Raw genomic sequence first — 72,089 nt, forward strand, 5'->3', positions numbered from 1 at the left:
TCTGAAGAAGCAAACCCAACCAAGAAGCGGAAGATGGGCCCACCGATGACAGTGTGTCAAGCTGACTTCCAGCTCCCTGTTTTAGTGGTGTTCCTGTGATTGATTTCGGTTGGAAGAGAGAGGAAACATACATTTCTCATGAGGTTCACTGCTGTCCCTCCTCAGCTGAAACAATTTCTTCATAGAAAGAGCTAAGGGCAAAACAGGGAAGCAACTCTCAGTAACAGCTAGCTGCCTGGCAAAGGCTTTTCTCCCAATGGCTCTGAGGGAAAAACAAGACACTTAAAGAAGGAATACCCTGAAGTGAATCTTCAGCCTTCAACAGATCTTAATCATAGTTTTCCTAATTCTCCCAGCAGCCTGTACTCTCGTGTCTGCAGACCCAGGACAGCATTCCGCGCACAGGCGGAGAACCCGCCCAGTCACACAAGCTAAATAGCAAACAGATGCCTGGCATGCCAAAGAACTCTCTAGTCAGGGCACCGCCAAGAAAACAGTTCTGCCTCTTGGTTTCTGGGTGGAGAGAGCGCTTTATCTTCTTTGCTTGAAATGATCGGATTTTATAAGCAGAGGCTCTTTTTTCCTCGTGGGGAAGCAGAGAGCCCAATCTTGCTCCCGGCAACGTTGCAGTTGCGGACCTAAGCAGACGCTGTATGGTCCGCTCTCCCTCCTTTCCATCCATCCGCTACGCTACGCATCGCTCCCTGTTTCCTGGTTTGATTTGCTTTGATTTTAGTCCTCCACACCCAGCAAAACTTTCAAGTTCACGCTTGCTGTCTGAGCAGTGTCCGTAGTCAGCTTAATCTAGAGGCGACCTGGAGACACAAACTTTGGTTCAGATGTTGCTTTGTAGATTTTGGCTACTCTTTGCAGACTCAGTTCAGAGAGCGTCTTCAAAACCGCATTCCCTCCCCTCCCTCAGGAACCTGAACCTTTCTTACACCCCACAACTCACACTTCAGCCAGTCGTACTAATCCAAAAAACAAAACAAAATAAATACCCCCCCCAAAATACCCGTCGATGACGTCCAGATGGGATCTTAGTTTGACGGTGCCTTTCTGCAAGTACCAAAGGGGAGCACTCCCTGGTGAGGGGTCCGCCCTTCCTCCTAGTCTCTGATGGGGCGGGGAGGGGGGTTAGGTAGGCAGGGATCTGGATCTGGTTAGGGGAGGGGAAAAAGCCATGGTCCCAGCTGCCTTCTTCAGTCCCAGTCTTTCCAGGCTCCTGGAAGAGGAGGGACAGTACAACAGGGGAGGGACTGGGCAGGGGTCCCATCGCTGCGCATCCTGTCCTGGATTCGACCCGCTGTCACTGTCTCGAAATCTCCCATCTCGCTCACTCCAGACTCCAGCCATGAGCCCACCTTTCAGCTCCGGCATCTATGTGAGCCGCGGGGTGACCCTGCTGCTAGCGGGGCTAACGGCAGCGCTCCTGCTGGCCCTAGTGGTTCTAGCTGCCCTGTACGGCAGCTGCGCGCGCGTCCATCCTTCAGAGCAGCAGGTGAAGAAGTTATCCCCTCCTAGTGGCCAGGAGCTGGAGCCACCAACCCAGACATCAGAGGATGACTGGGAGCCAGAACAGCGACTCCCGCCGGGGCCCTGGAATCATCTGCGCCTGCCACCCTGGGTTGTCCCTTTTCATTACAATCTGGAGCTGTGGCCCCGGCTGCTGCCCGATGACCTGTCCATGTCAAATTTGACCTTCACGGGTCGCGTAAACATCACTGTACGATGCGTAGTGGCCACCTCGATATTGTTGCTGCACAGCTACTATCTGAATCACAAGCAAGTGGACGTGCGGGGTCCCTTGGACCAGGACACTAGAAACACTTCTGTAGGCCTTGTGCCGGTGGACAGTGTGTGGTTGGCGCTGGAGAAGCAATACGTGGTGCTGAATCTGGGACAGCCCTTGCAACCAGGTAGCAGATATGAGCTGAATTTCGATTTCTCTGGCAAGGTGCCTAAGGAAGGCATAGAGGGGCTTTTCCAGAATCTCTACACCGACCAGGATGAGCTCAGGTAAGGGCTTGTTTAAAAGCCTTAGCCGGGTGTGGTGGCCCACGCCTTTAATCCTAACACTTGGGAGGCAGAGGCAGGTGGATAGATGTGAGTTCGAGGCCAGCCTGGTCTACAAAGTGAGTCCAGGATGGCCAATGCTACACAGAGAAACCCTGTCTTGAAAAACCAAAAAAAGAAAAAGAAAAGAAAAAAAGGGGGGGGGGGGAAGAAAGAAAGAAAAGAAAAAGAAAGAAAGCCTTTCTCAATCCAGAACATTTTAGCCCTCTAAGCACAGCTGTTTGAATCCATTCCACACCAAATGGATCAGAACCAGCCAATGCTTCTGTTCTTAAGGTTGGAGAAGCTAGAAAAGTCCGTCCTTGCTCTAGATTCTGGCTAGCTTGGCACTGTGCTCTCAGCTTTGCTCTGCCCTGTACCACCTAACCTGGCTAGTTGTGACCCCATAAACATAGCCACAGAAGGATTGTTTGTTTGTTTGTTTGTTTGTTTGTTTTTACTAAACTTCAGAATAGCTTTTTTTTTTTTTTTTTTTTTTTTTTTTTTTTTTTGGTTTTTCGAGACAAGGTTTCTCTGTGTAGCCCTGGCTGTCCAGGACTCACTTTGTAGACCAGGCTGGCCTCGAACTCACACCGATCCTCTTGCCTCTGCCTCCCGAGTGCTGGGATTAAAGGTGTGGGCCACCATCGAATCGCATTTCATTTATCTGTCTTGGTGCTGTCAGGGCCTCAGCTCCGTTTGCTGGCAATCTGTGGCACCTGGCCCATTCTACCAAGCTTCTGAGCCAGGCGTTTCTGGAATCCCTTTGCTAGGATTCACAAGCCTATGTCGCTGTACATGTGTTCTTATACTCGTTGGCAATAATGTCTCTGGCAGGGGGCGTTTCCAGCCACTGCTCAGGAATTTTCCCTTGCAGTACTCTGAGGTCACACTACTAAAAACCTGCCAATATTGTGAAAATTGGAGAACTCCATTCATTCATTCACCCATTGGAGGAATATTTGCAGTCTGCATAACTCTGTGTACTTTGCCCTTTATTACAGAAAACGCTCTTAGATGCGGGGGTTAGGGACAAAGACCACATCGAAGTACAAGTTTAACCACCTTTTACAAGTTTTTTCAAAGTTTCAGAACTCTTAAGTAAGTTTAATGAGCCCCTGAAGTGGATATGTGGCCTTAACTTTCAAAGGACAATGTGTCCGGCTTTCCTCTGTCAATGCATCAATTCTTGAACAACTACTCGAAATTTTCTCTTAAGGATGATGGGAGTAGTTCCCGCTCTCCCAGCAACCGAGGAGAATGAGCTGTCTATTGGTCAGATCTGAACTCTGGTGTGGGGAGGCCCACAGAGGCCCGCAGAGGAAGGGGAAGCAGGCTATCCTGATAGGCTGTGGTCATAGGTGGGGGAGGACGTCCCCTTCTGTCAGAGGTCTAAGGGAGGGGAATAGGGCGGAAGAGGAAGGGGGGTTAGGAACAGGAAGATACAAGCAAGGGGATAACAATCGGGATGTAATATGAATAAATTATAATAAATTTAAAATAAAAATAAATAAATAAATGGATGACTGGTGGGGGTGGGCCTGGAGAGATGGCTCAGCAGTTAAGAGCACTGGCTGCTCTTCCAAAGGACTTGGGCTCAATTCCCAGCACCCACTTGGCAGTTCACAACTGTCTGTAATTCTGGTTTCTGGGGACCTGACACTCTCAGACAGACAGACACATGCAGGCAGAACACTACTGTAAATAAAAATAAATAAATAAATCATTTTTGTAAAGAATTAAAAAAAAAAGAATGATGTGCAAACCAAGATATATTACACTGAGAATGGTTTGACATAACTGTTACCTCTGTCCTGCAGAGGCAAGAGCTGAAATGCAGAGCACCCTGGCAGAGATTTCTACGGTCCACACCTTGGCTTGTTTGCTGGCCTCTTCCTTCCTTCTCTCTGTCCTAGTGGAGCTATGCCCTAGCAAGCTAACAGGGGAGAAGAGAGGCCCTGTCCATTTTATCCTAATGTGCCGTTGAAGAGGAACCAGATTTTCAGAACATCAAAGCCCAGAGAGAGTTCTAGAATTGGGTTTCTGAAGAGCTATTGCCAGCAAGTTGTTTTTCCTCTGCTTCTAGACCCAAAACATAAATATGCTTGAAGCCGGTGTCACAAAAACAGCTGGGCAGAATGATGGTGGGTGGCACAGTGAACTATGGAAGCTGCCCAGGCGCTGGGTTTGAAAACATGCTGTGTCAGCTGAGCCTGTCTCTGCACCTCTCTGACTCTGTTCCTCCATACCTGGAATAAATATAATTAACAGTCAGCTTTAGGACACTGTGACAATGAGATGTGTCAGGAGATAATGTGACAATGTGACAGGAGATACCTATTAGTGACCATAGTGACTGGCATACAGCATGCACTGTGGTGTCTGCTAGAGACAGGTCAGATGAAACCTAGGCTCCTCCTTAGCCAAACAGAAACTGCCAAGTTCTAGTATATAGAAATTTAAGAGTGTTGCCAGGTAGGAAAGTGCAAAGGCCCGGTGAGTGGGGGAGTTTTCACTTAGTAGGTGTGGAGCTTTAGTTTCACATGCTGGTACAGATGTTTATCTAAGTTATCATGTTGAGGACATTCTGTTCTTTTCCGTTTTTCTCTCTTATTTACTCTCTTTTCATACCCAGTCTCTTCCCCCGCCTCCCTTTTCCCCTAAATCCACTTTCCTCCAAAGGGCAGGCCTCCCATAACAAGTTACAGTTAAGACAAGGCACACTCCCTCATATTAAGGCTGGACAAGGCAACCTAGCAGGAGGAAAAGAGTCCCCAAAGCAGGCAGAAGAGTTAGAAACACCAAGCTACATACATAGCCAGGACATACATGCAGGAGGACCTAAGTCAGACCCATACAGGCTTCCTGTTACAGGCGCAGGCCCTCTGAGCCCTGCTTAGTTGATTCTGTGGGGCATGTCCTTGTCTCCTTGACCCCTCTGGCTCCTACAATCCTCCTTCCCCACCTTCTACAGGATTCTAACCTTTGGCTGTGGGTCTCTGCAACTGCTCCCATCATTTGCTGGATGAGCTAGATGAAGCCTCTCTGATGATGCTGCCATTAAGCATCATTTCATTGATTTTTTTTTTTTTCCAATTTGTGTTTAGTTCTACCCTAGGTCTCTGGCTTTTAAATATGCACCACACAACATACATGGTATAAGATTTACTGTAGAAACATGGGGAGAGAAGGAAGGGGAGTGGGGTGCCCCTCGATTGGGGGGGGGGGAGTAAGAGAGGCTAAAGATGAGAGAGCAGGGGTTGGGAGAGGGTGGCACTGGTTTGTCCTTTTTATCCTGGGCTACAACTGTGGCAGCAGGTGATGACATCAGAGGTCACTAGGCAGACTGAGGCAGTTTGCTAACACCGGTTACACCGGTTCCTGGTCCTCCAGGCAGTGTCACTTTCCTAGACCGGGCCTCAAGTTGGTCAAGTCGTTGGTTGGCCACTCCCACAAGTTCTAGGCTGCCTCTACCCCAGCACATCTTGCAGGTAGGATAGATTGTTGGTTGAAGGTTTTATGGTTGGGTTGGTGTCCTAGTTCCTCCACTGGAAGCCTGGTTATGGAAGATGGCTGGGTCAGGCTCTGCATCCCCTAGTACTTGGGCTCTTTGACAGGATCACCCTCATAGATTCCAGGGGGTTTCCATTGCACTAGGTTTCTACCTCACCCCCCAAATGCCCACCAATTGCAGTTATCTCCCCAGTACTCTGCATCTAACCCCTCAACCTGATCCGTCCTGTTCCTATCCCCACTTGCTTCCAGTCCACCTGTGAAATTTATTCCATTTTTCCTTCCTAGGGGGTTGTATGTATCAACCCAGAGCCCTCCTTGTTTCTTAGCCTCTCTGCTCTGTGGGTTGTAGCTTGATTATCCTTTATAACTAATATCTGTTTATCAGTGAGTATATACCATGTTTATCTCTCTGGATGTGGGCTACCTCACTCCGGATGATTTTTCTCTAGTTCCATTGATTCCCTTACAAATTTCAAATTTCAAGATGCCATTGCTCTTTTTTTTTTTTTTTTTTTTTTGTTTTTGTTTTTGTTTTTTTTTTTTTTTTTTTGAGACAGGGTTTCTCTGTGTAGCCTTGGCTGTCCTGGACTCACTTTGTAGACCATGCTGGCCTTGAACTCACAGTGATCCGCCTGCCTCTGCCTCCCAAGTGCTGGGATTAAAGGCTTGTGCCACCACCACCTAGCTGATGTCATTGCTTTTAACAGCTGAATAATACTCCATAACATAAATGTACCACATTTTCTTTATCCATTCTTCTGCTAAGGGGCATCTGGGCTGTTTCCAGTTTCTGGCTGCTATGAACATAGTTGAGCAAGTGTCCTTGTGGTGGGTTGGAACATCCTTTGGGTATATGGCCAAGAGTGGCATAGCTGGGTCTTGAGGTAGATTGATTCCCAACTTTCTGAAAACCCACCATATTGACTTCAGAATTGTTATACAAGTTTGCACTCCCACCAGCAATGGAGAAGTGTTTCCCTTGTTCCACATCCTCACCAACATGAGTTGTTATTTGTTTGATCTTAGCCATTTTGATGGGTATAAGATGGAATATCAGAGTTGTTTTGATTTGTATTTCCTTGATGGCTAAGGATGTCAAACATTTCTTTAAGTGTTTCTCGAACATTTGAGACTCCTCTGTTTAGATCTTACCTCATTTTTTTTTAAACAGGAAAAATATTCTGATTTTTATTTTTGCATGTTACTCTCAAGTACACAATTACAATAATGTCACACATCCCCTATATGATTTTCTTTTTTATGTATTTTACTTTTTTTTTTACAAAGTATACAAAGGAGGGACATACAATATTTAATAGGATATTTCTACAGGACAATAACTTATATTATGTCCTTGTAAAAATCTGCTGTACCTCATTTTTAATTGGACTCTTTGGTTTGTTAAAGTTTCTTGAGTTCATTATGTATTTTGTGTGATAATTTTTTATAAATATTTATTGAATTTTATAAAACACTTTTTCTGCATAAATTTTTGTTATTATATGATTTTTCTTCTTTAGTCTCTCTCTCTCTCTCTCTCTCTCTCTCTCTCTCTCTCTCTCTCTCTCTCTCTCTCTCTCTCTTTCCGAGGCAGGCTCTGTCTGTGTAGCCTTGGATCTCCTAGACTCACTTTGTAGACCAGGCTGGCCTCAAACTCACAGCGATCCGCCTGCCACTGCCTCCCGAGTGCTGGGATTAAAGGCGTGCGCCACCACACCCAGCTTTCTTTAGCCTCTTAATATAGCACATTATAATGGTTGATTTTGAATGTCGATCCTGCCTTAATACTCTACTCTTTGTGTTAAGAGGTTATTGAATTGCGAGGTTGGTGAGCCCCTTTACTGTAGGGAGGAAGGCTTGTAGAAGAGAGAGGGGAAACTAGAGAGACAACAAGTGTCTTGACTTTCCAGCCTCCTGTGTTTGGCAAGGGCATGACCTCAGACAAATTTTCCTGTGAAAGTAATTTCTTTTTAACATCTAAAAAAAAAATTTTATGCATATGTATGTTCTGCCTACAGATTTGCCTGTGCCTGTGTGCTTGCCTAGTGTCTATGGTAGCCAGAGGACGACATCTGATCTCCTAAGACTGGAGTTACAGATAATTGACTATCTCAGTTCTGGGACTCAAACCCAGGTCCTCTGGCAAAGTAGCCTGTGAGCCATCTCTCCATCCCCCTGAAAGGAATTTCTTGGAAAGTGTTCCCAGGAAAAGGACAAATGTAGCCCGGAAGAGTCTGACTGGAAAGAAAGTCACAGAGGATATTAGAGCAGACAGAGACTGGGTCACACCTCAGGACTGTCCCCAGCATAAACAAGGGATAAGGAGTGTTTGTATTCTCCATACTGGTAGTATGTAGGCTGACTTTGAGGCCAGATTAATCCAGGAACTATTTGGGAGTACAGGCAAAGCAGTTCCATGGGAGCCTTGTTAGCCTGGCACTGTCAGTGTGGCTTCTAATTCACAGACTAGAAACGTCTTAGGTCATCTGCCCTAGACAATGTAAGTGACTCTTTGTAAGAGGAATGTTAATTCTGAACATGGCTGTGCTGGCAAGAGATCATATCCAAAGACCTTCTAGGTCTATGTGATCCAGCTGACAAGAAATCATAGCCAAAGATCTTCTAGGTCTGTGGGATGTGGCTGGAATATAAATACTTCTTTATTCCAGGAGACAGAGGCAAACAGATCTGAGTTCAAGGCCAACCTGGTATAGAGCAAGTATCAAGTTAAAAAAAAAAAAAAAAAAAAAAGACTTAGGTCCAGGACTGGTGGCACATGCTTTTAATCCCAAACAGTGAAGGTAAAGTTAGTTTGTACAAGGAAGCACCCATGTTTAAAAGTGATGTCTAATTGGGTGGCAGATTTGACAGAATAGGATACGCCCAACTCTCAGGAGAAGAGAGAGGAAAGGGAAGCTACTTAAGAGGCAGTTTTACAGAAAGAGGAGGCAGGTTTACCAAGATAGTGATAGGGAGATGGGTTGCAGAGAGAGAACTCAGGTGAAGAAAACAAGAAGCCAGAAGATTACAGCAGATTGCTGAGTTTGTTTGAGGACAAGCAGAGCAATTCCCTGGCCTAGAGACAAGCAAGATTAAAGAATCAAGTGGGAGAAGAGTTTGAGCCAGAACAGCTGAGTTGAACCAGCCAGCCCAGAGCTCAGAAAGAAGTAAGGGTGAGATTATTAAGCAGTAAGTCTCAGAGGCTGAAAACATTCTAGGCTTAGGTTAATTAATTGTATGGAGGCTAGAAGCTTCCAGGACTAGGCCTAGGCCAGAAGAAAGAGGTAGTAAGTCTACAAGACAACAATTGAGCCAGGAGAATGAAAGTTTTTTTTTGTTTGTTTGGTTGGTTTTGTTATCTTTCTTTCTTTCTTTCTTCCTTCCTTCCTTCCTTCCTTCCTTCCTTCCTTTCTAAACAGTTCTTGTGATCCATTAGAGGTCTGAGGTGACCTAGAGGATGGAGGGTATTGACTGGAGAGCTATACCATTCCAAGAATAAAAATAACTATTGTGGTGGATACTATAGAAGTGACTGTCCAAGAAGTGACTGTCCAAGACAGCTTCAAACGGAGGTTATCCGGGCTCAGGTGAAGGGCTGAGCACATAGGATCCTGGAAGAGGGTCTTAGCATCACTGGCAAACAAAGAGCCTTGGTTCCTATGGAGGAATGACTCACAGGTCACACCAGTCCAGAAAATGTAGTCACATGGATCTGGTCAGTGGGAGAACTCTTTTGTTCAATAATTTTCCTCTTTCTTTCCCTTTTTCACTATGACATCTGGGAGTAGAAAGATGTGTCTTAGCTCGGTGTGGTGGCGTACACCTTTAATCCTGGCACTTGGGAGGCAGAGGAAGGTGGATCTCAGTGAGTTTGAGGCTAGCCTGGTCTACAAAGCCAGTTCAGGACAGCCAGGATAACACAGACAAGCTGTGTCTCAAACAAACAAACAAAACAAAAAGAAGAAGAAGAAGAAGAAGAAGAAGAAGAAAGAAAGAAAGAAAGAAACAAAAAGAGATGTGTCTTGGATTTTGTATCCCAAAGAACTAGCAAGTCTTGAAAAGAAGTTTGAGTTTTGAATTGACTTTTCCCCGGCACAAGTTTGACCTACACAATAACAATGAAGATCTTCTAGTTAATGAACTTGCATTTTTTTCCTGTGTCATGAGTGAAAATATAGATTCCAGAGTGTGAAAAAGTTTGTTTTAAGCACATCTGAGTTCTGGAAAGTAAATTTTGGTGATAGCCCACCAGTTATCACTCCCCAGCACAAACGACTGAGTTACAGCTCTCTGTTCCATCATGGCATCTGAGCAATTATTGAGAATCCCATAAAACATTGTGCTGCCAGCTCTACTTTGTACAGGGGCCTCTGACCTTTGGAACCCTTTGCAGAGGACAGATATTGTGTTCCTGTACAGAAGGTCATCTGTTCATTTGGTGATGGTTGATTGATCATTAAAGTCTGTGGCTTTCCCTTTTTCTTTTCTTTTCTTTCCTGGTATGTATTCCATGAGTCAACCACACATTCTAAACTCTAGGATAGCTACAACTTGACTCTGGCTGTTTTAAATAAGCAAAGAACCCCTTTATGAAATACCTTCCTGCGGGTAGAGGTAGTCCCACCAGTCCACAAATACTGAGAACCAGGTTCTGTTTCTGCACTTTGAATATGAGCTTATGCAGGCTTTGAACTCTTTAGTGTTTGTACCTCCCTTCCAACCTACCTACCCTAGATAGGAGAGAAAAGATGTTAATGGAAATAAGAGAAGTAGATATTTTTACACTCAGTTCCTTGGAGCGATTCCATTGGTATAGTCAGCAGGATTCCAGAAGACCCACTCAACAGCAAACCAGCAATTCAGCAAAAGTGACTGCAGCTGCAGCCACTGGAACCCTGAGGAGCAGCAGCCGGAACTTGAAAGCACTCACTGGAAGTGTTCTCTCTAAGAGTGTCTCGAAGTGGAGCAATGAACAAACAAGACCAAAAATGCCCAGCCCCTTGTTTTGGGCAAAAGGTAGCTTCTCTTCTGGTGGACAAACATCACCTGTTTCTCAGAAGTCTGTTTCCAGTGGAAGAACACCGCACACCCTCACACAAGTCTGTTTTGAATCCCACACTTGGCATCAAAACAAAAACGTATTTACACTCACAACAAGCTTACCCCACCCTCTCGACTCTTGTTTGTATCACTAACCTCTAACGATACTGTAACAATATCAGTAGGAAGACACTGTAACAGCATCAGTAGGAAGACACTGTAACAGCATCAGTAGGAAGACACTGTAACAGTATCAGTAGGAAGACACTGTAACAGCATCAGTAGGAAGACACTGTAACAGCATCAGTAGGAAGACACTGTAACAGCATCAGTAGGAAGACACTGTAACAGCATCAGTAGGAAGACACTGTAACAGCATCAGTAGGAAGACACTGTAACAGCATCAGTAGGAAGACACTGTAACAGCATCAGTAGGAAGACACTGTAACAGCATCAGTAGGAAGATACTGTAACAGCATCAGTAGGAAGACACTGTAACAGCATCAGTAGGAAGACACTGTAACAGCATCAGTAGGAAGACACTGTAACAGCATCAGTAGGAAGACACTGTAACAGCATCAGTAGGAAGACACTGTAACAGCATCAGTAGGAAGACACTGTAACAGCATCAGTAGGAAGACACTGTAACAGCATCAGTAGGAAGACACTGTAACAGCATCAGTAGGAAGACACTGTAACAGCATCAGTAGGAAGACACTGTAACAGCATCAGTAGGAAGACACTGTAACAGCATCAGTAGGAAGACACTGTAACAATATTGGTTATGACAGTTTGACAGCAACATCTTCACTGACTTTTTGCAAGACCTGTGTAAGGTAAGGATAGATGCTACCAGAGTAGTGTCTAGCTTTGTGGGAAAAAATGTTCTTAAATTTTGTTTTGAAGTAGGCTTTTACTGTTTAGACCAAACTGGCCTCCAAGTCACCATCCTCTCGCCTCATCTTCACAAGGCTGGAGTTGCAGGCATGAAGCGAGGAAAACAATAAAATGATACCAACTGCTATGGCCACTTTCTACTGTTGTTGCATAAATAGAGCGTTGGCTAGAGATTCTTTTTTTTTTTTTTAATATTTATTTAATTTCACTGAATGTTCAAATGTTTTGTGTGCATTAAGTCTATACACCATTAGTGTATGATACCCGTGGAATCCAGATCTCCTGGAACTGGAGTTACTGGTGGTTGTGGGCCACTGTGTTGGTGTTAGGAACCTAACAAAGTAACAGGTGCTCTTAGCCACTGAGCTGTCCAAGCCCCAGAGAAATCTTTAAAGTAATCCTCAGGAAATGAAGTTTAGACCTTCATTAGAAATTCTAGTTTGGGGCCTGGAGAGATGGCTCAGAGGTTAAGCGCACTGTTTGCTCTTCTAGAGGTCCTGAGGTCAATTCCCACAACCACATGGTGGCTCACAACCATCTATAAGGAGATCTGGTGCCCTCTTCTGGTGTACATGCAGGCAAAATGTAATAAATAAATTTTGAAAAAGAAAAACAAATCGTCAAATGCCTGGGAAAATAACTTCTTAGAGTCTTCAAACATCTACCTATCATTCTCCCTTTGATATAGTATTTACTCAAAAGAGGTAAATTTACAGAAAGATTTCTATGTGGATATCTCTAGAAGATTTATGAATATCTTATCGGTGCGTTTGAGAACAAATGGAAACTTTTTTTAAGCTGGCTAAGAACAACTCTACAACTTTTTTTTTTTTTTACAGTAGGACCTCTTTAGTTCACCCTCAGACATTATCTTCCTAACTCTTCCACTTATTTAAGTCTTTAATTAACTTTCCAGAGTTAGGTGTGGTGGTATATGTTTTTAATCCCAGCACTCCGGGAGGTAGAGGCAGGCAGATCTCTGTGAGTTCAAGGCCAGCCAGGGCTGTGTAGTGAGGTCCCGTCTCAAAAAAATTAAGTACCAGGCCGGGCATGGTGGCACATGCCTGTAATCTCAGCACTGGGGAGGCAGAGACAGGTGGATCTTTGTGAGTTCAAGGCCAGCCTGGCCTACAAGGGGAGTCCAGGACAGCTAAGGCTACACAGAGAAACCCTGTCTCAAAATACAAAACAAACAAACAAACAAACAAACAAACAAAACTAAGTAACTTTAGAAAGGCTATATTTAAAAATATGCTTTTACTACATTTAGTCCTAATTATTTCATATCCTTAGAATACAGAAGCAGAAGCATTGATTCTGGTGTCACTTAACTTGTCCTAAGTTTCCAGGAGATGGAGGTTCACAACTATTAACAAGTTCTTTTTTACTTTTAAGTTATTTGAAATTTCTTTCTTTTTTAAAAAGATGACATTTATTTACTGTGTTCATGTGTTTGTGTGTATGGAGCTCAGGAGACAACTTTTGGGAGTTGTCTTTCTCCTTCCACCTACGGGTCCTGGAGATCAAACTAAAGTCACTTGGCTTGGCAATTGGTGTCTTAACCTACTGAGCCACCCTGCTGGACGCCACTTTTTAATTTAATTAGAACAAATATACAACCATATTCTTGAATTCTTAAGAATGTCCTTACATTTTGATCATGGTATTCACCTGATAAAAGATAAGACGTAGCTGGGAGAAGCTAAAAGAAAGGAAATGAGAAAGCTCCGGGGAAGGAATTTACAGAAGAGTTGGAGACAATTCAGATCTTTATTGAGGTCAGATAAAGGAGACAGAAACATGATCAAAATCAGGCAGAGTGAACATGGGGTCCTAAAAGACTTCCTTGAAGTTGCTTCTTATGCTAAGAAACCTGACAGTGCCTAGAGTCCGGTACACTCTCAAAATAGAAAATTGAGCAATGCTGGGAAAGAATTTATATTTCTCAAAACAAGGTCAGGGAACTGTAGTACCAGGCACACGATGTTGCTGTAGAGGGAGGAAGGAGGTTATATCACTGCTAGGGAAGGTGTTAAATTCATGTTTCATGTGACAGATGGCTTCTCTGGGAGGTGATTTTGCTAGCCGTCCCATATGTTTGGAAGACAAGTGCGATTAGCATATCATGAAAGCAAACCTCCATGCTGTAAAAAGAGCTTTGGTTTCCCCAGGGTTTTTTACAGTTTGGCGGGTGGAGTTACATTTCTAACCTTTCCCCTCCCGAAGTCCATAAGTTTCCATGTTTATTCTTAAGTGGCAGATGATTGACAACCACTGTCATAAATGTAGTCAGGCCATGAGAAACCTTGGATCCAGTTACTACCACAGGAAACGTGTCTACTGTTGATGCTCCCCTCTCCTCTTGTGCCCTTCCTCCCAGATCCAGGACCTGACTTATGGCTGCCACCTGCACTAAGGCAGGTGCAATTACCCATCTCTTGACTTTATACCTCCACTCCTCATTGTCCATCTTAGTAGCTGCTGGTCCAGCATCACAGGGGTCTGGTGAAACAGGCACCAGAAAAAAGAGGTTATATCGTATGGACTTCCTACTCGAACTCGCCTTCTTGCCATTTGCTCACTCTGGCCTAGCAGCTGCCTCATTTCCCCAGCGCGTATATCTCGTTTGACACTTCCTAGCTTTCTTGTCATTTGTTTTTCTCCTATACATCCCTTGACTTTGCTGGAGGTTATGTTATTGTTCTGCTCAGGTGGTTACTTACGTCACGGGTTTCTCTGTCCAGCAGTCAGGGGATGTGTCTTCCAGCCGCTTCATCCTCTTCCACGTGGCTCTATTGGATAGAACCCAGGAAAGTACCCATCATGGCTCACAGTGTCTTGGGCCCCAAAGCTGTACTTGCAGGGCATTCATCCTTCCCTTGCCTAGGACTGGCCTGTATCCAGAGGCAGCAGCGTTCTTCTGGCTCTGCCTCTAAAGCAGCCAGCTGTTCAGCTGCCTCTGAGGTCCCCAGTGGGTAGGAGTGGAGCACTGACTGGCTCTGGGTCAGTTTCAGTTACTTTCAGGGTGAATGATCACCAGCCTTAACTCTTTCAGCTTCCGGAAGTATCCATGCTGCTTTCTGAGAGTCTCCTCTCCACGAGCTTAAGGGTGAGCCGGGCGCCTCCTTCCAACTCCCTGAGAGCATGTGAGGCTTGGTAAACACCACCCACTGCCTGCTAAAAGTCCCTTATCTTCACTCCCTGGCTCTCCTGTGTCCTCTTATGCTTGAGCTGCCCAAAGAGGGACCTCCTACTGTGACATTTTTTAATCTAACTTGACATCTGTTTTTTTGTTTCTGTTTTTCTTTGGAATTTTGCCGCTATTATATTTTGTTGCCTAATGGAAGCTTTAGTTTTCAGATCCTCTTACACAAGTAATAAACAAACACGACTCGTGAGACAATCATTGAACCACAGTACAGTGCCTGACCATCTGGCTTTCCTAACAGTTTCGATTTCTGGGTGTGTGCTGTATGAAAGTATTTAAGGAGTTGGGTATCATAACGCTTGAAGAATTTTACTTAATCTCTGAGCAGCTCTGCTATTTAGCACTTGTTGACAGGGGATGGAATGGAATGATTTATTGAGTGCATGCAATTAGTATCTTCTCTTTCTTTTCTACGGAAATAGACTCCCGAAGTGCACGACGGGGATCTTGACCACTGAGAGTTCTTCTAGCCCCCAGAGAGTGGCGAAGCCATGATTCTAGAGCAAGACAATACGGAAGGGAAGACATTCTGCAGAGCTGAACCACTAGGAGGCAAATCCCCCTGCAGAATCCCCGTGCGATTCTCAGATGTTGTACAGCGAGGTCATATAGCTGTCGCTTGCTTCTGGCTTTTACAGTTGAAACTAAGAGACAAGCTGGGCGCAGTGGCACACACCTTTAATCCCAACACTCTGGAGAGGCAGGGGCAGAAGGAGCTCTGTGAGTTCAAGGCCAGTCTTGTCTACAAAGTGAGCCCAGGACAGCCAGGGCTGTTACACAGAGAAACCCTGTCTCGAAAATCCAAGGGGCTTGGGGAGGGGATTAAAAGCCAATATGGCTGTGAGTTATAGGGCTTTTCCCCTCCACCTATTTGTATAAAGCAGTATATGCAAATAGTTGTAGAAAACCAACGAGAATTTCTTTTCTTTCATTTCTCAGGAGACTTAAATCATGGACTTGGAAGCATTTACACTGGGTTTGGCTTGCTAAAGTGGCATCTGTCTGAGCTGCTGTTCACTCATAACCAAACACATCCTGCTTCTGCTAAAAGTCTGATGTTCTTCCTGTTGCCCACCTTGCAAACTCCTTGAGGTTTTTTTGTTTTGTTTCTTTTTTCTTTCTTTCTTTCTTTCTTTTTTTTTCTTTTGGTTTTTCCAGACAGGATTTCTCCATGCAGCCCTGGCTTTCCCGTACTTGCTTTGTAGATCAGGCTGGCTTTGAACTCAGAGATCCACCTGCCTCTGCCTCCCCAAGTGGTGGAATTCCAGGCATGTGCCACCACATCCAGCTTCCTCCTTGATATTCTTAAACTTAGCGAAATCATGGCAGAGGAGATGCTGTCAGACTTCTCTCTCTCTCTGTGTTGTGTCCAGCATTTGGCCTTCCGGGTAGCTATAATGACATGTGCCCTTTCACTTTATAGTTTGCTCTTTGACGTTAATATGTCACCACTGTTCAGAGAGTTCTACAGCTTCAGGGCATATGGACTTCCCAGGGGGGCACTGATGGACTTAAGGGGCTCCCTCCTGCCAACCCCAGGAACTTAATCAGGGCCACCTCATAGGCGTTGTCTACATCTTAAGTATGTTTACTTCTCCTTTTCATATCCCCCAACCATGGCTTCAGAGATCTAAGCGGCCATTAACTAACCCCTCCCACACATTCAATGGGGAAAGGTGTCTAGAGATTTTAAGCACCTTTCTTAAAGTTACAGGGCTTATTTATTTATTTTTTTTTTAATTTTTATTTTTAAATTCTGCCCATCTGAGTGGAGAACTCAGGTGACAGGATTCTCTGTTCAATGCGGTTTCATTGTATCTCCTCTCGAACACAGTGCGCCAAATCATAAAACAGGCAATTTTGCCTGTAACACAACACTGCAAAACTACTTAAAGGTCTCTTGTATGTGTTAATAAAGCTGACTATATTATAGCAACCCCAAAGCTGAATGAATGATTATTCAACTGCCGTGAAGTCAGTCTTCTATTGTAAATGACACAAGTTAAAAAGAAGAAGAAGGCAGACTGAACCCTCTAGTTTCTGGTAGTTTCTAATTGTGGAGAGAAGGATGGCTTGCATTCTTTGTGGTCAGGCTTAATTCTGGCAAAGTTGCAACTGAGTTCATCACTAATGAAAATCAACCCCTCTTTGACTTAATGACTCCCAGGTTCTTCTGAAAGTCATCAGTATTGAGCATGGCTTGTCAGGTTGGAAGATATAGGGACCACAGGCAATTGTTGTTGCATTACTAACAATACATGGCATAACATATGATCTCGGGCAGCAAGGCAGAGTGTCATATTTTCCACACAGCTCAAACTTTACTGTGTGACTTGCCCAGAATGGTTCAGTCGGTAGCAGAATGACCAGGCCTTGTAGCCAAATTGGCTACTGTGGAACCACAGACTTCCTTCAGCCTACACAAGCAAGGCTATAATAAAATGGGGGAAACAAGCAGGACAAAACAGCCTGGTTGCAAATTATAGCTTTGTCACAGTAAAGTTTGGACAGCCCAGATGGTTTGTATGTGAGACAGTCCTCTTATTTTATTTTCTGTGAGAGGTTTCTGAATGTCTCAACTACTTGTGTGTCCCTGCTAGCACTGTGTAAAAAATAATTTTTTTGTAAGAAAAGAGGCTCTTTTGAAGTGCAGGAGAGATTTGCAGAGGTTAGGAGTTGGTGGGGCAGGCACTCTCAAGATGTTTGTGTTGGTTCGGCTTTATTTATCTATGAATTGGGCCTGAAGGAAGAGTCAACATGTGACAGATAGTAAGGACCTCATCTGAAAGGGAAGGTCACATTCACCATTTTCTTCTGTAGCTAGGTTCCCAAGTCACTGAGAGCCGGTAAATGAAATAACAAGACTGAGGAGAAAGCTGTTTGCTGAGACCTGTACTCTTCAGACACTCAGGGCAGGATGTGACTGAGGTGACGTCATGGGGTTTGTCCCTAACTCTCTGCCATAAATCTCCAGTGCCCCATGGCAGTGAGTTGTTCTTTGTATTTTTCCATGGAAGTAGGAGAAGCTGCAGTAGAATTGTGGCAAATCTATCTGTGTAACTAAAGGACATAATGTTCAGTTGGCATGTACCCATATAGTTTACCCCCCAGAGACAGAACTGTAAGTTTTCAATTAGAAAGAAGAGAAAACATTTGGAGAAAAGAAAAGAAAAAAACAAAAACAAAAAACCATAGACATTCTTCAGACTGGCTCACCCTTTGGTGACAGATGAAAGCAACCGACTATTCTCAAAGAAACCACTCTAGTGTTTTAAAGACTGCCATTTCATATTTATGTTTGTTCTGTTTTGTTTATAAAAGGCTTATGTTGCAATGAAATGAAAATTATTTTAAGGTTGAAGTTACAGAGATCATTTTTATTTTATGTCTTACAAGAACCCTTAGATGCAGTAGGAATTGGGGTGTGTGTGTGTGTGTGTGTGTGTGTGTGTGTGTGTGTGTGTGTGTGTGTGTGTGTGTTTGCTTCCATTGATCTAAGACAAAAACAAAAAACCAATCTTTCCCCAAAATGTATTTCAGGGGCCTGATTGCATCTCAAATGGAACCAACATTTGCCAGGAAGGTTTTCCCCTGTTTTGATGAGCCAGCTTTAAAAGCAACTTTTAATATTACAATCATTCATCATCCTGTGTATGTGGCTCTTTCCAATATGCCACAGCTAGGTAAGTAACTCTTCCTGCCATTGCATTAACATGAAAACATTAGCCTTCTCATCAGCAGAGGTGGTAGCCTTCACCTATTGTAACTGTGAGGGGCAAGTATCAGCCCTGACACTTAGAGAAGATAGATCCCTAAGTCTTTCTGTATGGGACCCTGGGAACATGACACCATCTTCATTAGTTAGTGCTTCTACTGTGTGTCCTTATTGATAATGGGCTGGTGCCATTGGTCTGAACTGAGACATAGATGTATTTTATTTACCTTGGGTGACTTTCTTATCTTGATTGCACTGTTTTTGACTTTTTAAAGATCCAGAGTTATTATATAAAAGTCTAGATCTTTGTTTTTATGGTAACTCTCACACTCAATAACACTGGATCTACAGCCTTTATACGACTTTAGTAAGTGAAAGGGTTAGCCTCTTTCAGACTGGGGCTGAACCACCGTATACTGCCTCAGTCTCACTGTTACTATGTACTGTCCCATAACACATCAGGTGGCTAGCCCTCACCAATGTCTGAGTTTGTGATTTCAGCTTTAGGCCCCAGACTATTGCTGCTGCTGAGGAGGAGGAAAAGGAGGAGGAGGAGGAGGAGGACCCCTCTGAAAGCTGATAAATGTGGAATTACAGTTCCAGATTCACATAGTGCTCAGACAGCTCCAGCTTTAATGCTGTGAGAAGTGCACTAAACTAGGAAATAGAAGTAGGTGGAAGGAGAGAGGATGTAGAGTAGGGACAAAAGTTACAGCGCTCAAGGGGGTGACATTCGGTTAAGCTCCCGCATCCTGCAGGATGTCGATTCAGGCCTAAGATCCCGTCCTTGGGTCCTTCAAGTGTTCTCCTTATCTATTTAAAAAATTATTTGTTGAAAATTGTACGGACTTCTGGGATAAAGTGTGATGATTTGGTTCATATATGTAGTAGATGATGATAATCCTGGAGTAGTTATCATTCCAATGGGAAATACTTTAAAGTACTTCTGGGGACTGGAGAGGGGTCTTGGCCTATAAATGCAAGCCTGAGGATCTCCAGTACCCAGGTAAAACCCAGTATGGTGGGTAGGCGGGAGGGGGAGGGAGGGTGGGGCCAGAGGAGAACAGGGAGAAGGGCTACAATCACGGTGTAAACTGAATAAATTAAAAAAAAAAAAAAGTCTGGTGTGAATGAATGCAACTTTAATCTTAGTGTTGGGGAGCCCACAGAGGAAGTTCTGGGGGGTTGGGGGAAGTTGAGGGTGGCTTGCTGGCCAGCCAGTCTAGTTGAACTGGGAAACTCCAGGTTTAGGAAGAGTCCCTGTCTCAAAGGACAAGGTAGAGAACAATTGAGCAGGAAGTTTAGTGCTGGCCTCTGTAAACGTGTGTGTGTGTGTGTGTGTGTGTGTGTGTGTGTGTGTGTGTGTACCCTCACATACACTCAGTATGTACACACATAAATGCTCTTGAATAGCAAAATAATTTTGCATATTTTTGAATCACAGTGTGACTACTTCAGGGTACTTACCATTTCTATCTCACTATTGCTAACTTTGTGTTTGGATCCTGGGATGGCAACGGTTCACAGCAACCTGATGTAGTGTTGACGCAGAGCGGAAACTCAATCTCCTAGGCTATAGGGAGTAACTAGGAAAGAGGGGGGCCTGTTGGCAACGATCTTGGTAAGTTATTCCTAGGTTGCCTATCATTTAGGTTTACAGTGACTTGGACTAAAATATTCCCCCCAGGTCAGTCTGAAAGAACGGACGAGAACGGAAACAGATGGACTGTCTCCACCTTTCACACCACCCCACTCATGCCGACTTACTTGGTTGCGCTTGCTATATGTGACTTCGACCATGTCAGCAGAACTGAGAGAGGCAAGGAGGTGAGTAGGGAAGACCCTGCAGGTAAGGAACAGTGTCCCAGCGGCGGCACATCGCTCGCCTGTCACTTCCTGCTTCCCCCTAAGTCCCGTGGAAATGTGGCTTTGCGGAATGTAATGTCACAAGCTGGATGTTGTACCATACACTTTTAATGGCAGCACCTGAGGGTCATGAATGTGAGGCCAACATGGACTACATAGTGAGATCCCGTTTCCTCCCTTTTCACAAAATCTAAACAAGGAGGGGGGGGGCGGCTAAGGCATACTTTTCCTTGATAGCTCTTTGTAAATGTTTCTATGGAAAGACTGCACATTAAGCAGTCTTTCTTTCTTTCTTCCTTTCTTTCTTTCTTCTTCTTTCTTTTAGTTTAGTTTAGGGTTTCTCTGTGCCACAGCCCTGACAGTCCTAGTCTCACTTTGTAGGCCAGGCTGGCCTTGATCTCATAGAGATCCACCTGCCTCTGCCTCCCGAGCGGGGGCGGGGGGTGGGGGGGTGAGGTGGGGATGGGGGAGGGGATTAAAGGAGTGCACCTGGCTTCAAGGCAGTTTCTAAGCACCCACTTACTGTCCCTGCTTTCCTAGAGGATGGGAGAGAATAGAAAATGGCTGAACTAACCCTGGGAGAAATGTTGCTTACTGGGCCAGATTCAAAATGTTTAGCCACCAAGATGGGCCCAGGACTGACCAATAAAAGCAGACATTAGCCAAGAGCAACTGTAGTCACTGGAGTGGCATGTGCAGATTCACCATCCTTCCTATTTAGGGGCTAGGCCCTGTGGGTGTCTCACAGCTCTGGGTGCACCATATTTCCCCACAGCCATGTAAAGTGAGATTGGCAGGCTTTCTCCTAAAGTTCTTAGCTGCCTACTTGTATTCTCACGATAGCATAGGATTTTCAGAAAGTATCATGGTTGTTGTGACAGTGTTTTCCATGCTTGCTTACTCCCTATTGTGGATGTGGAGGTAACTAAGGTCAATGCTCTAGAGGTCAGGCCGTGCAGCTAGCTAAGCATCCCTCAGGCTGGCCTGAGATCTTCCAGGCTCATACCATTAACATACGGAGACAGGACAGCTGGTGGTGAGCCAAGCTCATCATGGAGATGGAATAAGCCAAAGTAATACTTTAGCACTCCTAGCCTAATGAATCACTAATACAGTATTGGATGCAAATGGCAGCTTACCATCATCCTGAGCTGCTGGCTCCTAGCCCTGTTTCTCTGGCTCAATAATTAATTACTTGGAGATCCCTGGCATTCACAGATGTAACGCCCACTTAGAGATCCATGGCATATATCAACGAAACTGCTTAGGCATGATTTAGAAGCCTGGTTTAAGCCTGGCAGGAACAAGCAGACCTCTCATTTCTCATAGCTAATGAGAGACCCAGGATGGTCTCTCTCTCTCTCTCTCTCTCTCTCTCTCTCTCTCTCTCTCTCTCTCTCTCTCTCTCTCTCTCACACACACACACACACACACACACACACACACACTAGTCTGTGATCAGTCCTCTTCTCAATCAGCAGCTCTTGTGAAATGATAAAAATCAGTTTATTCCCGAAAGACCATCTTATTATAAAGAATGTTGGTTGTCATGGAAACCAAAAGGAACAAGAGAAAGTAATGCTCTTGGCCAGAAAATGAGACTTGGGGCGGAGTTTATCAGTGGAATGCTGTACTTGGCCACGGATGAGCACTACAAAGTGAGCAAATCTACTGTGTGTTCTGTGAACAAACTGCAAGCTTGGGATAATGTCCAGCATCTCCCCAAATTACCCATCCAGTAAGCAAGTGGTCATATAAAGCACGAAGTGAAACAGAGGACACACTGTAGGGATGGAAGTGGCTAACCTGATAGACATGGGCAGTATGGGTAAAAATACCCTCAGATGTCCAGAACTAGCATGTCCAGTGAGGGCTACCAGCACACGTAGGTGGGGGCAGCTGTGATTTTTGAAGGAACTTTACAGCTAAGTTTAAAATGATTCTTACTGGTCTGTGTTTCTTGCTCCCTCCTAAGGGCTATCCCTCCCAATCCAATATGAAATTCCCATTATTCGTCTTAATTTGGGTATGCAGAATGCTTCTTTGTGGAAGGAAAGTCACAAACTGGAAACCAATGAGCAAATGTTCCTTGCTGATGCTGTGAGTTTTGCAAAAGACTGCAGTTAAAACCCAGCTTGTATCCACTACCTCCATCCTGTAGAATGGCTTTTCCAAGCCTAGCAGGCTTCCCAGCTTTGGCCTCAGAAGCTGTAAATTTAGTGAACAAGCAGATCCAAGGCCTGAAGCCATCCCTTTCAACTAAATATGGCATGCGGAGCACGGGGGAGGGCGAAGTTAGCAAGGGAATCCTGGCTGGAGGCTCTGAAACAGGTGGTTGCATTTTGTCAACAAGGGACATTTCCAAAGTCTCGCATAATTAAAAATTCACATAATTCAAGACAAACCTTCCAGGAGGAATAAAAGCATGGCGAGATGAATCTGTTCCTGGAAAGCATGCGCCTGTGTTGTGCTGTCTTTCATGTTTCTTAGCCTTTTTGGATAAGGTTCCGCAGAGAGCACTTTTTTTAAGTTAACAGAACTTGCGTAAGGACAAGCTTTGTAATTCTCACACCTCTAACTTTCATCCTAAGGAGTTTCATTTCTGTGTGTCTTCCTTGGCACCAGCACTGACAAGTTTCAATTCTATTAAGATTTGCTCACCGAGAGACTTGCAGAGAGTGAGGCGCTTCTGCATCGCCACAGTTCTGCAGGGGGGCCGGCGGGGGGGGGGGGCGGAGCGCTATAGTCACAAAAACCACACGTGAACGTTCTCCGGTGCCAAACAACTGCATGTTTACATGAAAAGGACATTAATGACGCAGTGCCTTTTACCTGCAAACATGGGAGCGTCCTTGCAAAAAGAGTGGAGACTTCAACAGATTTAAAAGCATAAGACATGCAGGCAGAACACTGTATACATAATAATAATAATTAAATAAATCTTAAAAAAATAAAATCATAAGACTTCTCATGGGCCTTTTAAGATTAGAGGATTTGGCCCGGGCCGTGGTAGCACATGCCTTTAATCCTAGCACTCGGGAGGCAGAGGCAGGTGGATTGCTGAGAGTTCAAAGCCAGCATGATCTACAAGTGAATCAAGGACAGCCAAGAGTACACAGAGAAACCCTGTCTCAAAAAATAAAACAAAAACCAACCAAACAAAAACTATGACTAATTATGCTTTAACTACTAAGCCATTTTAAATTTGGAAGGTTCAGATTTGGTTATTCAGTATGCCATCACCCTTTTGTGTTTTGTTTTGTGTTGTTTTTGTTTTTCGAGTCAAAGTTTCTCTCTGTGTAGCCCTGGCTGTCCTGAAATCACACTGGAGGTCATACTGTCCTCTGCCTGGCCTCCTCCTGCCTCTGCCTCCCGAGTGCTGGGATTAAAGGCATGCACTACCAATGCCATCACCTTTTTGTATTTTGTTTTGTGTTGTTTTTATCTTTCGAGACATGGTTCCTCTGTTATCTTGGCTGTCCTAGGCTCCCTTTGTAAATCAAGCTGCCCTTGAACTCACAGCAATCCTCCTGCATCTGCCTCTCAAATGCTGGGATGAAAGGCCTGTGGCACCATATTTGGCACTTATGCCATGACTCTTAACAACACAATTCTGTCTTGAATCACTGGAATGTTGTTAAAAGGGAAGGAAATAGTCTTTTACACAGAATCTACAAGGATTATTATGCAATTACAGAATTGCACATTTTAAGGATTATTTTATCAATTTTCATTATTTAGTTTTTTTTCGCATACAATATATTTTGGTTATATTCGTTTTCCATGCCCATTTAAAAAATATTTCCCGGTCAGCGCTGCCATCTTGTGGGAGCGAAGTCTCTCTCTAGTATCGCTTCCACCTGTCCATAGGCATGGGAAATATCTTTGTAAACCTCTTCAAGGGCCCTTTTGGCAAAAACAAGAAATGCTTATTCTCACGATGGGCCTGGCTGCTGCAGGAAAGACAATTCCATACAAGCTGAAGCCTGACGAAATTGTGACCACCATCCCCAGCAGTGTTTTCAACTTGGAGACAGCTGAGTACGAGGGTATCAGCTTCCCCGTGTGGCACGTGGGTGGTCAGGGCAAGATTCGGCCGCAGCGGCACCACTACTTCCAGAACACCCAAGGCTTGACCGGTCAACTTCATAGTGGACAGCAACGACAGAGAGGTGTGTGAATGAGGCCTGTGAAGAACTCACGAGAATGCTGGCTGAAGACAATGCTGGCTGAAGACGAGCTCCGGGATGCCGTTGTCTAGTGTAGAATAATCAGGCCACCCGTGGCACCAGCAGGGACTGGCTCTGGAGCCAGAAACGATCCAGGCCCCTCCCTCCCTGCCACTTGCTCGCCCTCTGCTTTCCTCTCACTCGGCAAATACGCAACTCTATGGTCCAGAGTGCCAGAAGCTGTCTCCATGGGTTGTTCACAGTGTGCATCTCGAGGGGCTGTACACATGCAGAAGCAGCCTGCAGCCAGGTTTTTATTTAATGTAAATAGTTTCTGTTTCCAATGAGGCCGTTTCTGGAACTCCTATACAAATTACTTACCTTTTTTTTTTTTTTTTTAAAGAAAATCAACTCATTGTACTGAGAAAGAATTTGGGTGTAGGGGCACCTGGCTTCTGGAAGCCAGGTATCCATTTGGTGTTTGTTTGTTTGTTAACTCAAACTCAGAGCATTTTAACAAATAGTCAAAAACACAGGACAGAAGCAACAGAGACTATGCCTAATGTAGGTTTTGCAGTAATGGCCTGAATGCTAGTCTTTCAGATCACCTGTTCCCCTGTGGGGACAGCAGAGAGATGACAGACAAACTACCATCCACTGCATGGTCAGGGTAGAGTCCCTGTCTTTGGGTCTGCATTCTATAGCATTGTGCTTATCCTTCTGCTAACATGGTCACCCAGGGGTGGGCTGGGAGCCGTTGGGGAGTGCAGGGCCCGGCTTGGACGTGGTGTGTGGCCAGGTCAGTTGGCAGCCTGCACAACCAGCTCACTCTTGGATGTGCCGGGAGGGTCACCCAGACCACACCCTGGAGCATCTTATCCCATGTGTGAAGTAACTTCCTTCTTCAGCCTGGAAGGGTCTTTTGGTTTGCCATGGAAAGACAACCTCTACTTTTTTATTTTGTATTTTCAGTAAACACCAAAGAAGCTGGGGTTGTTAAACTGATCTTGGAGATACCTCAGAACTGGGTTATTTGATGTTGTCGAACCTCTTATTGCTTTCAATGCACAATTAGTAATCAACTGTTTTGTGTACTTGTTTTCAGTTTTCATTTCCACAAGCACCATAATAATAGCTTTTAGAATAAAGTCTCTTAACTATTTAAAAATATTTCTCAGCTGCCTGGCGTGGTGGAGCACGCCTTTAATCCCAGCACTCGGGAGAGGCAAAGGCAGGCGGATCTCTGTGAGTTTGAGGCCAGCCTGGTCTGCAAAGTGAGTCCTGGACAACCAGGACTCTTGTTACACATAGAAACCCTGTCTTGAAAAACAAAACAAGACAAAACAAACAAACAAAAATTATAGCCACTTGTGTTCGTCTTTTGAGAGCTCTCTAATTCTATATCTCATTTTAAAAGTGGGTTGTTTCTTTCCTTGATGTTCAGTTTCCTAAGTTCTTTGTATGTTTTAGATACTAAACCTGTGTCAGAGGCATAATTGGTAAATTTTTTTTCCCTAATTTGTAGGCTGCTTTTCTCAAAATAATGATTATGTTCTTTTCTATATAGAAGCCTTTTAGCTTCATGAGGTCCCATTTATTAATTATTGGTCTTATTGTCTACGCTGTCAGGGTTCTGTCCAGAAATCTCTTTCTGTGCCAATAAGTTCAAAGCCATTTCCTACTTTCTTTTCAATGGAATTCACAGTATCTTGTCTTATGTTGATATTCTTGATCCATTTGGAATTGAGCTTTGTGCAGGGTGATGGGTAGGTGCTTATTTTCATTCTTGTACATGTAGCTTCTACATGCATTCTTCTAATTGACAGCAACTATAGAATTTTAAAATAAAAGTTAGTGTAACATATTTCTGGGGTATCACTATAGTGCTTTGCCTTCTGGGATTGTCTCTGCGTGTATATGTGCTTGAACATTATAAGCACTGTCTTGGTTGCTTTTCTATTGCTGCAACAAAACACATAACCAATAGGAGAACAGCTAGGGATTCACACCTTGATCCATAAGCAGGAGGCAGAGAGCACACTGGGAAAGTTGTGAGTCTGTTGACACATCAGAGCCCATCCCACAGTGACATACGTCCTCAACAAGGCACACATCGTAACCCTTCCCAAACAGTTCTACCAACTGGGGACAAACATATAAGACTGTGGGGGACCATTCGGAAACCACAGCAGGCACATAGCTTCTTCTGAAGCCATAAGGCTTTAGTTCCATAGTAGCAGGGAGTTGCAGTGGGCAGAGGGGCCACTTTTCAAAGCCCAGTATTGGTCTACCTAACTATTGTTTAATTGTTCTAATTTAGATACGTATCTGGGCCCCAAAAGATGACATTGCTGGTGGAAAAGTAGACTTTGCCGCAAACGTCACAGGTCCCATCTTCTCATTCATGGAAGATTTGTTTAATATCAGTTATCCGCTCTCAAAAACAGGTGAGGCGCTTCTGTTTCCGTGGGTGCGGAGTCAAGATCACGTGATGTATCCATGAGCCTTTGAGGGTGTATTGCAGCCATTTGGCTATTACTTTGGAGTTATCTTCATGCCCCTTCTCCATGGTAATGCACATAGATCTGCTTGCACTTTCTCTGTCTGGCATGAGGTGTTTCAGTGTCCTCTGGTAAGACTTCAGATGTTCGTTAGCTGTGACTCACTGGCTTTGGTACTTGTTGTCCCATCTGTGGATTTCATCATAGAAATTGGAATCATGTGTGAATATAATTATGATCCTCGAGGACCTATGTAAGTATTTTATCTCTCACAGAGATGGATGGTATGCCTGTAAAGTTCTGCGGGCTGCTCAGCTCAGGAAGTTACTCAATATATATTTTTTTTTCCTTCTCTTTAAACTGTGCGTGTCGTGCAAATCAATTTTGTTCTCCAATGTGTTTCTAAACTCTTGGGAACACTATGCTCTGCCTAGTCAGGCGGATGGCTGAAGAGGGTGGGGAGAGAATATCTGGGAGTGTGGGGCCCCTCAGATCCTCTGCTGTTCAAGCATTTTAGTTTTGGGGAAATAAAGGGCAAAGGGCCGAGAAGCAGCTTAAGCCAGGCTAGAAACCCCAGTTTGCCTGTCACATAAGGAGCTGGGAACAGCAGGCGTCTGGCCTTGTAGACCAAGTTCCTAGCCCTTCCATGCTAGAGATGCTTAAGGTAGCTAGTCCTTGCCCAGTAGGAAAAAAAAAAAAAAACAAAAAAAAACACCAGCACCAGCACCACTACCACCACCACCAACAACAACAACAAAACATCTGTTAGGTTCATTAGGTGACTCCAGAGTCACCCTTGTTCTTGCATGGCATCCTGTCCAATCCATGGGACACTTTATTCTTCCCCCCAACCCTAGGCACTTACTGCTCCTCACTCCTACTTTCCCCTAATGTGCATCACCAGTATCCTTACCAAACTAGTCTTTAGGTGGTGTCACCCTCCAACCACTCCTCCCATGTGAAGCCAGAATCCTTGCAGACAAAGAACTGGTCATGTTAAAGTCCTCTTTAAAAACCCTCTCTGCAGCTTTCCCTTACCACGAGGATGAAGTCTGAATGCTGACTGTGTCTTTCCAATGCTGCACCGCCCTATTGCAGGGCTTGCACAATTCCCGACTGTGACTGGCGCCCTAGCTCAGCCTCTGTACTCTCCTCCACCCTCCAAGCTCTTCACACCACACACAATTTTTACTTCTTGGAATGCCTTCAACTTCACTGGATGATTCGCCTTTCCTGCTTGTCAACTCAGACAAAAATGGTCTTTGGTAGGAGGATTGATGAACAGTGATGCGTTCACACAATAGAAGGCTACAGCAGTGGAAGTGAAGCACCTTTTCTAAAGTTTAGTCACAAACGTGATTTTATGTGATAAGATAAATAGAATAAATATGTTCAAAGCAAGGGCATAGTAAACACAAAATGAGACAGAAAATAGCGTATAAAGTTGAACATTTTATCACCTGGCCTTTTACAGAAAAAGTTAGGCAACAGCCTCCAGTTCTAAAAGGTTAAGTGTTAGATTCACGGCTGCTTCTATTGTTATTTTAAAATAATTAATTAAATGTTTGTATAAAATAGTGTAGGATCATATGGGAATCAATGATGGTGACTTGTTTTTTAAAAACCCAATGATTTTGCTTAGTTAAATTGTATTTATTTGGAGTTTTAAAATGTTTAAAAAAATAGTCATTAGAAGAGGCCTACTAAGGTGTCTCAGTAGGTAAATGTACTTGATGCCAAGCTTGACAACCCAAGTTCAGCCTCCAGAGTGAAAGGAGAGAACTGACTCCCTGGAGTTGTCTTCTGATCTCCACAGGCCTGCTATGGGACTTACACACACACACACACACACACACACACACACACACACACACACACACATCTAATTTCAAGAAAATTTAAGTTTAGTCACCAGTCAGTATTTATAAAAAATGAGTTCTTACAGCTGTCAGGGCCAGACCCTATGTGCTGCTGGCACCCATCTTTTGAGTAGAGGGTTTCCTGGGACAGCAAACAGGGTTAGTTAACAAAGAAGCCTTGGGTCAGCAAAAGGAATTGAATTGCGCAGGGCAGCATAGTCTCTTGTAAGGAGTGTATGGGTTTGGGGGTGGGCTAAGTGTTGGGAAGGAGGAGTTTAGAGGGAGGGGCAACAGCACTTAGGGCTACTAAATCTGATGTTTTGAGGCACATGACCCATGGGGCCAGGAAAGGACCAGGGCACAGTAGTAGGGCAGGTCTTCATAGATTTAAGCCATTTTATCTTCTTTTTCACATTTGAGATCTTTCTAGATTTTGAGCACGAGTCTCCTAGCAGTATGTGATCTTTCTGTGATTTTTATATAGTTGCAATAACTTATCTTATGGTATCTATCTTCAATATTAGGTTAAAAAACTTTCTCTTTACTCAGGTTACAAATTTTCTCTTATCTTTATTCTTTTTCAGTAACTTTCTGACTTTATTTGGACATAGTTTATAGCTAGAACAACATTTTATTAGACATGATGATTTAATTTTTTTTCCTACTTAAATCCATTTAGACATAGTTGTCTTGCCTTCCTTTTACCACAATGCAATGGAAAACTGGGGACTCATGATATTTGACGAAGCATTCATTTTGATGGAACCAGATGATGATCCAATTGAGAAAGGGGCTGCCATCTTGTCTGTCCTCTCCCATGAGGTTGGGCACCAGGTGCGTGGTGAAATGTTCCTGGTTCACAGGGAGGTGTTTTCTAGCTGTTTTCCTCAAAGCAGCAAAGCCCAGAAAACCCAACTGCACAGGGAATTTGGGTGAGCAGAGGAGTGCTTCTTGAAATTTATGACTGTGTACAAAAGTTGGAGGGGTCTGTGTGGTGTCGGCCCAGCTGAGTCAGAGGCATTGAGATACTGAGAACCTGTTTCTTATTCTAGAAAGAGGTTCAGTGGATGCAGCCAGTGTGTTAACGAGGAGCATCTGAGGGCTGGAGCTGCATCCAAAAAAGAGTCTTTCCAGGACATACATTGTCAGTGCTATATGCTTCATATTGTGATCTTAAAAGTCTGGGTTTGTGACTTGCTGGAGAGTCTCACACCTACATTTTAGTCTCTATTCCATTAACAGAAATGTGTCAAGCAAGAAATAACCTAAAGTATAACAGTGGTATTTTCTTATTTGTGTGACCCCCCCGAAGTTTTAGGAAAGACCAAATAACACGCTAGCTCCACAGTCCACATACTCCTATGAGTTTTGACCAGTTGTCCCAAATGTCAATTTTTATAGTCACCTAAGTGACAATTTTAAAATCAAAAAGTGCTAACAATGGCTGTAAAAAATTTAGTTAGATACCAGGACATGGATTTATTGATTTGGGGACTTGGATTTTTCTTTCCAAAGACATCTGTACCTTGCTGCCCTATTCAGCTGGAATAGGAATAATGCAGCTGAAACACATTACAGAGCATTTCCTTACTTGAGTGATATATATGGCTCAAATCATGCTTTAAAGCATGGCATCTACTACAGAAAGTGCTTCTTAGAGTATAAGGAGCAAAAATAGCAGGGGTGAGAGAGAGCCTAGCTTCATTTCAGCTTCATTGAACTAAACACAACTTGTGGACCAAGTCAAGAGTTTATATGTTCACCAGCCAGCCTTGTACTTAAATATAAGTTTTAAAAGCAAAGACTGCTTCCACTTAATAGCAGTGATCCAGTCACTTCTGAGAAATGTACAGCTAATATCTCCTCATGTGAAAATAGCAAGGCATGTTCAGAAGTCCAAGCCTCAAGTTTTGTTATTGATGACAAATGACATGCACATCTTTTTGGCATCACACCTCCTTAATATGTTTTGCAGTAAGGACACTTTAAATTTCAGAAATATCTTCTTCTCTCTTGCATCTCCAAAAGTGGTTTGGAAATCTGGTGACCATGACTTGGTGGAACAATATCTGGCTCAATGAGGGCCTTGCATCTTATTTTGAACTTGAAATAGTTAACCACTTCTATCCTAAACTTTCAAGGGTAAGTACTTTAAACATTTATCCCCTGATTATAAAGATAATGCAGTCATTGTTGAGAATCTATAAAACACAGACAAGTCTAACAACTACCAAATTACTAAAACTCATCAAGGTGAGCCATGTTGCCTTTTATGGGTTTTTCTTAGAAGCTTTTTACTAGAGTCAGTTAATTTAAGCGGAAAGACCCACCTTATCTATGTTCAAAACCATGGGCCAGGGGCCTGATTGAATTAAAAAGGCAAAGTGAATTGAACGCTAACCTTTATTGCTCTGCTTCCTGAGTGTCCATGAGATTTAAGCAGCTGCCTTGAGCCTCTGCTGCTGTGACATCTCGGCTACTGTAAACTGCACTTTCAAACCGGGGACCAAAATAAAGCCGTTCTTCCTTAATTTGCTTTTGGCAGTGTATTTTGTCACGGAGACAAGAATGTAACTGACACAACCCTAGTTCGTGGAATTGCTAATCAAAGCTTAGGCTAGGTGTACGAAGGAGACGATCAGAATGTTGACAAATGGAATTACAAGAAAATTTGACTGTTTACCTGACACTGATGTGGCATGTAGCATGTGGCATGTAGCATGTGGCATGAGCCAGTCAACTGGAAATTCCAAGTGGTCTCTAGAGATTGTAGGCTTCATGTGGTTCACCAGGGTGCAGTTTCTTCTAATCTCTAGTGGGTTGTGTTTGTTTGTTTGTTTGTTTGGGTTTTGTTTGTTTGATTTTTGTTTTTTCCAACCCAAATTCTTCCTTGGCTGTAAATTAGTTTTCTTTCTAGCCTCACATCAGAGAAAACATGTTCTTGCCATGTGCCTGAGGGAAAACCAGTGTCTTGGACAGTCCTGTGCCTCTCAATTCAGTGTAACTACTGTTTCAGAGTGCATGAACTGTAAACACTTGTATCTATCTAGTCTGAGGATTTCTTCCCAGTTGTAAATTATTATGTCAGCATCATTGTCACTTTATAAACCTAGTGGGCTTTTGCTTTGTAGATATGCATGGGAAAATACCACTGATTTAATTGGCAATGCAACCTAGAGGACTGGAACTTGATAGTGCTGGGAACCTATCTTAATGAGAAATACATGGCTTAGGAAACACACTCTCTTCTATAATTAACTTCTTAAAAATAAAAATAAATGATAGAGAGGAGGAAGGAATGGCTTATAGTTTTGTTACCTGAGGAATTCTGATATTGGAGCCATATTGTAATTCAGACTATTTTTTCAGTTATTCTTTCCCCATTTCAATGTGAGTTTTGGAAGTGATCTTAGGATTCGTTGGATTTTGTATTTCTGTAACCCTCAGAAATTAAAGTGGCCCCATCTTCTCCTTTACAGAATGTGATCTTCTTTTTTCACATTTTACATGTTGTCCTCACAGAAGATCATGCCCTGAAGTCTAGGGCTGTGTCCACTGAGGTGGGAAACTTCATGGAAACAATAGAAATACGCAAGCTCTTTGACATGTACTCTTATAACAAGGTAAAACTGTGTGTTAAAGTAACTTTACTTTTATTGACTAATAGATGTCAGAAAATGCTTTAAAGTCAGACATCACCTAGCAAATATTATTAATAAGGTCATGTTGGATATTGGGCACATCTACTATTATAAACAGATGTGTATGCCTCGGTGCTTTAAGGCAAAATTTTCTGTCTGTCTCTGTCTCTGTCTGTCTCTGTCTCTCTGTCTCTGTCTCTTTCTGTCTCTGTCTCTCTGTCTGTCTCTGTCTCTCTCTCTCTTTCTCTCTCTCTCTCCTGTGTGACATGTGTCACAATCATTCATGCGATGCAGGAGAACAACCTTGACTGCTGTACCTCTGCAGCAATCAACCTTGTGTTTCCGAGACCTGTCACTCATTGGCCTGGGCTTGCTGATTTGGTTAAGTGGATGGTCAGCAGGCACTAGGGACTTTCCTGGTTTTGGATTCTAGGATCACAAACACACATGCATAGCTTTTGTACATGGTTTCTAAGGATGAAACTCAGATCTTCCCACTTCTTGCATGGTAAGCACTTTCCCAACTGGGCCATCTTCCCAGCTCCAAACTTGTTTTGTAGAATTTTATTTTTACATGCAAGTATCATAATTTAAATTTTTGTGTAGCCCAGCCCTTTATATGTAGGACATTGGCTCACTCTTTACCCACTATTTAGTGGCAGTGTACTATTTTATTAACATATTGGGGATAATTTGAACAGAGAATTCAAATGCAAATTGTAATCAGAAACATAGACTGGAACAGTGTTTATAAAAACGGAATGTGTCGATGTGTAAATCCTGAACTTGGTGTTCCTAGGGAGCATGTATAGCCTGGATGCTTGCTGGCTTCCTGAACCAGCATTTGTTTATCAACGCACTTAAGGTGAGTTGCTGGGAGTGTTGCCAGAAGAGCAGCTAACAGAAATTGCTTTGCTGTGCTATCTCTTTAACCCCAAACCCTCTGCTTTCACAGTCATATTTGGAGACATTTTCGTACTCAAATACTGAGCAAGATGATCTATGGAGACATTTTCAAATGGTAATTGCCCTTCTTTGAGACACTTTCTGGCTGAATAATTTTGCTTGATACAGTACAAGATCAAGGGGCTACAAGTGAAAGACTGAATGACAGGAACATAACTTATTCTTATTTATAAAGCCCCCTTAGGGCTGAGGCATTTTTTTAGTCTTCACTGCGCTTCTATGCCCCAAATAGAGGGTGGCCTATAGGTCCATAAATATGTCCTCAATGAATGCGTGGATGAATGAACAAAGAACCGTTCATATTGTCCGTTTCCTGTGTTCATGGTTCCATATCTGTATACTCAACCAATCCTAGGTGCGAAATAGAAGAAGTGCTGTTCATACTAAGCATATATGGTTTTTTCCTAGGGCTGTTATTTTCCCCAAACAATACAATATAATAAATATACGTTCACATACTATTTGCACTGTAATGGGTATTACAAGTCACCTGTAGGTGATTTGCAGTACGTATGCAGATGTGCATGGCTTACATACCAGGCACAGCTCTATTTTATCTAAGGGGCATCAGTATCCATGGGCATCCTGGGTGGGAAACCCTCTCAGATACCGGAGGAAAGCCATGTACAGATAAACAGTTCTGAATATCAACCACTGGGGATTGCTATATAAAGCTGGGAGGGGAGGGACATTTCATTTCTTTCTGCTTCATGAGGTTTTGCTGCTAAACCACATCTGGCTTTGTAATGATTTTTTTTTTTTTAACCAGGCCATAGATGAGCAGAGTATAGTTCATTTGCCAGCAACAGTAAAGAGCATAATGGATAGCTGGACGTACCAGGGTGGCTTTCCAGTCGTTACCTTGAACGTGTCTACAGGCGTCGTGAGACAAGAGCCGTTTTATCTTGAAAAGCTTGAAAATCAGACTCTTCTAAGCCACAGGTAGGCCATTTGCTCCTCTGCCATCACTAGGCTTGGGTTGCGTATCGCTGGGATAGAAAGCAACCAGCAGTGAGGAGCTATAACATCAGCTGGGTGCACGCCCTTCTCCTGGCCAAATCTCTCAAGGGATGGCATTGCGCACTGGGGTGAGGCAGAACCCTAAGTACTAGGGAGGGCCAGGAGCCTGCAACCAGGGATCAGCATGTGCACCTTACTTGAGTCTTAGGGTCACATGAGTGACCTGAGCACTAGAATTCTATGTTTCTCATTGTCCAGCAGACAGACATAATGAATTATTCAGGGTTCTGAGTGAGAGGCAAGAAGATAATGTCACCAGTGTCAGAACTTTTTAGGAAAGAAAAAAAGAGGTGGAGTCCTGTTGCGATCTTTCCCCTAGATGTAGAACTGAGAGGTAGCTACACCCCTGAGGTTGGCACTGCTCACATGTGTGCATGTTGGGTGATACACATGCATGTTCGTATATTTAAAGCCATACCTGCAACTTTTAAATTTTTTATTATTATTATTATTATTATTATTATTATGATGATGATGATGATGATGATGATGATGATGATGGTTTTTTGAAACAGGGTTTCTCTGTGTAGCCTTGGCTGTCCTGGTCTTCCTTTGTAGACCAGGCTGGCCTTGAACTCACAGCCATCCACCTGCCTCTGCCTCCCGAGTGCTGTGATTAAAGGTGTACGCCACCACGCCCGGCTCTCATACCTGCAACTTTAAAATTATGGCTTTTAGGTTGGTTTCAAGTACTGGCTTGCACAAAAGTCAAACCATATGTAGACTTATTTAAGTCCTTTAAGCTCCAGCTGCGTTGTCTGCAACAGGAACAGGCTAGGGAAATGCTGCCAACCTGCAGCCATGAATGGGAGCATGCCACCATTGCCTTCTCCCTTCCCGACTCCGGTGTCTTTCCCTAATTTGTTAACCGGCAACTATTCTAGATAACTAGATAACCTTACATTCCACTGAGGTGGACTATCAGCATGAGCGAATGATTTTCAGATACTATAAAAATATTTCAAGAAGGGGCTGGCAAGATGGACCAGTGGGTTTACACTCAAACTTGATTACATGAGTTCAATTCCACATGCATACTGCTTCCCACATTCAACACACACACACACACAATAACAATAACAATAACAAATCAAATAGTCCTACTCTTTCTTCAAAACCTCAGGGGAGACTCTGCACTGTAACATTCTGAGACTTAGCGGGCAGAGGCTTAGGTACGCAGAGAAAAGTGGACTCATAGCTAAAGGACTGAGACGCCCGATGTGAGAACCGGAAGATTGAAAACAATTGCCTGAACTGCGAGTCTTTTCTAAAGATGAATGCAGTCTCCAGGCCGTGGTGGCCCACGCCTTTAATCCCAGCACTTGGGAAGCAGATGCAGGCAGTAGCTGTGAGTTCGAGGCCAGCCTGGTCTACAAAGGGAGTCTAGGACAGCCAAGGCTACACAGAGAGACCCTGTCTCAAATAAACAAAACAAAATGATGAATGCAGTCCTTGTGGTCAGCTGACTCACCCAGTGCACACTCACCTGTGTGGAAGGAAAAGTTTCAGCAAGTGCAAATGCTGTGGCTGAGCCGAGAATGTGGTTCAGAACGAGAGAAAGTTCAATGCTGAAAAGTCTTTTAAATGTTGGCAAGCTTTGTCTTTTTAAACTATTCTTCACCTCTCTGGGCATGGGCAGATTTGGGTCTGTCTGAAGCATTTGAATGACCCAGGTGAGGCCAGATGGCTGTCACTTAGGAAAATCAGCCCTTCAATGGTTCAGACAGAGGTCTCAGTAGTTGCCTTTGTTGTAAGGAGTAAGCTCAGAAGACACAGCGAGAGGGAGGGGCGTGAACAAAGAGTCAAAGCAACATGGGATAACAGAAACAGCAGCCAGCATAGCCCTGTGTGCCCACTGGGGTTGGCCATAGAGTTGGAGGTCTTTCATTTGGGCTGAGCATATATTCTGTGTGTGTGTGTGTGTGTGTGTGTGAAAATAGCTAATTCTTTCTCTTCTTTCAAAAAAGTGGCACATGGATTATCCCTATTTTTTGGATGAAAAATGGAACCACCCAGCCTTTAGTCTGGCTAGATAAAAGCAGCAGTAAGTAAATATAATATTTATATATAAGTGAATATATTATATGCATATATATAATCTTCATATATACACACATATAAAAACAGAGATAGACATTTGGTTAAAATGTTGAGTTTTTGGGAACCTGATTGAACACAGAGCTTTAAAGACAAACTTCAAATTAAAATGAAAATGAAAATAAAATGAAAATTTAGTTACATGGCAGACCAATATACAGGAGCTATCTTAACTTTTATTTTATTGGCTTATTGTTTAGAAGTGCTAATGTATTATGTTTTTAAAATGTACTGGAATCTTTATGAGACTTTTTTTTTTTTTTTGCCTCCCCTTTGGTAGTGGTATTCCCTGGGATGCAACTTTCAGATTCTGACAGTGACTGGGTGAGCTTAAACTTCAACATGACTGGGTACTACAGAGTTAATTATGACAAGTTAGGCTGGAAGAAGCTAAGTCAACAGCTTGAAAGGGATCACAAGGTGCGTGCTGGTTTTGGTGCTTTACTCAAGCGTCTGTCATCATTTGGAGGATGCTCTCTGACAGAACAGCTCCCTCCCGTCCGCTCCTTCTCTATCACCCATGATGGAGACAGTTCTGTTCTCATTCTTAGGAAGGATTGGTTTTGGTTGAATATATTTTTGAACATTCTTCATGACTTTCCAAAATAAGTTTATCTTTTAAGATGAGAATTAGAACATATTTTCTTAAGTTGCTTCAATGCTCGGTTCCATTTTTCACTTTATAATGAAAATATCATTTGTTGAATGTGTCATGACCATTAGAGGCCTTGTAGGTAAAGACATACGTAAAGTCTCTAAGTTCTCATTAGGTACATAGTATGTGCTAAAAATTATTAATTTTAATTCCTAAAAATATTCTTCTTCTTACTCAGATGAGTAAATTTAATTTATAAAATGCCAATAGTCCACTGCCGCTTCAGAATACTTTTAAAAGCCTATAAATCATAATGAAATCTGTGCATGGCGCAATGTTGAGCAGGTTGCAGCAGTTACTGACGATGTGAGTGAAGCTCCGTAAGTAGAGAGGGATGCTGGCGCAGTCTACACGACATGGTGGAGAACGCTGGGCAGTCCATCTATAGAATGGTTGTGACTTTACACCCATCTAGCATTAGTCCTGCTTTGAGGTTTAAGGCTAACTTAAAGTGTCCCTGTGAAGACGAGGTAAGGTAATGCATTTTGTTCAATGGAGGCCACACGCAACGCAGGCACTCAGAATATGTTCAGGAACTTAAGAAAATGTTGTTGAGATTTTTTTTACCCAAGCAATAAAAGCCACTTATAACAGTTCCTCTTAAATCCCCTTTCAGACTAATTCAATTCTTAGTAGCCACCAATGTTACTGTAAGCCATAAAGGTATGAGGGTATACTATTGTGGCAGGCATTCCTCGATACCGTTATTGACTGATTTATTGAAACATCTCACTAAACTGTTTCTGAGTTTAAGAGTGCTGTCTGCTCTTAATTCCCAGCAACCACATGGTGGCTCATAACCATCTGTAATGTGATCTGACGCCCTCTTCTGGTGTGCAGGTGTAGTACATCTAGGCAGAGCCCTGTATGACTAGTAATAATAAAGAAATCTTTAAATAAAATAAAATAAAATAATTATTACGAAAATAGTATTAGTAAGTAATAACATTAATAATAAAAAAGCATTACAAAAACAGTGCTAAATAAACTTTATTTACTGTCTGCAATGTCAAAACTTTCCTGAAAATCAGTAAGACATTGTAATGACTGGCACTCAGTATATGCATTCTTTTTTGGAGAAGCTTTTAGACATTGCAGGCTTTATTTATTTATTTTTTTTAGCATGGTGTGTTCTAGGGGATTATTTTGTTAAACTGTCCGACATGTGTAAGCGTTATAATTGATACCAGAAGGATGTCTTATCAAAGCTGCATCTACAAACATAAATTATGGGCTGTTCTTAGTAACCACTATTTCTCTACCTACGAGACCATTTCCTAGGAAGGGATTTTTCAGGCCCTGACGGTCTTGAAGTTGCTGTTTTGAAAATGTCTTCCTCCTTTCTTGACCATGTTTGGGTTTCTCTCTGCAGGCCATTCCTGTCATCCACAGGCTGCAGCTGGTGAGCGACGCTTTCACCTTGTCTAAGTAGGTGTCTTTTCCACTCTCACTGTTAAAGGGCATGTGTTGAGAACGACCCTGAAATCGGTTCACTACTATGCACGGGTCTTAACTAGTTAAGACTAGGGTCAAAACCAGGCCATGGGTGCTCGAACCTGTAAGCCAGCTCCTGGAGACTGATGCAGGAGAATTACTGTGAGACAGCAAAACACAAGAAAACCTGGCAAATAAATATAAGATTGGGGCCAAATTCTATACTTTTACTGGAATTTTATAGCATAAATTGTTTGATATAAATAGACTAGCAACTGAGATTTTGAAGTTACTCAAAGGGGATGGCTGATGGCTATAATGGTAGTGATATCTGGGTTATATTTTGATACACTGCAAAATTATAAATTTTATGTATGTGTACTACGTTAGTATTAGCCATGCCAGTGTTTGATGGGAAATACTATATGTTCAGGATTTAGGTTTTCAAGCAGTAAAACTTAAAGAAAAAAATATATATATATAATTAGTGTATCCTCCTTTATGCCTGTCACATGTGCAGAGTATTTGTCATTTCTTTATTGATTGTCCTTTCTGACACATGTTGCCCAGCACTTGGCTGAAATGCTTCTCTAGAGTAACTAAGGCCTAGATACTGCTGGCCAAATCCTCCAAGGATCACCATTTTGGCTTCTTGACACTTTGACACAAAAACTTGACTTTCTTACTTCATTCCTTCCTATCACTGTGGGCATCCTTCAGCCCGGACATGTTTGTTTTCTTCATTCCTCCTTTGGTGACTCATTCACTCTTATAATTTAAGTGATTATTTTCTTAGGTACAAGGCTCAGTAAGATGCTATGATGCTAGAACTTAAGGGGCTCAATCGTGTTCTAAATGGACACCACTCCCTTTTTCCTCCCTTGTCTTGTGTTTATCCTGTAGTCATTTCAATTCATTACCTTAGCCACCGAATTTTATTTTGGTCTCTAAGTTGTTCCTGCTATTTATCAGTTAGCCAATCAATCAATCAATCAATCAATCTCTCCCCCCATGCCCCCCTGACCCCCCCCTGCCACTCTGTGTGTGTATGTGACATGTATCACTATTTTCCTTGTTGCCAATACTTGAAACCTCAGAGGCATCCTTATTATTGTTCCTCTTTCCGTGTCTTATGCTCGGCCCCTCGTCATGTTCTATCTATCCATTCTTGGTAATGTCTTCTGAACTCTCACCTTACCACTGTCACTCCTCCCACACTAAACCACTCCCACTCCCTTTCACATGGTCTTTTGTCTAAGCTCTCAGCCTTCAGTTCTTCCGAGTTCCATTATGACTTCAGCATTGAAACAATAGAAGTTCTAGGCATCAATTATCTCCCATTCTTCTGGTTGTTTAAAAACCTAGGCTTACTTGCCAACAAATCTTAACTCTTTATCCTGATTTTCAATGATCTCCTTAGGTTCTAACCATTATCTCTGTCTCTCGGTAGACACAGAATGACCTAATCCACTAGCTTTGCCTCTCACTAAACATAGAATGCTCTGCCTACTGGCTTTGCCAGGTCATCACACTGCTCCCCAGTGCTCCTCTTTTGTCCTGGGCTGCCTCCTCTGCCTTTTTCAACCACACATGGCCTTTGCTGTCCTTCTCAAGTGTTTCTTTCTTGAGAAAGACTCCCCCTGCCCCTCCTCCTCATGTTTCTATGTATATGTTTTCACTTTGGGAAATGTATTCTCAGTGGTCATTACCCTTTCTGAGATGACTTCCTTGACTTTCTAATTACCAGCTGAACTCTTCCCTGGTGCTCTTAGTTGCAGGCAACTGCGGTGTCATATGCTGGCTTCTCTGCCCACCAATGGCTGGCAGAGCATTAGACTGAGAATGCTTAGGATAGGTGCCTGTTGAATGGAATTTATATTTTTGAAAGAACACATAATAAATACTCAATATGCTATCACTCAGCATTTAGCCTGGGTTTTCTGTAGCTTCTAATGAAGATACTTGAATGAACCAAGTGTATATGAAAACCTGGCAGCGATTGTTGACTTCTATGTTGTAAATATGATGAGACCTTTGCCACCCTTCTTCTTGGTTTGTTTTCACGTCTTGTTGGAGTTAGACACTGAAAATGGAGCAGATATGGGAAGACAGAAAATCATTTATCATATCAAGGTTTCTTGAGTATTTGTGTGTGTGTGTGTTTCTTTTTTAAACCAAACAGAAACAATTATCTTGAGATTGAGACAGCACTTGATTTAACCAAGTACCTTGCTGAAGAAGATGAAGTCCTAGTGTGGTTTGAAGTCTTGGTGCACTTGATAGACAGGGAAGTTATTTATGATATGAACAACCAGGCTTTCTACCAATTATTGAAGGTATGGGTACCCATTAATAATTCTATCAATTATTTTATGCTATGTTATGTGGCTTTTAAATGAACCCTTTTTTCCTCTATGTTCTGGCCAGCATCTGTGGGACCGGCCTTTCCAAAAGCACTGTTCTATCCATTCCAGATGTTTGGTGATTTATTTCTTTTTAACTACAACTGATTATTCATAGAAAAAATATGTATTCAAGAAAAAAAGACAGAAAAAAAAATGAAAGAAAGCCAGAAGTGGTAGAAATTATATATATCTTCTTCTCATAGAAAAATAGTATATATTAGAAAGGATTTCCCAAAGAGAGTTGTAGGCAAACAAATAGTTTCTTACCGACTGTGTGTTCATAACCCTAATACTTATGTCTATAGGATCAGCAATTTCAACCTGAGAAATATGGAAATTAAGAAAGCTGCCCTTAAGAAGATAAAGATGGAAATTAGCACTTATGAATGAAACAATGCCATGCTATCATCAATGAGGGAACATAAAAGGGAAAGTTCCCACCAGTAGATCTTCAGTAGGATTTGGAAGACAGATGTCCAGAGTAAGATCAGAGTAGATGCTTAGCAGCAGTCCTTTGGCTAGTGAAGCTCCACAAGCAAGCCAGAGAGTGATGATTGCAAGTGAGTTTCTGGGTTGTCCTGCAGGTGATGTTGTAAACACCTCAGGGCCCAGGTGCTCTTTTTTCCAGTATCCAAAGTAATGTTGGAGCTTATGTGAGTGTATAAAGGCTGACTTACAGGAGGGTTGCTGGCTTCTAATGACCAGTTTTGGCCAAGTCAATAGGAACAGACAGTCCTCAGAGAGTTTCTGTGTATTGATAGCATCTAGTTGGTTCTTAGTAATATTAATGGATGCTTCACTTTTATTGCCTCATATTTATCAGCTGATACACTTAGGCTGATAGCGAATGGCAGTAATTGCTAGTTTGCTGGGTTGTCACTCTGTCCCAGGCAGTGTACTCACTTCACAATCACACTTGACTGGTACAGTTACAAACCACTTTACGTGGTTTTATGTGTGAGGCAACTAAACCTGGAGAAGTTTAAAGATAAGAAAATAAATAAACCTAGAGAAGTACATTTAACAACAAAGATCATTTATGAAAAAAGTTTGTTGTTTCTCTATTAATGTCTTTCAGGTAAATAATAATCCATTGGGAATTTAGTGTTGTGTGCCAAGATATAATGGTAACTTTTCTTTGTGGTTTATAGAAGTATTTACTAAGGAGACTTAACCCAATATGGAACACTTATTCAGCTATAATTCGAGAAAATATGGCAGCATTACAAGACAATTATTTAGCTCTGTAAGTATTTTTAAGTGCTCATAATTGAATGAAATGACTTCATAGATGGGCTTTCAGATTTGTGAAAGAGAATCTTTTTAATAACTAAAATTTTAATATATATTACTGAGAGAGTTTGTATGTCATTTGAGAATACTAACTCCAAACCTGGTGAACTATGTGTGTCCTTAGAGGAAGCAATAGCCTGCACTATTAATTGACCTGTGATGCACATGTGTGTGCACATACTCTGTATTTTCAAGAGTTAAATTACTAATTGAGATTTTAAGTGTATCTTGTTATGGGTAAAGGGTTGTGCTTAGCACGTCTACTCTACACCAGTAGACCAAAGGCCACAGGGGAGGCTCCAGGGAAACAGTAGACTTGCCAGTGGGAAAATTTTTACTTCTCAGCTCTCCAGCTTGGATTTTTCCGCAATTGAAAGACCACAGACAGGACACACAGGACTTGCTGTAGATGACAGTTTCTTGCAGAGTAAAGTGGAGCAGCCTTGAGGGATGAAAGTAGACAATGTCAGCTGGGAGGTGGTGGCACACGCCTTTAATCCCAGCACTCAGGAGGCAGAGACAGGCGAATCGCTGTAAGTTCGAGGCCAGCATGGTCTACAAAGTTAGTCCAGGATAGCCAAGGCTACACAGAGAAACCGTGTCTCGAAAAACCGAGAGAGAGAGAGAGAGAGAGAGAGAGAGAGAGAGAGAGAGAGAGAGGTAGACAATGTCATGAGACCATTGTATAAACCTACATGGTAGCGTATGTTGTCTACTGTTTCCCAAAGTATATACAGCAGACAGACACCTTATCTGAGCAGCCGTTTCCTTATGACCAGCATGCTTGGATTAATATTCAAAGGAGGAGCTAATGATGTGTTCTTATTCTTTACCAGAAAGCCTCCTGCTAGGAGATTTTTCTAGCCATTCAATAAAGTCACATCTTTACTTAGGGCCAGAGAGTGATTAAAAAAGAACTAAAGAAAAAAAAATCTATGCAAGCACATGTTTTACCAGGAAAGAAACAACTTTTTTTAATAGGTGGGCTTCAACAAAGGCCTGCTACTTCCACCTTCCTCCTGTTCATATGATATCTTAAATCACAGTTGTGATACTTCCCCTTCCGTCATCCATCACTGCAAAGCTAATGTGTGACCAGGGACATGGGGGATGAGGGCTTATAGCTGGTTATGGGGTGGGGTACATCCTCCAGGTCCGTTCAGCCTGCTAGTTTCTAACTAGTTACCTAACATTTCTCTATATTTTTGTTAGCTGGAATTGAAACATGATGTAAATATGAACTAGGTTGACAGTAATAGTTATCAGTCACTTATATATTATCATTTTTAAATCCTGGAAATGACTGACATACAGGGAGTAAGTACATTTCCATGATAGTTGAGGAAGGAGCTGAAAGGAAACAGGATACATGAGGCTGTGGTATCTCTGTTCTGTTTGTATGTGTGTGTTGGAATTCTAGATTTGGAGGCTGGTGGTAGCGAACATCTATAGCTACAACTTCTAGAAATATCAAACTTAAATCAACCAGACCAAACAATAAATCAAAATACACAAAAATATGATCATTCTTATTCAGTAGTACCCTGCTGAGGGAGTAGAAATTAGTGTCATAGCCTCCACTTGAAGTGTATAGAATTGAATAGATAGAGTGTGTGTGTGTGTGTGTGTGTGTGTGTGTGTTGCTGGTGGTGGGGGTTGTGTGAATGAACAGGAAGCCACAAACACACTCAGCCAAGCAGCACATGTGTTAACCAGACAGATTCTAGGCTCTTCTAACAGACTGAAGCAGCTTAACATTTTGTAGCATCCTGGGCCAGTGTTTCTCTGTCTCTTGTTGCAGCTAGCCCAAGTTTGAGTTGAGTGGGGAGTGGAAGTGAACACAAACACGTTTCTCAGAGTATCTGTCAGGGGACCTCTACCGATGCACATCCCAAATCTGCTCATTACCAAGTCAGACTATGCTGGGTTGACACCAGAGGGTGGGACAAAAGAGCATTGGCTTTTGTATTGTCTACAAAGCTTAAAAATCAGTCTGGCTTCTTTTGCCCAGACCCCACGCTTGAAGACTGTAGCAAGACACACAATATAGCATGACTTCCTTGGGTTCATGTTGTTTAGAGCCTTTCTTTGAAGGTTTTTGTTGTTGTTGTTTGTTTGTTTGTTTTTTAACAGTAATGCAGACCCTAGCTTAGCTATAAAAATAAAGCAAACATTTCGGTTGCTTTTTTGACACAATAATTGACAGGGGGGTAAGAAGAGTCAGACACTTAGCAAGGGTTAGCAAGTTGTACAGGGAAGAAAGGAACTTTCCCTGAATAAAGAAAACATTTTAGTTTTCAACATATTAGATCAGCTACACTAAGAATATTTTTAATTCATAAAGAAATTATTGTAAAAGAGGGAGAAATTGATAACAGGTGTGTAGTGTGTGTATACTCTTGTGTCTTTGAGGGAGATGAATGATGGGAATTATTTATCTTTAATTTAAAAAATACTATTTGTTAAGAACTTTTCTGGTGCCCCAAACCTCTCTGAATGTGTTTTCCTGAATCTTTAATATATTAGTTTGACTTCATAAAAGCCATTTTAAAGAGAAACTTGATATAGAGGGTGGTTTAAAATTCTCATTGTTATGTAAACCACATTCTTGGAAGCAGAAAATATGAAGGTGATAATATCAAATTAACAGCTTTGCTTTGGCTTCTCCTTCAAGACTCTCAATGGAAAAACTTTATGAAAGCGCCTGTTGGTTGGGTCTTGAAGACTGCCTCCAGCTGTCCAGAGAGCTCTTCAGAAAGTGGATGGCTAATCCAGAGGACACGTAAGAGCTACAGTGTGGTTCCCCTTGCTTAGCTCCTATGCAAGTGCTTGTGGTTTCTCTACCCTGGTAGTGTTCTTATATTTGGGAGTGATCATTTTTGCTTTCACTTGGCTGGTTGCATCATTTATGCTTTTACTTGGTTGAGCTCCTCAACTCCTTTTCAGATACCATTTCTTTAAAAAAAAAAAAAAAAGAATCTAAATTATGTCTGAGCATAACAACAGATTAGAACTCATTCAGTAATGAGTTGAGACCATGGTCTTTGGCTGTGGATGTCTCCTCCCACTGAGTGCTTACAGATTGGCTAGTCTGTGCTTGTTTTATGTCTCAGTAAGTTGCTCTTTAGGATTGTTTGTTAATGTTATGTCTATGAACATATTGGAGCCCCTCCCGCCACCATCTGAGTTTGCAGTCTCATTAAGAGCTGAGACTTGGTGCTTGGGACTTTATTGCATTTCATTCACGACCTCAAATTCCTTAGCTAAGGAAATTTGATAAAGAGACGCCAGACCAGACTACCATATTGATGCATGCCTCACTATTTATTTGTTTGTTTGTTTATTCTTAGGTTTTTCAAGACAGGATTTCTCAGTGTAACAGCCCTGGCAGTCCTCGACTTGCTTTGTAGACCAGGCTGGCCTTGAACTCACAGAGATCCACCTGCCTCTGCCTCCCAAGTGGTGGGATTAAAGGCATGCACTTGCTTCACTATTTAGAATTTACTTTGAAAATTCAATCGCTCTGCTAAATGAATGATTCTTACACGATGCTAATGATAGCTCCCTCACTTGCTTCTTTAGGTCTCTACCTTTGATCTTCATAGGTCAGCTATCAAATGATTTTACTAGATTTATGCTTCTGAATATTACTCCTTCGATTAACTGTGTTTCTAAACTACCATGGGGAATACCTTATCCTGTTATGCCTTTCAGAATACTTTATCAAATTGAAAAAGTGGTTTTATGCAATGGCATTGCCTTGGGAAGCTATGAGGAGTGGGAGTTTTTGTTAAATTTTTACATCAATAAAACAGAGACAGAGGAAGACTTCGATCTTGTTTTTGCAATGGCCTGCAGTAAAGATCCATGGATTCTTAACAGGTGACATGATCAACTTACTTTGAACATTCTTGCTTGAAAACATAATTCATATCCCAAAGGAGAGAAAGAGAAAAAAGAAAAAGAAGCAAACATATTTGTGCATTACTTAGAACTGTGAGCTTTTTAAATGCCATGAAAATTAACTTCCCATTGGTTTTTAAAGCTTGTTTACATTTTACAACTGGACTCTTGTAGATTTATGGAGCTTGACATCACTGGGTCTCTATCTTATTTTAATAACACAAGTGTAATAGAAATTGTGGCAGACTCTGAAGTTGGCCGTCTCGTTGCAAAGGACTTTCTAATGAACAACTGGGAAGCTGTGAGTAAAAGGTAAGAAGGAGACCAGGGCCCCATTTTCATTTAGGCCACTAATTATTTTTCCTTTTTATTTTGATCAGAGAATATAATTTGGATAATTTATTTCTTATCGTTTGATAATTTCAAATGTGTATAATGAGTTTTGATCAAGCCAGTTCCTCATCCCCTCCCTTTTGAGTCTTCCCCCACCCCCCCCCCCCCCACTTTTCCTTCCCAATTTCATGTGCTCTCTTTCGCTTTTTAACTCACGGAGTCCACTTATGCTGTCAGTATGGTGCATAGCTGTAGGCTTTCCATAAAGGGGAAACAATGCCCCTTCCAGGCACTGTAGGCGATCAAATAAAAAGCCCAGTTCCAGGTATAGGTTATCTCTTTTCAAAGTGATGTCAACGGGGTCCAGTAGAGACCTCAAACATTATAGGCTATTGCCATTGCTCAAGGTACACTAGAACACTGATTATGGTTCAGCCTCTGTCAGAAAAGTTCTTTCACTCACTAAAAAAGTAACCACTTTTCCTCTATGTTTTATCTCCCCACAAACTACAAAACACCAAAGATCACTCACCCTTAATATTGACTTTCTGTATGAAAACAGATGTGCCTATGTTTGTTTTGTTTTGTTTTAGTTTTTCCAAGACAGGGTTTCTCTGTGTAGCCTTGGCTGTCCTGGACTCACTTTGTAGACCAAACTGGCCTTGAACTCACAGCAATCTGCCTGCCTCTGCCTCCCAAGTACTGGGATTAAAGGTGTACGCCACCACGCCTGGCCATATGTTTTTATCTATCTCAGTTTCCCCCATTACACCAATCAAGCAGATTCTCCCAGGAAACACTAAATTGAGTAAGTCACATTTTTGGCATGAATATACACTATCAATCCATGTATTTCATGAAGCCTAACACCATGGCTTTAAGAAACATTACAACATTAGCCTAATGTAGTACATGTTACAAACGTTGGACAGATTTCTTTATCGGTATTACTGAGTTTTTATATTTTTTACTCTTGAGGATTATATCTGCTTGATTTCTAGGTCAGCAAAATATACACTAGCATGTAAACATCAGAGAGCAAGTCCTGGATGGCTGCTGCTTCTAGAACATTATAAGAGTTAATAATCCTTGCATGTACTCAGATACACAGATTTAGCAGATAAAACATGGCTAAGGTTGAAGCACATGAAAAGTTGTTTTTTGTTGTTGTTGTTTGTTTTGTTTTGAGACAAGGTTTCTCTGTGTAGCCCTGGCTGTCCTGGACTCACTTTGTAGACCAGACTGGCCTCAAACTCACAGCGATCCACCTGTCTCTGCCTCCCAAGTGGTTGGATTAAAGGCATGTGCCATCACCACCCAGCTGAAGCACCTGAAAAGTTAAGAGACACCATTTGCAAAGAAGATTCTTTCTTCAGAATAAATACATATTCTCCCTACGATTTTTTTTTTTTTTCAGAGGTAGGGACCAAACTCAGAGCCTTGTGCTCTACCACTGAGCTAAATCCCCAACCCTTTTTTGTTTCTTTTTGAAACAGGTTCTTGTGTAGCCCAAGCCCTTGAATTTACCATGTAGCCGAGAAAAACCATCAGTTCTTCAAACTCACGTGTAACTTCGAAAGTACTAGGATTACAGCCATGTCCCTGCCATGCTCATGTGGCTAGAATATAAATACTGCAGGCCACGGATATGTGTGAATGTCTCATAGATCAAAGTAAATGGTGTTTTGTAAATACTTATTGAATACCTTTCTAAAATTTTTTAAATTTTTTAAATTTAATTTTTGCTACATCCCAATTGTAGCATAAGAAAATTTAAAGTTATATACCTGGAAACTCATTTATACTGCACTATTTTTTAACTCATCATAGGAAATTACATATTATATTCACATTATAAAAATATTGTTCTTGTCTTTTGTTTAAGGTTATCTAACTTGTGGTTTATTGTGTTGGAGGACCACATGAATTTTCTATTTACATTTTCTGAGATCACTCAGATTTTGGTAATGAGTTATGTTTTCTACTTTAGCCATTAAAAATAATCCCCTTCTCACTCTGCAATTCCCCACTGGGAATGTAGAAGCTGAACTTGAAGTTGTTCAAATCTCCTTTTTGTATATGGTTTTTAAGTCTCATGAGCCTGTCTGTTACTCACTACTTTCTGTCCCTTGAGCTTATCAGGAAACCTCACTGTCCTCAGCTCCCCCTAGGCCTCACTGATCTCACTCTGCCTTGTCTGTGAACCTTGGCAGCCTTACTCAGCTTGCTTAAAGTCACTTAACGCAGCTAGTCCTTAGTTTTTCTTCCACAACTTCCTACTAATGCCTTTAGTGGCCATGAAAGATGACACCAATGGACACGCCAAACAGGACAAAGAAAAGCCCACGAGGTCTCAACCCTACACAAAGAACTGTAGGCAGCTGAAGTACTCCCAGGGAAGAAGAGTACACCAGTTGGTTCACACATATGCATATAAATACATACATGTGTATGCATATGTACAGCTCAGTGATAGAATACTTACACATGAGCTTCTGGGTTCAGTCACCACCACCAAATAAATAATTAAGTAAATAATAAACACAAACAAATCCACCAAGGACCAGTCATGATTTGCCTTAGGATGCACCTTTTTTTTTACACTTACCATGTTGAGGTGCTCAGGAAGGCAAAGGTCATAGATGCTTCCCAGGCTTAGTGTTAAGCGATGTCTGGCACTTACACCACTGATAGATGTTAAGGAAGGTATATACTGCTGTGGCTCATAGTGAGGTTTTACCTCTCAACTCTAGCACGAGTCACACAGACAAATGAACTTAAGGAAGTGACTCTCAAGTTTGGCAGGGCTTCAGAGGCACGCAGAATGGCTAGTGACCCTTGATCGATTTGTCGACACAAAAGAACAGGTGCAAATTAAAACTTCAAAATGGCATTTAAAAGCTCACTAAGCCAAGAAATAAATATATGGTATCACCTGGCCATGGAGAGTGACCTTGTCCCACTGTGATGCTTTCCTCACATTGGCACCTCTTTAGCCAATGGAACTCGCTAGACTGGAAAACAAACCAGTAGAGCTCGTTTCTCACTTCAAAATTAAAGGATGGTTGGGTCAGTCACTCTGGCACATGTGTTGTAGTAATGTCAAGTGTAGGAGACGCTGAGTGCAAGGTAAAGGCATACAATGATATTTTTCTGATACTTGTACAATTTTCTTTCTGCTCTGAATCTATGTCCTATTTCAAGGGACTTGAAAATGGGAAAGACTGCTTTTAATGTAAGTGGCTTCACATGTAATTTTCATTCTGTACAAGACTTTTCTCCTAACCTTTAGAGAACAGGAAAATGTTGGCAACTTCCTACTAAGACCTAAATTCTACTCTCTCAAGAGTCACTGGCCTCACAACTGATTTAATTGACTCATATAAGTACATTAAATACAACTGTATAAGGAATCTGTTTAAAAAAAAAAACAAACAAAAAAAACCCTTCTAAATATGTCTTATGATGTCCATGAAGTTTGTAGAATTATAAATGCATGAACTTTTAACCATGGCTTCATTCCTTTTATAGTTTATTCCAGAGAACACCAAATTCATAAATGATGCTACATTTATGGCAAATCAAATTAGTTCACTCCTTTTGCATATTCTACTACTCAACTAAATCTGTTTTACAAATTGACTACATTTATTTTTAGGGTTTAATTTATATTAGAAGTCTTGTTTAATTTTCCTAATGGTTTTGCCTGAATAAACAGTACAATTAATGAATTGTTGGGAGCTGAAGTTCAAATTAATGATGAAAACATATATACTTAAATGTCATAGGAATGTTGACTTAGCTCTTTATATATCAGAATATCAATGGCTTATTGAAGTTATGGTCGGTGTTGTGCGTGATTATGTTACAAATCTTCATGACAAACTAGATTCAAAAGGCATAGCCTCAAAAATAATTCATTACTTCATTTTTATAAACTTATGCTTTATTTTAGCAAGATAAAGTTTCCAAGAAAGAAATCCAGAGTTTGCAGCCACCTAGGATCTTAGAGGCATATCTCTTCTGAGCCTAGTCATATACATACTAATGCCAGTAAAGTATACATCTGTTGGTAGACCAGTTGTCCCAGGAGAGAGAGATATGAGAAACAATGTTTTTCAGCTCTGTCGTTTCAAACTGCAAATGGAACAACATTGGTCTATTGTCTGTCTACTGATTAACATTTAGGGTTTGGTTTTATCCTCTGTGAAATGGCAGCTACTGCATTTGATAATGCCTAAGGTTTTTTCTAGTAATATAAGAGTGCAGTAGGTTTGAATGCAGTAAGGATACATCCTGCGTCACCAATAATATATCAATCTTACATTATGGCAAGAAATCAAAGCCCTTCCTTTTGGTGTCATTTAAGCAAGACTGAGCCCACATTTGATTTCTCTACTCCCCTTTCCTGTCTTTATCCACCTCTGTCTGTTGAATGAGACATTATATGCCTGCCTGAGTCTGACTTGTCTGTTCTGTGTCTGTCCCAGTATGTCTGTCTGTCTGAATGTGTCTGTGTCTATCCCTTACAAAGGGCTCTTCTCTATATTTGTTGCACAGCAGAAAAAGTATCATATGGGGAAAGGTTAAAGGAGTCTTATTATTTTTTGGTTTTTGAAGACAGGGTTTCTCTGTGTAGCTTGGCTGTCCTGGACTTGTTTTGTAGACTAGGCTGGCCTCGAACTCACAGCGATCCACCTGCCTCTGCCTCTGCCTCCCGAGTGTGGGATTCTTTCCAGACGTTGTTAAAAGAGTTTTCACAAGGGCTTAAGTCACTGACTCCAGCTGACTCAGATAACAAATAGTATTACAAATACCATTGCTTATCAAGCAGCATCTATGTGTTGATTTTAACATTTATATTGGATATCCATTTTATAATACCACTTTCAGCCTATATTTTCTGCTTTCAGCGAATGATGACCATTGAGAACACATTGAGTGCTGTATTCTCCCCTCAGGCAGGCCTAGAAATCTTCTGAGGAAGCCTAATTTAGAAACATATTTTGACTTAGTCCCACCCCTCGCTCCTGTGGACAGGGTATTGCACTTGCTACTCCAGGGAACTTAGTTCATGACTGGACCAGAGATGACCTTTGGAATACTGACTCCAGTGAGGAGCGCCTACTCGCCATAAAGAGCCTCTGAGGACTCAATAGGTACATGCAGCTATAAGAAGTCCTATGAAAGAATGTGAGCAGGGATGAGGCGATAGGATTGTTGTGACAGATATTTGTGCTTTTATGGTTCTTTATATCCTGAAGAAAAATTCTAGTTTTATTTGAATATAGAAATTAAAGACATAATATGTGAAAGTGAGAGGCAGAAAGACCTGCCAGTTTCAAGTACTGGATCACTATGCCTATATTAACTCAGTGCTCCTAGCTCTTTTTTTTCCCCCCTTAAAAAAAACTAGCTGGGCATGGAAGCACACACCTTTATTCCCAGCACCTGGGAGGCAGAGGCAGGTAGATCTCAGCACATTCAAAGCCAGTCTGGTCTACAGAGAGATTTCCAGCACACTGAAGGCTACATAGTGATACCCTGTCTCAAAATTAGCAAATAAGTAAATAAATAAATAAATAAATAAATAAATAAATAAATAAATAAGATAACTATATTGCCACACACTGGCTCCTGTCTTCATAACAATTAAAGCATGTTGGAAACTGGTAAAGACAGACCATTTATAGTCTCTATGTTTTGATCAGCAATATTGCAAAAGAATATTCTTTCAAGCAAGAACAAAAAACCATCTGTTTCTCAAAGAGAACTCCTGGAGTTGGTGAATAAGGAGTGAGATGAACTAGGTAGGGACTCCAGCAGCCGCTCCCACACCTGGCAACTCCCGTTACTTCCACGTCACTCTTAGTTCACAGCTGACCAATTGTTCAGGCTAACTGCAAAACTCACCTCTGCCTCGCCGTGGCACTTTCGTCCACGTCTGGAGGAGATGTTACATCTTTAGCTTGGGAGACAAATTTCCTCTGCTTCAAAGTTTGGGACTTGTTTTTGTGGGTTGGTTTTGCTTGGAAACTGAAGTTTCTTGTGTTATCTCACAAGTTTTTCTCACCTTGGCTAATTAAAACAGAGAGCCAAGAGCTGTTTCTCCTGGCCCACAGGCACAGCTTTGCTCATCTGAACTGCACACAGTGCACTCAGGTAGCTTCAGCTTCCATGACATCTGGGTCTTGAAGAGGGCAAGCGTCTACTTTTCTCTCACTTTGATTTCTATAGATAACTAACTCTTAGGATTTAAAAAGTCACAATTACAGTTTTGAAGTATGTATATTAGTTACTAAAGCAACCAACCGACTCTTTCTTATTCAGTCCACTGTAATAATCCTATTTCAATTTTTCTTTCTCTTTTTAATGCATCCAAAAGTCCCTCCCCCCTCCCCCCTGCTACAGCAGTGCTTTGCTCTGGTATGTATCTGTTTTTAGTTTGTAACACTTAACAGTTTTTGTTTCCTAAATGGAACTAAAGCAATCATGGGACTGACACATCTTGAGGCTGTCAGAATATAGAGATACACACACACTACACAAAACACACAAACATGACTTTACATACACCACAGAGCATTTGAGTCAGTGGTTTTGAAATTTATTCCCTATTTACTATTATTGAGGGACAGCAATTACTTACTTACTTACTTACTTACTGTGTCCTTATAAAGTTTCTTGCTTTGAAATATTGTTTGTAAATTCTAACTGCCCATAGAGTCAATGCTTATGATCATTGCTGTAAAGAAATATATTAATATTTAAATAAAACTGAAAACTTTGTTGCACGAAACAGTATATATAAGGATTTGTTTAGAGTTAGTAATTTGCTACATAACAGATTTCCTATTTAAAGGAAACTAAACAAGTATATACGTGATTTTACTTAGATTTGTGAGGGTGACATCAGCAGGGCTACGTTTGTACTATTTATCTACTGCCAACACAAGCAGTACCTTTGCCAGGTTGCTGCTCTCTGACTAGCATCTCATTGCTTTGCAGCTATGGATCACACTTTGTGGACATCCTAGTGTTTGTCTTAGGGAGGACTGTAAGTACAGATCTACAGGTTATGGAGGTAAGTCCTGAAGGTATGTGAACTATAATGATATTTGGGAAGCAGTTTTGATGTACTCTGACTTGCTAAAAATTTAAAATCATACGCTTTTTTTTTAATTTTAATTTTTTTTTTATGTTTTGGTTTTTTGAGACAGGTTTCTCTGTGTAGACTTGGCTGTCCTGGACTCACTTTGTAGAGCAGGCTGGCCTCAGATTTACAGAGATCTGCCTGCCTCTGTCTCAGGAGTGTTGGGATTAAAGGCTTGTGTCATGCATGGCTTAAAAATCATATACGTATCTAAATCATCTCACTCTATGCATTGTTTGTGCTATTGGTATTGTATCAGTTGGGTTTTTTTCTTTTGTTCTGTCTTTTTTTTGACTTTTCAAACCAAGGTTTCTCTGTGTAGCCTTTGCTGTCCTGAACTCGCTTTGTAGACCAGGCTGGCCTCAAACTCACAGAGATCTGCCTGCCTCTGCCTACCCGGGTGCTTGCACTATCATGGCCAGCTCATCAGTCAGGTTTTTCTAAAGCAATGGTTCTCAACATGTGGGTTGTGACCCCTTTGGATGTCAAATGGCCCTTCTGGAAAACGCAGATATTCAGATATTTACACTATAACTTATAACATTAGCAACATTACAGCTATGAAATAGCAACAAAAATAATTTTATGGTTGGGGGTCACCACACCCTAAGGAGCTGTATTAAAGGATCACAGCATTAGGAACATGAAGAACCACTGCTCTAAAGGAACAGAACTAATAGAACTTTACACACACACACACACACACACACACACACACACACACACACACACCATATATAGTGGGAATTTATCAGAGCAGCTTACAAACTGTGGTCCAAGTTTTCCAACCAGGGCTGTCTAACTGATGCGAAAGCCAAGGATCTGGTAGATGTTCAGAACGCAAAACTGATGTCTCAGATGTCCCAGTCTGGGGTTGGGGTCCCTTTAAGAAAGTCCTGGAGAACTGCTAGTTTCCAGTCTGTGTTGGAATCCTGAAAAAATAGTTTATGGGAGAAATCATACCATATATTGGCTGTGGATTCAAAGCGTATGCTGCTTCTGGAGCATTACCGGCTCCTGTCATCTAATTGGCGCTGAACTGTGTCTTCAAAAGGCCATCCATCATTCTGCTTAGGCCAGCTGCTTCAGGGTGATGGGAGACATGGTAAGACCAGTGGGTTCTGTGAAAGCAAGGCCACTGTCGCGATTTGCTGACTGGGAAATGCGTTCTTTGGTCAGAAGCCATGTTATGTGGAATACCACAGTGGGGATGAGGAATTCTATAAGTCCATGACAGTAGTTTTGGCAGAAGCAGTATGTGCAGGAATGGCAAATCCATAGCCACCACAAGTATCCAGGTCTGGGATGACAGAGCTCCTTAGCACTGTAGTGTGCCTCTTCATGGACTACACCTTCTTTCTTCCTTTTGATTTTATTTATGTATTACAGTACTCTATCCGCATGTACACCTGCGGGCCAGAAGAGGGCAGTAGATGGCATAGATGGTTGTGAGCCACCAGGGGGTTGTAGGGAATTGAACTCAGGACCTCTGGAAGAGCAGACAGTGCTCTTAACCCTGAGCCATCTTTCCAGTCCTCATGGATCACACTTTCTATCCCCCCAGGAGCCTGCTCAACCTTAAGTCTGGTTATAGATATAGAGGCAACTATTGGCATCTTCTTCTGGAAGATTTTTCCTGGTTGGGTGGACAATGAAAAGATAAATTTCCCCAGGCAAAGGTAGAGAGGTCAAAAATCGCAGGAGTGGGCTGGAGAGATGGCTCAGCGGTTAAGAACACTGACTGTACTTCCAGAAGTCATGAGTTCAATTCCCAGCAACCACATGGTGGCTCACAACCATCTATAATGTGATCTGATTCCCTCCTTTGGCCTGCAGGTGTACATACAGGCAGAGCTCTGTATACATAATAATATATAAATAAATCTAAAAAAAAATTGCAGGAGTGAGGGAGTGGAGATGCATCCTCTGCTAAGGGTGGAGAGATTACTTCCTCGGGTTCAATGTCCTCAGCCTAAGTAGGGTCCTTTTACACATCTCCATCCCATGTTGCAGGGCCCTACTCCTCACCAGTAGTGCCCTAACTTTAACTGTTGGTACCCTCAAAGGTTGGGCCTTGAATTGTTGCCATTCAGCTAATGTTTCTTTTACTAAGGGCTTTGTTTTGATTCTCCGCACCTTAGGCTCTGCGGCTGCTGGAGAGAAGGCACACTTAGAAAGCTTTAGAGTGCTTCTGTACATCTGGAGCCAGGCAGTTGTATCGCGGACTTCACTCTTTTCTTGCCAGTATGTGCAGAGATGCTATAAGTTGGTAACTTTTACCACAGAGTCCGTTCTTTTCCTTTGTCACCATATCCTGAGATACAAGAAGTTGGCTAATTTTTTCTATAAAACTTATTCTTTTCCTTTGTTAATTTATCCAAAGATACTAAAGCAACCAGCCAAAATTATTATTCTTATTTTTCCACAAATTGCCAAAAGTTACAGGAACACTCACTAAATTCCTTTTCCCCTGTAGCAAGCCTTTCAAATCTTTCAAACAATGGGCTTTCAGGGTTCTCCATGTTACCAAGGGAGTCTTCAATAACCGTGAGTGTTGGTGAATTCTAACGTCTGTTCCAGACACCTAACAACTTCATCCTTACAATTCTGTTTCTTTGGAGCCACTCCCTTCATTCTTTCTGTCTCAGTTACGTTTATGTTGCTCTGATAAGACATCGTGACCAAGGCTACTTACAGAAGAGTTTACTGGGGACTTGCTCACAATTTTAGAGGTCCGTGATCGTCATGGCAGGGAGCATGGCAGCAGGCAGGTAGGCATGGCACTGGAGCAGTAACTGGGAGCTTACATCTCAATCCACAAGCAGGAGGCAGAGTGAGAGCTAACTGGGAACAGCATGGGCTTTTGAAATCTCAGAGCCCACCCCCAGTGACCCACCTTCTTCAAGAAGGCCACACCCCCTAATTCTTTCCAAACAGTTCCATCAACTGGGAAGCAAACTCATGAGCCTATCTACGAGGGTCATTCTCGTTTCCTGGCTCCTATAGTTTTACAGCCATGTCATAACATAAAATATATTTAATCCAACTTCAGAAGTCCCTATTGTCTTTCAGTCTTTTAAAAAAAAAGATTTATTTATTTATTTATTTATTATGTATACGGTACACATTAGATCACATTATAGATGGTTGTGAACTACCATATGGTTGCTGGGAACTGAACTCAGGACTTATGGAAAAGCTGTCAGTGCTCTTAACCCCTAAGCCATCTCTCCAGCCCCTGTCTTTCAGTCTTAATACTTTTTAAAAGCACAATGCTCAAAGTCTCTTCTGAGATTCAAGGCAGTCTCTTACTTGTAATGTCTTGTAAAATCAAAAAGCAAATTATGTGATTTCAACATCCAATGCACAGAATGTACAGTACCATGACTAAAGGGAAAAGTTGGGACATAATGAGGAAATAGTGGACCAAAGAAAACAGTCACCTAGCAGGGAAAACTAAAAATCCTGTAGCTCTATGTCCAGTGTCAAACAGGTTATATGGCTCTGTCCTTCTATCTTTGCTGCCTGCAACCCACTCCTCTCTCTTGGGTTGGTTCCATTCTATGTCTGAAAGTCTCCTTGGCTCTAGCACCTCTAGTTTCTTGCTATCTCTAATACAGTCCAGGGTTCACTTCCACAGCTTCACACAATAGCCTCTCAGTGTCTCTTGCCTTCTCAGAGCCTTCATGCAGGAACTGCCCTGCCACACCTTGCCTGACCTCACTGTCCCTCATTAGCCATGGAGGAAGATTCCATGACCCCTTTGCACATGTATGCTTGATGACACTAAGCCCAGATCCATGTGGGCAGAACTGCCAAATTGGGCAGCTTCCTTGGGATGGAGCCCAGCTCCTTGAATCGCATCAATGGCATGCCACCATGCCACACCTTTTAATGAGGGAATTTAACTAGGATCCTCATGCCTATACAGCAAGCACTTTGCCAACTGAGCTTTTTTTTTTTTTTTTTTTTTTTTAACCAGCCTGACAGTACTGAGTTTTGCATATTAATTCTGTATTATGAAACTTTGCTGAATTGTTTATTGGTTCTGATGAATAGAAAGACCATGGTGTCTATAAACAGTGCCAGTTTGACTAAAACATTCAGAAATGAAGGGTAACATCTGTAAAGACATATACAAGATGCATCAATATTGGCCTCTGCAAGCTTCCAAGTTCCTTTGAAATACAAAAACATCTTACTTTGTCTCTGTTCACCAATCGTTTGCAATATCCAATATGTATTCAGTGACAATTTATTTTATTTTATTTTTCGGTGACAATTTATTGAGAGCTATGTTGTACTTCAGAAACAGAGAACTTAATAAGACCAAGTTCTTCCTCATGGACACTCCTTCCGGTCAACACTTCATCCTTCTGGGGAGGCGCAGTCTTAGTCACACTGCCTCCGTCAGCGTCTTCCCAGGGACACGTGATGGTGGTCCACACACTGCCTCTGTCACCGTCTTCCCAGGGACACGTGATGGAGGTCTACACACTGCTGTTCCTTGCGAAGTCATTTTGCTATTTTCCACGGGCTTTGTTGTATTTTGTGCCGGTGAGCAGTTTGGTGGTGCTGACCGATTGTCTCTGTCCTTCCAGCTGCAGCATTTCCTCAGCAGTGTGTTGGAGGAACACCAGAAGGTAAAGGCTCTTGCCAAATTACAGGCAATGAAGACGAAGAATCTGAAAAACAGGAAGAGATTTGCCAGCATAGTTGAGTGGCTTCGGAAAAACACATAATGTGTGGCCACTTGCAGCATGCTTCTTGCATTTCACTTTGTATTCGTGTTTACTCACAGTTCTGCCTTCCATATTTAGTGACTCAGGAAAGCCATGTGTCTTCTCTCATTTTTGATACATTTTCTTCTCAGAGTCATGTCCTTCCTGTTTTTCACATCTTGCCCCGAGGATCAGTGACTGCAGAGGATTTTGTCAACACTGTCATATATCTGGGCAAACTTCTGTTTCCCACCAAGCAATAAAGCCAGTGAAGTTACTTTAGGTGCCTTGTTAAAAAAAAAAAAAAACAAAACAGATTGACCTAAGAAAGTCTCATTTATTCTGATATGAAGGGCAGGGGAGCATGAAGTCAGTGGCATTCATGGAGAGCATTTTCTATTCAGACAGAAATCTAGACACGGCAGTGTAAAGAAACAGAAGCCATAAAGAAATGAGACCCAGGAGGACACAGCACAGCCAAAGCAAGCCAAGGTTACCTCATGTCTGGAAAAGGAGTGGACAATGTCAGGAGTCATTTCAGATGCCCCAAAAGCGAAACAAACCGTCTGTTTATCTCCTTCTCTCTCCTGACGTGCCTAGTCCCTGCTTCCCACTTGTTTGTTATTCTGTTAGGTGGTGTCGCAGAAAGGACAAATGATGGCAGAATCTGCAAAACTTCCCTCAGGATCACTCTGGAGGGATGAAAGCTCCCTCTGAGACTCTGATGTCAAGGACAATAACAATGGTGGACTAAGGAAAATTTTCACATAAAAGAGAACCAAATGTCAAGCCACAGCATGCTTATCACCATTTTGTACTCAGAATAAATTCAGCTGGCCAAGTTGAACCTACTTGCAGTGTGGACCAGTGGACTTTAAAGAGTCAGTGATTAGGACACATGACATGAGCTTAGTTTTGTTGATGAAAAAATGGGACAACAAAAGCATCCCTCCTGCTTCAGACACTGTGTAGCTTATCTAGTCCTTTTTTTTTTTTTTTTAACATTTTGTTGGTGTTTTTGCAGAATGAGGGTAAAAATTGTCTCTCCCAGCTACCTCATAGTAGTATTGTAAAGATTAATAAATATGGTATCAATGAAAAGTCTTTAGGACTCCCAGACAATACTAAAAATGTGCTTTGTGTGCTTTATTAATAAGAGGAGTCATGTAGCAAGGTAAAGACTATATTCCGGGGGTAGAAGGAGGAATCAAGAAGATGACAGGACTGGCAGAGAGCACAGAGAAATATACAAGGGATGGAAAGAAAAAGAGGCCATAAACTGGGCGTGGTGGCGCACACCTTTAATCCCAGCACTCAGGAGGCAGAGGCAGGTGGATCTATGTGAGTTCAAGGGCAGCCTGGTCTACAAAGCAAGTCCAGGACAGCCAAGGCTGTCTTGAAAAATTAAAAAAAAAAAAAAAAAAAAGAAAGAAAGAAAGAAAAGAAAGAAAGAGAGAGAGAGAGAGAAAAGAAAAACAGGTCATGATCTGCCACTTCATCCATGTGTATGTCACAGAACACACCTACACATACACATTATCATTCAAAATTATAACTACACATATAAAGTAAACATAAATTATTATACATTCAAGTATTTATTTGAAATTTACTAGCTCACATTACTAAAACTTAAAATGTATCTAAGTTTTCTGGAGAAGGTTTTGTGTCTATACATAGTCAATGCAACATAAAGTCACTGTGCTAATGATACAACTTCTTCTATACTAATACCTAAATAGCATACTGCTAACTCATATAACTAATTAAGAACAGTTTATAAACGCAGAAGGTTTAATTATACAACATCTTGCATATGGTTGTTTATTCATGTAACTAATATGGTTTAATGGATGCAAATAAAAATTTTCTGTGCTGGGTATCCATCCCACTGGCTTCCACCCCTTTACCACTTTCCTACTTTGAGAAAATGTAAGTAGATGAATAAAAATTATTTTAACCTTATTTCTTTTAAAAGGTATTTGGCAGGCTAGAGAGATGGCTCAGTGGTTAAGTGCACTATCTGTTCTTCCAGAGGTCCTGAGTTCAATTTCCAGCAACCACATAGTGGCTCACAACCATCTATAATGTGATCTGATGCCCTCTTCTGGTCTGCAGGTATATGTGCAGGCAGAGCACTGTATATATAATAAAAAATAAATAAATATTTTTTAAAAAAAGTGGATATCCTCAGATCTGGATTTTCTTTTTTCTTTTTCTTTTTTGATTTTTCGAGACAGGGTTTCTCGGTTTCTCTGTGTAACCTTGGCTCTCCTGGACTATTTTTGTAGACCAGGCCAGCCTCGAACTCACAACGATCTGCCCGCTTCTGCCTCCAGAGTGCTGGGATTAAAGACATGTGCTACCACTGCCCGGCTGGATCTGGATTTTCAAAGTAAATTGGCTAGAGAGATGGCTCAGCTGTTAAGAACACTGGCTGTTCTTCCAAAGGACCCTGGTTCAATTCCCAGCACCCATATAGCAGTTCACTGTCTGCAGCTCCAGTCTCAGGGGATCTGACACCTTCACATACACATACAAGCAGACAGAAGACCAATGTACATAAAAATAAAAATAGATAAATCATTAAAAAACAAAAACAAAAACAGACCAAACCCAAAATAACAAATTGCAATTGTTTTTGTTTTTTGTTTCTCGAGACAGGGTTTCTCTGTGTAGCCTTAGCTGTCCTGGACTCACTTTGTAGACCAGGCTGGCCTCGAACTCACATCGATCCGCCTGCCTCTGCTTCACGAGTACTGGGATTAAAGGCGTGCGCCACCATGCCCGGCTGATTTCTCTTCATTTCTATGGAAAAGGAATAGCAGGAGATTAATGTTTCCTCTTACACTTCCCTTGTTCTCTCACACACATAAAGCCAAGCAGAACAAGATGCAGATATCACATCTGCTTCCAGCCCAAAGAAAGTGGCCATTCTGAAGAGATGATGGATCCGGGGCCTGAAAGCTCTTAAGTACCTGGCGGAGTGAAGCCGCAGCTCTAACTGTGGGATCTGCAGGGGGCTGGGCTTTCCACCCCGTGCACTGATCACGGTGTCATTGGGAAATAGTCCCTTAGTTTTAGCATATCTCACTCGAGATAAACGCAGCTGTTATCTCCACTCTCAGGAGCAGGAACAACAATTATTTTATTTTATTTTTTGTTTGTTTTTTTCGAGACAGGATTTCTCTGTGTATCCTTGGCTGTCCTGGACTAACTTTGTAGACCAGGCTGGCCTCGAACTCACAGCTATAACACCTGCCACTGCCTCCCGAGTTGTAGTCGCTTTAAAAAGTTGATAGTCCCCTTTATCAATACCAGTCAAACTGCAAGTGACATCATAGGCAGGAAAGATTCCACCTTCAGGAAGTGCTTCCGGTGGGACACAGCCAGTCTGCGTTGTATGGGATTGTTGCCTCTCAGCGCACCCTGCTAGGCAGTGACCATCCCTGTCGATAAAACAAAAACAAGTCAGACTAATATTCTGTTTTAACAAAAGATCTAAATTCTAGGGGCTGTTAAACAAATATTGAGGACATGAAAGGGGGGAAAAAACCACCCCAGACAGCGTTCAATGGGAGATACTTTCCAGTTTTTAACCAATGCCCTAATCCTCACACTGGGGACTTGACCGAGCTGTTAAGCTTAACTTGGGTCGTAATGATACATCCTATAGGACCTGAGAGAGCCGCTGCACAAATGAAGGGTTTCTTTGGCAGGGGCCGTGGAGAGCAGAGGCATCTGCTTCTTTCGTGGGCTCTGGGCTAGCTGGCCGGCTTCACTCATAGTGTAAGGAAGACCCCAGACTCGAATAGTATGCAAAAGCAAAGAGCGTTTATTCTGCAGAAAAGCCAGCACGCGGGGCTGGACCACTCACGGAAAACCGCCGCTACCACGAGAGAAGCCAGTTAGGGGAATTCCATTAAGGGTTAGGTACCCTTTAGTAGGATTGGCTGGGCTCATTGTAAGAGGTATTTGTACATTCCCGATTGGTTCCGACCTTGGGGAAGGGACTAGCCCCTCCTATCTAGTTGCGCCCCAGGCCAGAGGTCCTAGCAGTTGCTGGTTGGTTGCCCTTCTCCTGCGGATCTTTGAGAAGCCTGGCTGCTGCTTCTGGGAAACTGAAGATTAGGCCTAACATGGAGACCTCTTGCACCTCATGGAGTGAGTTTGGACCTCTCATCCCCCACCCCCCACCCCCATCTCAAATCCTTGCGACCCAATTTTTGACAAATTACACCACGGCATTCAGCAAGATGGCTTACATATCTGAGAATGGGGGTTACTCTGGCTCTTCAGAAGGCCAGAGTTGGTGCAGTGAATTCAAGATGTGTTGAATGATTGTTAATATTTAATGTTGAATTATTATGTCAGGGAAATCGGTGGTTACTCCTTAACCAGCTTTTAAACCCAAATAACTACACAGAGAGACCAGGATCTATTTAATTAGCCTATAGCACAATGCTGCGTAATAGCCACTCCATCCTAAACTTCCGTGCTAGAGTAGTTTCCTCCCGTTCAGAGTTCCCACATTATCCTTGCCTTTAAACCATCTCCTAGGCCCGATTCATTTCTCCTGATGTTTCCGGGTCTTCTCCTCGTGGCTCCATCCTGTCCTTCCTTCTCTCTCCTCCCCCCACACTCACCGGCATGCCCCACCCTATTCCTTCTTATTGCTCAGCATTGGCTAGTTGGTTTTTATTGGCAATGCAGAGAACAAATGGTGACGGGTTTACACCAACATGAAACAGAAGATACTTAGAGTAAGCATCACAAATGCAACCAGATGGTGGGGTGGAGAAATCAGCACCCGAATGAACAAGGGTAAACTGTACATAGTCCACAAGAACATGGTGCCAACAGCGGTTCAGTTCCCAGCACTCACGCGGAGGTTCACAACCACCTGCAGCTCCTGTCCCAGGAGATCTAACAGCCTCTTTTGACCTCTGCAGACAGACACCAGGCATGCATGTAGTCCACACACATTTATTTGTGCAGGCAAAACACTCATGCACATAAAATACAATAATAACTAAAAATTTTTTTTGAAAACAAAATGAAAAATACATTAAGGATGTCACCAGTCATCATTGCTGTCTGATTAAAGACGACAGCGTGACCAAGGAGTCCAGGGTCCCCTCTGTGTGGTCTTGGTTTCACTGAAAGGGACCCGGAAGGAATCTTGGATATCATTTGGTTACGTTTTGATTGACAAGTATCAGGATAAGCAAGCTGTGGGGCTCAGCAGCTGGGAAGGGACAGAGAGGGAGAAGGGGTAATCATGCTTCTTGAGTGGTCCATAAGAACAGGTAGGTCCAATGATGGAGGGAGGAGGAGGCGTCTTTGGAGAAAGAGAGAAGGTATTTAGATGTCAGGGCAAGTATACTTGGAATTCGGGCAGGTATCCAAGAAAGACATAGAAGGGGCAGGGAGGGGGCGCTGTGCTTTTTGAGTTAGAACTGTGAAAAGTGGGCTGACTTAGCAGGAAAGAACCACAAGCAATTTACATGGAGGGAGGGGCTTCTGGGATGACTAAGCATACTATCTCACTAAAGGGATAACTATCCTTCCGGTTTCCTTAGCTGGTCTTTAGACAAATCAGCTTTCTTGAGGGCTGGCCTCCTGGCCAGGTGATTCACAGGCGCAGGTGGATGAACTCTTTTGAGTGAGTAGAAGTGTGTATACTGTTTCAGGGAGTTCACCTCCACCCAAGGATAGAGGAGGAACTCAGATTCCATTCTGTTGACCAGGAGGAAGTAGCTTTCCCTTGACAGGGTTCAACAAAGACCCTATACTTCTACCCTTTCATATGTTTATTTTAAATAGGAAGGGGCCATTCTGATGTGTCCCTTAAAACTGGTGTGTTACCAGGGAAAGGGGCAGTAGGATTCAAGCTCCGTCTTCGGTGCCTCCAGGTCTTTTTTTTGGGGGGGTGTTCGAGACAGGGTTTCTCTGTGTAGCCTTGACCATCCTGGACTCACTTTGTAGACCAGGCTGGCCTCGAACTCACAGCGATCCGCCTGCCTCTGCCTCCCGAGTGCTGGGATTAAAGGCGTGGGCCACCACGCCCGGCTGCCTCCAGGTCTTTTAATTCCATCCAGAACCTTATAATGACATGAGCAAGGGGCCAGCCTAAATGCAAAATCTCTTCTTGAGACTCTCTTGTATCAGAAAGGGTCCAATTAAGAACTCAAATGCCTCATTGTCTGCTCTTCCAAGGGCCCAAGTTCAATTCCCAGCAACCACATGGTGGCTCACAGCCATACGTAATGAGGTCTGGTGCCTTCTTGTGTCAGGCAGGGGCACTTGTGGCAGAACATTGTATATTATATCTTTAAAAAAAAAAAAAAAAAAAAAACTCACTGCTCTGCTCTTGGGCTGAGAGAACTCAACCTAACCTAAAGGATTAGTAGTGGAGAGCCGAAGTGGCAAAGACCAACAGTAAGATGCCACTAAGGTAGGAGCCACAAACTGCAGTTCTCTGTCCCACTGAGAGTGCCACAGCGAGAGAGCTGGGCTAGTCCACACCTTGAGGAGTTGGGTGGGTTCCACTCTGCTTGTGAATTTAAAAATTCCTCCTTGGAGCCACACCCTGACCTCTGAAAAAGAAATGGTCAGCAGATGCTGCTGTCCCAGCTGAGGATACCAAGAAAAATTCTGTGACATGGAATCTAACAAGCAAAGAAAGAGGCAGGAAATCATCGTGGGGCTAAGGTGATAAAAGCCAGAAGCAAACTGAAAGAATGAAAGAAGCCAGCAATCTCTCTCTCTCTCTCTCTCTCTCTCTCTCTCTCTCTCTCTCTCTCTCTCTCTCCTCCCCCCTCCTTCCCTCCCTCTGCTGGCAGCATTGGAAAAGCCAAAGTATAGTTTGCCACCCTTTGCAGGCCTTGTGTCAGCGCTAGCCAAGGAGGGGCCCAGAATTCAGGACCCATTCTACTTATTGCCCAATCCACCGACCTTTGGCGTTTTCATTTGCCTGCTTTTTTTTTTTTTTTTTTTTTTTTTTTTTAAGACAAAGGACGTTTGAGGATAGCCAGAGCTACACAGAAAAACTGTCTCAAAAAATAAATCAAGAAAAAGCAAAGACTAAACAAGACATGAACTAGGTAGTATTGCATGGTGAGAAGCTGCGTCTACAAGTTTTTAATTCACCCATTTTCTCTCAGCCAGAAATAACAATGTAAATAGCAGGCAGGACTTTGTGTAGGTGTGGACCGAAAAAGGAAAAATTTCTAAGAATAATTTCTATGATACCTAAATTTGGATCTGTATTGGAAGGAATTATTTGCTTTTAGATTTATTTATTTAATTTTATTTTTGTTTTTATTTTTTTAAGACAGGTTTTGTTTTTTTTGTTTGTTTTTTTTTTTTTTTTCTGTGTAGACTTGGCTGTCCTGGACTCCCTTTGTAGGCCAGGCTGGCCTTGAATTTACAGTGATCCACCAGCCTCTGCCTCCCGAGTGCTGAGATTAAAGGCATGTTCCACCACACCAGGCTAATTATGAGATTTTTTTTGGACAGGAACGCTTCATTTTCTTTTTCTTAAGCTTCCAATAAGAAAATACTTTATTACAGAAAGACCCTTTATGCTCTATGAATCTCAGTCATTGAATTAATGAGAGAAGAACCTGGAAACCAGTGACTCGGTGCAAGTGCCGTGTGTCTAGTAATGATTCGGGAATTAAAGCCTTTCTGGGCTAAGAGAGAGCCTTTGCCAAACCGACACGCCACTTCTCTTGTGTTGATTACTTTCTTCTCCTCTTTTCCTTATGATCTTCTCTTCTCTCATGATCTCCTTTCTAGCTTCAACACACACACACCTTTTAAATTCAGGCTCTGTATGAGAGAAATCTAGCTTTTTGAGTCTAGGTTATTTTACCTAACATAATAGTTTTCGTTCCTGTATATTTTCTAGCAAATGTCATGATTGCATCTTTTTTAAATGGCTAAAACAAGATTCCACTTGTATATGTACCAGCTTTCCGGTGTCCATGCACATGCTGATGGACCTCTGAGCTGGGTCTATTCTGTGGCTCTTATGGAGGGTGTACTATAGACCTGGATGCGTAAGTATTTCTGCAGTATGTTGACTTAGCCTTTGGGGCTCTATCCAGCCGTGGTATAACTGAATCATACAATAAATTCCATATTGACTTATATTGTGGCTACACTGATTTCCATTCCCACTAGTAGTATACGGTTAGGGTTCGAGAATTTGGGAAAATAATCCACTATGAAAAGCAAGTTCGAGCAAACAAAGTGTATCTTTATTCAAGAACTGATATATCAGGGAGATGGCTGCATTCAGGATCTAAACCATGTTGCAGGGGGTAGAGCAGGGCAACTTTTTAAAGAAAAAAAAAATCAATCAGTCAAACAAACAAACAAACCAAAAAACCCACATGAATTAAGGGGGGGGGATGTCAGGGCTCCCCAATCAGATACATGCATACATGTATATTTCACACTATAGCTTACACCTGGCATCTTAGGTGGCTTCCTACATCTCAAGTGTCTCAGGTGCCTTCCTTGATAGCTTGGCCTAGATTGTGGTCAGCCAGTCAGAGCTCTTTCAACAGCTGCTAGGGCTTGGTCCCGGCTGGGTGCTAACCAATGAAGCATAGGGTGAGATCTTGTGGTCTAATGTGTCCAGGACACTTGACTTTGAACCTGTTTCTGGGAATATAGCATGGTACACAATGGAGACTGTATATACAAGACGGAGTCTCTGTAGCTAAGGAGGCCCCCACCGTATACAGTGTTCCTCTTTTCCTGCGTTTGTCGTTTAATTTTATGATGGTAAATCATTCTGACTGGGATGGGATCATCTTGAAATGTTTAAGTTGAGTTTCTTGCTCCCTCCTAACTGTTCCCCTGCTATGCAGGTACCTTGCCCCAAAGCCTCCTCTGGCCTGACTGCAGATGCTTCTTACTCACCTTGGAATGTCTCCTCTTTGACTGTAGAGTACCAGGCAAATAAATCTTACCTGCTGGTATTTCATAACAATGTACTTATGCCTGGCCACACTTAGGCACATCCTTCCCTCGTGTGGAATTCTTAAAATATTGAGGGTTCTGTTTCGCTTTGAAGATATTTTCCTTTCAACGCACAAGGGCTTCGGTTCCGCCCCACCACTGGGGAAAAAAAAGTATTTTCTGGATTAGAGTTTTTGCACCATCTGTTGTACATATGTATTCTATACATACAGGAGAGCTAGGATGAAAGGAGAGAGCGTGGGGCTGGCAACAGCAAGGCTGAGCAATGGTTATTTTTGTAATTTTACTATGAAGCTGAGGAATGAGAACCAATGATCTAAGTTTATAGCTTAAGAGAGTAGAATGTCAAAAATATAGCCGAATATAAAGGTTGTCCTGAATGCTCACAGAAGAATAAGACGTGGAACATAAAAACATAAAAAAGATAAAAGCTGAGCTGGGCGTGGTGGCTCACGCCTTTAATCCCAGCACTTGGGAGGCAGAGGCAGGCGGATCACTGTGAGTTCGAGGCCAGCCTGGTCTACAAAGTGAGTCCAGGATGGCCAAGGCTACACAGAGAAACCCTGTCTCGAAAAACCAAAAATAAAAAAGATAAAAGCCAAAAACGTCATTCTTTTTAGAATGGAAAATATATGAAAGAAGGCACAAATAAACGGTGTGATGAGTGGAAAATGTAACTATAGACACTGGGGCATAAGTGACAGCACAGTGATAATACAGGCAAATAAATGACAATAAGTTAGGAAATTGGAAGGCATGATTAAATTCCTAGAAAAAAAAAATACCAAATTGTGTCACCAAAATAAAATAAAACAGCCGGGCATGGTGGTGCATGCCTTTAATCCCAGCACTCGGGAGGCAGAGGCAGGAGGATCTCTGTGAGTTCAAGGCCAGGCTGGTTTACAAAATGAGTCTAGGACAGCCAAGGCTACACAGAGAACCCCTGTCCTAAAAAACAAACAAAAAACCACAAAAAACAAAACAAAACAACAAAAAAACAAACAAACAAAAAAACCAAACAAACCAAACCAACCAAAACCAAAACCAAAGAACTCAAAAGGTTTAAAATGCTATTTCTAATGCTTTTCTTTGTGTGTTTAGTTTTTGAAACAGGGTCTATGTGGTCCTTGCTGTCCTAGAGCTTGCTGCAGACCAGGCTGGCCTCGAATTCACAGAGATCCTCCTGCACTGGCATGTTCAGCTATTGGTTATGTTTTTATATACACATCCAGTAGGAAACAACTTTAAATTTTGAATTTTGGTATTTTCCAAGATTAATGACACTTGGCAAATCTCCTTCTGTTAGTGAGCAGCAGTATGCAGCTACAACGCCTAGCCAGCCCCAGTGACCACGAAGGAGGGAAACTTGAAATCCTCTTAGATTTGACATTCACTGGGTTACTGTGTCTTGTCTTTCTTTTTTTCTTTTCTTTCTTTTTTTTCATGGTAATCCTAAGGGCTTGTGCATGCTTGGCAAGCATTCTGCCACTGAGCTACATAACTAGCCAAACTTGCATTTTGAACTCATAATATCTTAAACTTCTGATGGGTTGATTGATGGGGAAATTTACTATAAGTTAAGGAGTACAATTAATATATTTCATATGTTATTTTTAAAATTTATCATATGCACACATATATGCATATGTTTCTGGGTGAGTATATACCTGTGTAGACTATTTAGGTTTGTGTGTGTGTGTGTGTGTGTGTGTGTGTGTGTGTGTGTGCACGCGTGTGTGAGAGAGAGAGAGAGAGAGAGTGTGTCCTTATTACTACACAGCATATGCTTTCCCAGCCTAGCTATTTTATCCAATGTCACTTCATATGAATCTTTATTCTTTTTTCATATGACTCCATGTTCATCATATGTATGTATTTGTACCATAGTTAGTTAACCATTATCCTATGCATGTACTTCAGTGTTTTGCAACTATAAGCAAGAGGTTTGAGTTGATTAAGTACATGTCACAAATTGATATACAGATTGTTATTAGTTGGTATAATAAATTAATATAATTGATAAGATTAAGGTTTTTGCTCTCTAGGGATTAATAGGAAAACTGAAGAGTAGTTTTTTGTTGTTCTTGTTTTAAAAGATGTATTTACACACACACACACAAACACACACGGGTGTTTTTTCTGCATGTATATTTGTACACCAGAAGAGGGCATCAGAATATAGTTATAGACAGTCGTGAACTGCCACGTGGATGCTGGGAATTGAACTCAGGACCTTTGGAAGAGCGGCTAGTGCTCTTAATGGTTGAACCATCTAGCCAGGCCAACTGAAGAGAGTTTTGAAATGTGTTCCTCCATTTGAAAAGGCAGTCAATTTTGTGTTACATTCAACTGATTGAGTATCTGAGGAAAGCTGAAAAGCAAGAAATCTACTTAGTTAAAATTGTATGAAAGGACAATGAATTCTAGACTCACAAAGTTAGTGGTATTCTAAAAAATACCATTCTACCAGTTACAAACAGATTGTAATCTTTACGAGCAATGCTGTGAGGTTTTTGAAGGTTATAGTGATTTCAATGTAAAATGTCCTTCACAGGCAAATGTGAAGGTGGTCCCAGAGGTTTTATAGGTTCTCCCACACCCTATTCCCCTCCCCTCCCCGTTTTGTTTTTTATTTGAGGTAGAGTTTCTTCGTGTAACAGCCCTGGCTGTCCTTGACTTACTTTGTAGACTAGGCTGGCCTCGAACTCACCGAGATCCCCCATCTCTGCCTCCCAAGTGCTGGGATTACAGGCCTGCACCGCAGTGCCTGGCTCATCCTACTTACTTTCTGTTTCCAGCCAGTGTGTGCAGTGTGACCAGCAACCTCCCAGTCCTGTGATTGCATTTTCTCTGGTGTGATGGAACGTTTGCCTTCAAGCAAAAGCAAAAGATAAATCTTGTCTTCCTTCAGCTGTTTTTGTCAGGTGCCCTAGTAACTGTCCCAGCCTAGAGTCACCTGAAAAAGCTTTCAGTTGAGTAATTGTTTTTATTGGGTTGGGCTGTGGACTTATCTGTGAGTGATTATCTTGATTGTTGTAGTTGATATAGGAGGGTGCAGAACACTGTGTGCGGTGCTATTATCTGGGCAGGCGCTCGTGAGCTCGATAAGAAAGCTAGCTAAGACTGTGTGTAGCTAAGAGTGGGGGTGAGCCATGGAGTAAGGCGGCAACCAGATTCCCACATGGTCTCTGCTTCAAGCTCTTGCTCTGACTTCCCTCAATGGTGGACTGTGACTGGAAGTGTAAGCCAAATAAACCCTTTCCTTCTCCAAGTTGCTTTTCGTCAGTGTGTTTTATTGCAGCAACAGAAAAGTAACTAGAGGCATTCTCTCAGCAACAATATACATAACTAATAAGGGAATTTTGTCAGTTGATAGCTTAAATTTTCTGTTAAGAGTATGCTTTTAAAACTGAGAAATTGGCACACGCCTTTAATCCCAGCCCTTGGGAGGCAGAGGCAGGCGATCGCTGTGAGTTGGAGGCCAGCCTGGACTACAAAGCGAGTCCAGGATAGTCAAGGCTACACAGGGAAATTCTGTCTCAACAAACAAACAAACGAACAAACAAACAAAAAAACCCTGAGAAATAAGCTGGTCATGGTGGGGCACGCCTTTTATCCCACCACTCAGGGAGGTAGAGGCAGGCAGATCTCTGAGTTCGAGGCGATCCTGGTCTACAAAGTTAAGCCCTGGACAGCCAAGGCTACACAGAGAAATCTTGTCATGAAAAAACAAACAACCAATCCAAACCAAACTAAAACAAAACAAAACTTAGAAAAAATACAGTATAGTTGTTTTGTATTCCCTAAGAACTTTTTGTACTGTGGCGTACTGTGAGTTTGGGGATCCTTAACCTTTTAATAAACCTCTGTTTGCTACTTTTCTTGGTTGGCTGCTACTCTTATCCTTTAGAAGATTTCCCTCTGCCTTGTGTGAAGCACTTTACTGAGGTTGAACTGGGCCAATCATGTTTGGTTTTCCTTGTTGATTTGTTGTTGTTTTTCAAGACAGTGTCTCTCTGTGTAGCCTTGGCTGTCCTAGACTTGCTTTGTAGACCAGGCTGGCCTTGAACTCACATCGATCCTCCTGCCTCTGCCTCCTGAGTGCTGGGATTAAAGGGCCGTGCCACCGCACCCGGCTTTCCTTGTTGATTTTGTGGAATCTTGAATGGTAAGGTGAGCTAAGTGGTCCCTGGCATAATAATGAAGTCAATCTTGGCCAAAGGACATGTGTTTGCAGAGTAGTATTTTGTAGACTGACTGGAAGAGTCTGGTAAGAATTTTTTCCCCTTCTCTCAGTCCTTAACTCGCCAAGTGGGACACACTTTTGATTGCGCTCACTTACACTCAGGAGAATAGCACGGTCTTAACAGAAAGCTCAGGTCAAATGTAGCTTTTTCTGGAACTAGCTTAAGGTTTTGCAGCATCAGATGATGGCAAACTCCTTCAGCCAGCACTTCTGATTGTATTCTCCCTGCAGTAACAGTAATTAGGAATGAGACCGTGTTTTTTTTATGCTATAATTCATAAATGAACAGGGCTGGGTTTAAGCTGCCTGCAAAGTGGTTTTATTGACGCACAACATAATATTGGAGTCCTCGTGGCAGAAGACAATGTTTAAAGGGTGGTAATTTAGGGATTAATGCAT

At 42.2% G+C, this 72,089-nt stretch overlaps 1 protein-coding gene and 1 pseudogene across 1 annotated transcript; both read left to right on the top strand.

Moving 5' to 3' along the window:
• The first annotated feature begins 1,194 nt into the window (after positions 1-1,194).
• Lvrn (laeverin) lies at positions 1,195-58,497 on the top strand. Its single transcript, XM_051163206.1, has 20 exons — positions 1,195-2,019; positions 18,257-18,399; positions 20,119-20,258; positions 26,787-26,913; positions 29,506-29,660; positions 30,855-30,968; positions 32,306-32,449; positions 33,267-33,332; positions 33,423-33,488; positions 34,203-34,375; positions 36,421-36,497; positions 36,831-36,970; positions 38,578-38,633; positions 40,822-40,975; positions 42,196-42,290; positions 45,012-45,119; positions 46,052-46,219; positions 46,415-46,552; positions 53,582-53,657; positions 58,328-58,497. The coding sequence occupies exons 1-20, from the start codon at positions 1,355-1,357 to the stop codon at positions 58,466-58,468; spliced, it is 2,946 nt and encodes a 981-aa protein (XP_051019163.1). The 5' UTR covers positions 1,195-1,354; the 3' UTR covers positions 58,469-58,497.
• Positions 23,790-24,530, top strand: LOC127204725 (ADP-ribosylation factor 1-like; annotated as a pseudogene).
• Positions 58,498-72,089: the final 13,592 nt, after the last annotated feature.

Source organism: Acomys russatus, chromosome 20 (genome assembly GCF_903995435.1).
Source record: "Acomys russatus chromosome 20, mAcoRus1.1, whole genome shotgun sequence".
NCBI lineage: Eukaryota > Metazoa > Chordata > Mammalia > Rodentia > Muridae > Acomys > Acomys russatus.

Coding starts and splice junctions, on each gene's coding strand:
- Lvrn (XM_051163206.1), top strand. CDS start 1,355: ATGAGCCCACCTTTCAGCTCCGGCATCTATGTGAGCCGCGGGGTGACC. Junction 34,376..36,420: donor CAGACTCTTCTAAGCCACAG/GTAGGCCATTTG, acceptor CTTTCAAAAAAG/TGGCACATGGATTATCCCTA. Junction 53,658..58,327: donor CAGATCTACAGGTTATGGAG/GTAAGTCCTGAA, acceptor CTGTCCTTCCAG/CTGCAGCATTTCCTCAGCAG.